General features: G+C 35.1%; 7 protein-coding genes across 9 annotated transcripts in view; 3 read left to right on the top strand and 4 right to left on the bottom strand.

Annotated features, from left to right (window-relative positions):
* The first annotated feature begins 1,399 nt into the window (after positions 1–1,399).
* LOC125849177 (vesicle transport protein GOT1-like) lies at positions 1,400–4,776 on the top strand. Of its 2 annotated transcripts, none has more exons than XM_049529203.1 (7): positions 1,400–1,502; positions 2,177–2,245; positions 2,623–2,714; positions 2,839–2,919; positions 3,062–3,159; positions 3,238–3,319; positions 4,442–4,776. In XM_049529203.1, the coding sequence occupies exons 2-7, from the start codon at positions 2,215–2,217 to the stop codon at positions 4,478–4,480; spliced, it is 423 nt and encodes a 140-aa protein (XP_049385160.1). In that variant the 5' UTR covers positions 1,400–1,502; positions 2,177–2,214; the 3' UTR covers positions 4,481–4,776. The 2 variants fall into 2 exon arrangements, with proteins under 2 accessions (XP_049385160.1, XP_049385161.1); XM_049529204.1 differs by lacking the exon at positions 1,400–1,502 and adding an exon at positions 1,960–2,051.
* Positions 4,777–5,196: 420 nt separating this feature from the next.
* On the bottom strand, positions 5,197–7,836 carry LOC125847942 (probable ribose-5-phosphate isomerase 4, chloroplastic). The gene is made up of 9 exons (XM_049527704.1): positions 7,551–7,836; positions 7,273–7,400; positions 6,766–6,835; positions 6,262–6,366; positions 5,984–6,079; positions 5,833–5,889; positions 5,611–5,728; positions 5,454–5,520; positions 5,197–5,337 (listed from the first exon to the last, which is right to left on the bottom strand). The coding sequence occupies exons 1-9, from the start codon at positions 7,722–7,724 to the stop codon at positions 5,259–5,261; spliced, it is 894 nt and encodes a 297-aa protein (XP_049383661.1). The 5' UTR covers positions 7,725–7,836; the 3' UTR covers positions 5,197–5,258.
* Positions 7,837–12,314: 4,478 nt separating this feature from the next.
* On the top strand, positions 12,315–19,670 carry LOC125848580 (subtilisin-like protease SBT2.3). Its single transcript, XM_049528462.1, has 10 exons — positions 12,315–12,914; positions 13,526–13,679; positions 13,840–14,237; positions 15,236–15,331; positions 16,217–16,289; positions 16,433–16,715; positions 17,420–17,739; positions 18,052–18,322; positions 18,455–18,736; positions 19,226–19,670. Exons 1-10 carry the CDS (start codon positions 12,652–12,654, stop codon positions 19,645–19,647), a joined length of 2,562 nt encoding a protein of 853 aa, XP_049384419.1. The 5' UTR covers positions 12,315–12,651; the 3' UTR covers positions 19,648–19,670.
* A 1,265-nt stretch (positions 19,671–20,935) lies between these two features.
* LOC125848739 (gamma-soluble NSF attachment protein) lies at positions 20,936–28,758 on the bottom strand. The gene is made up of 9 exons (XM_049528663.1): positions 28,599–28,758; positions 27,559–27,626; positions 27,378–27,462; positions 27,126–27,284; positions 25,708–25,845; positions 25,100–25,178; positions 23,591–23,670; positions 22,019–22,148; positions 20,936–21,284 (listed from the first exon to the last, which is right to left on the bottom strand). Exons 1-9 carry the CDS (start codon positions 28,640–28,642, stop codon positions 21,180–21,182), a joined length of 888 nt encoding a protein of 295 aa, XP_049384620.1. The 5' UTR covers positions 28,643–28,758; the 3' UTR covers positions 20,936–21,179.
* A 576-nt stretch (positions 28,759–29,334) lies between these two features.
* Positions 29,335–56,893, bottom strand: LOC125848733 (vacuolar protein sorting-associated protein 54, chloroplastic-like). 2 transcript variants are annotated; one of them, XM_049528656.1, is made up of 20 exons: positions 55,869–56,891; positions 52,418–52,480; positions 51,970–52,049; positions 51,128–51,245; positions 49,555–49,629; positions 48,510–48,666; positions 48,187–48,275; positions 45,667–45,923; positions 39,747–39,918; positions 39,562–39,645; positions 39,206–39,472; positions 39,052–39,137; positions 38,512–38,665; positions 37,688–37,769; positions 36,001–36,080; positions 34,473–34,634; positions 33,501–33,568; positions 31,280–31,360; positions 30,133–30,357; positions 29,335–29,689 (listed from the first exon to the last, which is right to left on the bottom strand). In XM_049528656.1, the coding sequence occupies exons 1-19, from the start codon at positions 56,655–56,657 to the stop codon at positions 30,225–30,227; spliced, it is 2,997 nt and encodes a 998-aa protein (XP_049384613.1). In that variant the 5' UTR covers positions 56,658–56,891; the 3' UTR covers positions 29,335–29,689; positions 30,133–30,224. The 2 variants fall into 2 exon arrangements, with proteins under 2 accessions (XP_049384613.1, XP_049384614.1); XM_049528657.1 differs by lacking the exon at positions 33,501–33,568 and having other exon boundaries at positions 29,335–29,681; positions 55,869–56,893.
* A 5,827-nt stretch (positions 56,894–62,720) lies between these two features.
* Positions 62,721–67,194, bottom strand: LOC125848736 (alpha-glucosidase-like). Its single transcript, XM_049528659.1, has 5 exons — positions 66,912–67,194; positions 65,620–66,323; positions 64,771–65,001; positions 64,005–64,651; positions 62,721–63,677 (listed from the first exon to the last, which is right to left on the bottom strand). The coding sequence occupies exons 1-5, from the start codon at positions 67,160–67,162 to the stop codon at positions 62,799–62,801; spliced, it is 2,712 nt and encodes a 903-aa protein (XP_049384616.1). The 5' UTR covers positions 67,163–67,194; the 3' UTR covers positions 62,721–62,798.
* A 1,758-nt stretch (positions 67,195–68,952) lies between these two features.
* The window catches only part of LOC125848740 (vacuolar protein sorting-associated protein 2 homolog 2), a 4,858-nt gene continuing 3,443 nt past the window's right edge, over positions 68,953–70,367 (top strand). Inside the window, exons 1-2 of the mRNA XM_049528664.1 lie at positions 68,953–69,200; positions 69,297–69,341. Coding sequence (XP_049384621.1) covers positions 69,155–69,200; positions 69,297–69,341 — 91 coding nt within the window. The 5' untranslated portion in view covers positions 68,953–69,154. The remainder of the gene's footprint in view (positions 69,201–69,296; positions 69,342–70,367) is intronic.

Genomic DNA, 70,367 nt, shown 5'->3' with positions numbered 1-70,367 from the left:
CCCAACAAAAAAGAGATTAAAGGGCGTGTTTGGTACGGAAAAAAAATTCAAAAAATATTTTTAAATTTTTCATGTTTGAAAGTCCCAATTTTTAAACATTAGGAAAATGACTTTCCTCAAAAAGTAGGGAAAATAAATTATATTTTGAGATAATATTTTTCTTACTTACTTACCAATACTAAAAAGATAAATAAGAATCATTTATTTTTCAAAAAAATACATTTTCTTTTGTGCCAAACACACCATATGAGGTGAAGATGCACATATGCAACTAGTAACCTTAGAGCTGGTTTGAATGTCCTTAAAATTTTTGATTGATTTATCTATTTATTTTTAAAACTAAGTGCTTTAATGTATTTTTTTTATTGAAACATTATAAAAATGTTTAAAAGTTATTTTAATATAAAAACACTTAAAATAAATTAATTTAAATAGGCTCTGACTCCAAAAACACTCAAAAATACTTTCTTGAATCAAGGGAGGAAAAGTTTTAGAAAGTCGAAGGGTAACACAATGCTTTTTTTTTTTTAATTATTATTTTGTTATATATAAAATGAGGGTAAAAGCTTTAGAAAGTCAAAGGGTAACACAATGCTTTGTTTTTATTTTTTTATTTTGTTATATATAAAATGAGGGTAACAATATGGGGAGGTAATTATAAAGTAGGGAATCGAATTATCGTTAACTAGGTGAAAGTTTAGGTAGGTACTATCAATTAAGCTACTAAAATTTTAAAATATAACACAATGTTACTTAAGCACATACATATGTAATTTTGAGTTGACTCAAATTACAAATTTCATCTTCATCTCAATAACATGAATCAAATATTACTTGTCTAGTTATTATGATTTATAATCGAATTAGTTATCAATAGGCCGTAGTTATCGATAGGCCATGCTATGCACAAGCTGAATAACATTAACTTTACATCTATAATTTATCTAAGTCATAAGTACAATTTACACTTAGTTATAAAATATACTAATACTTTACCAATAACAACAAAATAATAGAAAATGTAATTGATTATTCTCCATTTAAGGTCAAAATTTATTTCATATATATTTGAATTTATGAAAGTTGAGTTGCATTTCATTATATTTTTTACTACATGTGAAATGATATTTATATTTAAATATACTACTATTTTAGAAGTACGTTAAAAAACAAGTTATAAGTTAAAATGTCATCTCTAATTATCAACAAAAAATGAAATAACATTTTGTTATAATAATAATATATCTATTCTTGTAGGATCAAATATATGCCGATCATATAACTACATACCCTTCCTTTTCATTTTATTTTATTTACTTCAAAATAAAAAAATAAAAAAATGTAGATTTATATTTAAAAAAAATTACTCGTATTATTACGTAATATTCTTCTTTAAGTTTAGCTATTCAACCTTTTATCTTTTAAAAAAAAATTCTTCATAGTTTGACGTGATTATCTATTCGTAAAGGCACCTCCGGAGCTTTAGTTTTTCAATTTCTCAGGTAAAAAATCGTAGTTGATGGCTTCCCCAAATGTATTTTAGCGTTGAATCTTTTAGGAATCAAGCTTAGTTGAATATGATCTACTCTAGTACAATTTACGAACCCTGAATTGTAACTTCATTTTGACCTAGTTTTCTCATCGTAATCTTGTAATATAACGTGTTAATTCAATGGAAAATCAACTTTATTTTGCATATATGTGTACAAATTTCGATCAAATCGAGTTGAAAACCCTATGCAGAAGTTTCCTGATTAAGATATGGTTATTTGGGGAATATTCCCAAAATCAATTGGATTTCGTTGTCCTTATGGCTTCAGAGTTGTGGATTTAACTTGGATTTGGCTTGATATGAAATTACATATACTGGTTTAGTGAATTAGGTGTGTAATTAAGTATATTGTTGATAAAATAATCATGAAAGAGATTTTTAATTGATGAGTGTGTTTGTCAATTTTAGATTGAATTGATTTAAACTGCTGTGTACTTGAGGAAGGAGTGGTGGAGATCTTTGTTTGAATTGAACATTTGTATCTGTTTTGAAACCCTAAGTAATTTGTTTGATTCTGAGTTTTGCTTTGTGTTGTAGTGTGAGCTCGTTTCTCGTTGTGGTGTTGCTGGATTCTTTGGTTATGATTGAGAACTGATTGTATTTATGATGGATTTTGTGTTGTAGGTTTTGAGTTGTGTTTGGGTTGAATAGAAGCTGCCAAAATGCTTTCCTTCGAAATGAATGATCGCAAAAGTAAGTCGATTGGACCTAAATTATTTTCTTTGGCTTGTATATTTAGCACTGCTTTGGGAATGTAGAGCATGTCTGTTTCTGCTTGCACGAAGCATGCAAATTCATATTGTACATCTAGTTTGACCTAATTGTCATAAACTGCTATAGAAATTGCATCTTAGGCTTGTAGCTTAGTGTTCCAAACAACTGGAGCAAAACAATCTCCTATTTTTGGGGTGCAAGAGTCTGCATTCTTTCATTTGTTTTACCAATATGATGTTTGCTCTCCTCAGTTAAGACTTAATGCCTAGCTAGAGATGGTAAGATTAAAAAAAGAAGCATGCTGTACTGCTATTTGAAATGTTATGTCTGCTAAGCTTGGGTGCTTGTTGTAACAGAGATAGGGCTAGGATTGACTGGATTTGGAGTGTTTTTCTCATTCTTGGGGATCATATTCTTCTTTGACAAGGGACTAATTGCCATGGGAAATGTAAGTAAAAAGTCTTGCCATTATCATCACATCTCATAAGTTTTCTCTGACCTGTCATTTACCACTTTCCTTTGTTTTTTGACTCCTGCCTGCCATTTGACATAGTGTTATTTTACTGAATCAGATCCTCTTCTTCTCAGGGGTGGCACTGACCATTGGTCTCAAGTCATCACTGCAATTCTTTAGTAAACGTAGTAATTTCAAGGTTTAGTTTGCTTTTGGGCCTTTTTTTCTTCCCTGTTCATTTCAACACTTCCTCTTGCTCTCTCTAGAATTGTTTGTTTAGTGTTACATCTTTTCTATTTCTGTTATTTATTATGTATATCTTTCTTTCTTTTTTTGCACAGGGAACAATATCATTTGGTGTTGGCTTTTTCTTGGTTATTATTGGTTGGCCTATACTGGGTATGATTCTTGAGGCATATGGATTTGTCGTACTTTTCAGGTAAATTAGTTATATGGTTCCTGACTGCCCTAATAATCTTTTAGTTGTTATTAGGTACTGATGTATAGTTTTGCACAGTGGTTTCTGGCCAACATTGGCAGTTTTTCTTCAGAAGATACCTATTCTAGGTTGGATCTTCCAGCAGCCCTATATCAGATCGGTATGTTTGGTTGTATCATTCATACTCTTTTCTTGCATTTCTTTCAGTTTGGGGGAATCATTTAGTTTTTAAGAAAACATTTTATTACTTCAATTGTGTTATGTGTATAGTCCTTTCGTTCTGACCTTAATAGATTGGCCGGACAATGATATGCTTGTGGTAGAAGGAACCAATGGGTGATATATGGTGTAGGAGATCATCCATAGATTTTACAGAGAAAAATCTGAAGTAGTCTTACGTGCCCTGTATTTTGCTTATATTATGACTAGGCTATACACTAATCACAAGGATCATAGAAGGAACAGAATGAAATTGCCAATTTTTCACCCCGTCACTAGAAATTGCTTTAAAATTAGTTGTTGCTTATTATTCTTTTATTTTCTTATCCTCTCATCACAAACGACCATATGATTATTCTAATGGCATTCCCTAACCATTTACAGAATATGACCAGTCTCTTTATATTTTGCCTGAATGATATTGGGAAGCGATAGGGGGGCTCTCTCTTCATTGAGTATGCTATCAAGTATCAAGTCATGTATTTGTGTTTAAATGCTGCATGTATGTATCACTCCATTGCTACCCTGATAAATGAACCAAAAAAATCTGTTTGGTTGTTAGATATCTGATGATAATGTGATTTGAGTCTGGAAATGCCTTACTCTAGGAAGGGATCTTATAAATTATCGAGTATCAAGATGCCTAATCATGAAGTAATTGTCCGACATTCTGGTCCTCATGCATCTGTCTGTAGATGTTGAGATACTGCATTAAAGTCGGTCCCACAGAAAGGAAAATCCTTCTGTGATGCAATTTTACGAACTTCAATTTCCATCCAAACCCCTATTGCCATGGTTAGCAACCTTCCTGCCTCACTGTAATATCTCCACAAAGTATTTCAGAAGAAGATAAAAACTTCAACTTATAAAATTGAATCATAGTTTTTCTCATACAAACCGACAAGTATCTCTTCAGTGGCATTAGATACTAAACTGTTGAATTGTTCTTTTATAATTCTTCTGTTGCACTAATATACTGTTACTCAATCGAACCTAACATTATGCATTCTTGTGGGTTCCTGTTTTGTTTCCTTGGTCTGAGATTATTTTTTTCTCTCTGCAGTTCTTTGACCGCTACCGTGGAAAACGTGTCCCTGTGTAGTATCATTTTCAAAGATACAAAGCAAGCGAGATTGATTAGCCCACATGCACGAATTTGTAAAGCACTGTATTTTGTAAGATTTTTATATCTAGAACAGTGATGATAGTAATAGTTTGTTCCTAGTTGGTTGTATCGGCCTTTCTGTGCTGCAATAATGCAGTTCTTTCTTTGGCCTTTCTATACTACAAGTGATCAGTCCAAAAAGCAAAAAATCAGATCATGTACCTAGTTACCAATATTATCCTTTTGTTTTCTAGATGAAAGTGGAGAAAAAAACTTGATCTCCAGATCTTTAAAGTGTTAACTCTATTTACATTCTTGCATATTGATGAAAGCAAGACATGGTATCAATTGAAAATTCTCCACACTTTTCTTATCTTCCTACTTTGAGATCAAATTGTTAAAACATATTATTGTTTCAAGAAGTATCCCCCTATAATAAGAACGTAAAACACAACTCAAAGATCTCAACCTTCCTCCGTTTTAAAAATGCTACAGAACACTTGAAATAGAAAAATAGTAGACAGCAATGGCGGAGCCAGAACTTTGACAAAGGGGTGTCAAAATATAAAGAAGTAAAATCGCGTAGAAGTCAAGGAGTGTCAATATGTAATATATATACATAAAAAAAATATTTTTAGTGTAGCTACACAAAGTAATTTTCCAACGAAGGGGTGTCGGTTAACACCCCTCAACTTCATGTGGCTCTGCCACTGGTAGACAGTGATAAGGCTCAAAAGTTACAGCATCTACAATTGCATTGCTAATCTTTTCTCCATTAGAGGTTGCTTGATTCCATCAGAAATGTATTATCAACGATTTGCAGCTCATTTTCTGAGGCAATGATTGCTGTGCACCTGAAATTAATCCAGTGAAAGTAGAAACAAATTTAACATTTCATGTGTCAAGCATAACGATAGCAAAAACATAAAAATAGATGAGACCACTAGACTTAAGTGATTGCAGAACTAACGGTTTCCTGAAGATAACACCATGTTCCACAACACCATCGATTTGATCAAGGATTTTAGCCACTTCAACTTTCATATGAACAATGGGCGGTAAACAGTTAGCATCAAACAAGTTCAACAAGAGAGTGGCAATGAAATAATTCAGAGATGGAGATATACCAAGGCTTTCCATTGGAGATGTAAATATGACATCAAGGATGTTGTGCCCTTCTTTAGTAACTAAAGGGAAATCACCTCCAAGAGGACCTGCATACCCTATAGCTGGCCTCCTCCAAACCTGCATAGAGAAAACAAAATTATCTGGTTATGAAATGTATCCTATCTTGGTCCTTTGCAAATATTCAAGTTTGGCAAGGAGAGAGCACACTTTTATGGCCTCACCTCTGCATCCCCGAGGAAGAGGTCATCTATTTCTTCGGCTGTTTCAAGCCAGTTAACCTGAGAAGTGAGCAAGCTATATGAGACTAGTTCTCATCTTATGAACTAACACTTATTCATCAGCATTCAGTAGAATATTTGGTATGGAGCTTACAGATTTGATTAGTACTGGAATTGAACCTTCTACACCGCCCTTGAATTGTTTTTCCTTTATAATAAATATTAGTTGATCAGCTGCTTCCAAAATAGTCTGCATCCACATTAGCCAATGCAACCACATAACAAGTCAGTGGTTAATATGGAAGATAACAAAAGATAAAGGAACTTCAAGCTGAAAACACTAAAAGAAGCAATAATATGTTACAAAATCAAGATAAGAAATACAAAAGAGAGACAAATAGTGTTGAATACATCACATGATATATGACAGACCTTCTCTTTAATTATAGAATCATCTCCCTGCAGTTTTCGTCGACCAACAATTGCAGCAAGTGTTTCTTCTTCCATAATGTCAGCTTCATCAAATGCTATATCAATCTATGTAAGAAACATAGACATGTTTGCACGAAACATTTCAGCTTCAATGAAATAATTCAATAAGTGACAAAATAGAGCAAAATCCCAGGTTACTAGAACTTTTAAAGATTCACTACTTCAATTCGTAACAATGAAAGATCATGTGGAACTTTACTTCAATAGGCCTTTCTCTCTCTTTCACGAAGGTAATTCAATTTTACGCTCCTGACCAAAGATCTTCTATCTGCTAACTCCATTAATTGCATTATGTGGGTATGAGACTAAACCAAAGTAGCTACATTGGCTTTGAGTGTAATCTGAATACATATGCAGGTCCAAGATGTGACTAAATGCTCAAATTTTTAAATAAGTCCTAATGCAATTTTCTAAAGGAAGAATCTTAGTAGTAGCAGTGCGCACCTTAAAACTATCATCATACTGTTCCAAAGGAATTCCTGCCTTTGCTGCTTCACTTGCACTGCTAACACATCTGCATCAGAGTGTTCCTGATTACTCCTAATGGAAAAACAAACAAACTCAATAACAAGGCTTCTCATCTGTCATCACACTAAAATCAGGAAACCTGTATAAAGATCTAATGGAGAAGAAACTAACAAGTAAAAATTATGAAAACACATTATCATCGTGCCAAATCCTCCACTCTGTACTGTTTCATGTGTCAACTATCTATCTAACGAACACTTGAAATGATCCAGAAATTGACACACTCTAAAAGGGAAGTTGAAGTGGGAACAGGGCGAGTAAAAACAATATAACATGGAGTGTGTCTATTCAACAACACAAGTTAATCAACACTATGAACTACAACAACCAAAACACGGAACCAATACAAGCCAAAATCAGTTTCTACGATTGTATCATATTTCCCTTGTTTATGTATAACCAAGATCAATACATTCAACTTACGTAGGTATGGCAGTGACATCTTTTATAGTACCAGCTCGTAGTTTCTGACCTAGATACTGTATAGCCAATGTAGAAGCATGACCTGAACCCAATCCAACAACCATACCATTCTTCACATATGAATCCACCTACATTTCAACAATTCCACAAGATTCAACACCCAAACACAAACCAAAAGCTTTAAAGTTGTAATCTTTTAACAAAATCCTAAAAAGGGCAAACAAGAAAGTGTCTAACCAAACAAAATCCCAAAAAGGGCAAAGAAGAAAGAGTCTTACAGTGTGTTTGGCGGCTAGGAAGAGATCATCAGAGAGAGTAGAACGAGTAACAAAGCGATGGAGGGATTTTCTTGATGAGGTGAAATTATAAGCTTGTTTTTTAGTAGAAGAAGAAGAAGAAAGAAATGGTGATTTTGAAGAAGGCAAAGCCATAGCCATAGCCATGTTCCTCATTTCTGTTTCACCTTAATCCCATCACTATTAGCTGCTATTAACAGTCTTCTATCTGTTTTGAAAGAGATAAGAGGGCGCCATGGCCATCCATACAATTTTTATTTCTTTTTCTTTTTACTCCATTTTTCTATTTTCCCTATCAATTCTCTATAAATTTTTTTTTTACATATATATACTATTCGGAATAACTTTAGATACTCAGTACTGAGGTTCTACTTCAGTCATATGTGCATGAATTTCAGTAAAAAAAATAAAATTTGTAGTTTAGACGAATTTTTGCCATATAAAACAAAAATAGCTACAATTTGATCATATAAAACTTCAAACGTGCCATGTTTAGAGGTGCTCCAAGGTGATAAATGTGCAAAAAAATAATGTACTTTGGGGAATAACATAAATAAAACTGTGACACCAAAATTAGATATTTGTGCACTTTCCCCTCAGTGGCGGAGCCAAAGTATTGACTAAGAGGTGTCAATATATAAAGACGTGATATTGCGTAAAAGCCAAGAAGCGTTAATATGTGATATATATACACATAAAAAAATATTTTTATCTGGCTACACAATGTAATTTTCCGGCGAAGGGGATCTCAAGTGTATGTGGCTCCGCCACTGCTTCCCCTTTATATTGCAGCCTATTTTTTTCAATGATCATAATATTTGAGTCCAACTTTTGTAAAATTCAATTAATTTTGTGAAATATCTATTGTCTCCCCCACTCTCACCAACAATAGATAACAGGTAACTCACCGGAATATTGCACCCTATTGTGTTGGGTTCAGACCTGAAATTGGTTAATTTTCTCAAGTGATGGAATGGCCCATTTGTTTTGGGCCAGAATAGAAGCTGAAGAGTGTATAGGAAAGTTTAGTGATTGGAGAAGATACCAAATTGACAAATCGAGCCACAAGGAAACAGATCGGATGATAACGCAAACAGACTCATCTTTACTTATTCAGTATCAACTCGACATAATATTTTAGTATAGTAAACAAATTTAAGTTGACGAAGAAATATTTACCATCGACTACTCAACTAATAATGATGAAAATCAACTTTGAAAAAGTGTTGATAATTAAAAATCAGACAGGAAAGAGATATTGTCATAATGATGGAATCGGGTTCCCTCTTTCAAAGGAAATATTACAAAAATACAATGAATTAATTTTTACATGGTCCCTCCACTTTAAAATTAACATGAAACCCCAAACTCACTTTTCCAAAACAAAGTTTTTTTTCTTCTTTAGAGTAACGGCCTTAAAATTTGCCAGAATCCTATGTCAAAATTAGAACTAATTCAGAACAAAAAAATAAATTAAAATAAGCATAGGCTACTTATAATCAATTAATTTAATTATTACAAGATGTTGTTAATTTATGTTTATTTCTATACAAAATCCACTAAGGAAACAAACCTAACTATCCACTCTGTAGTCTGTACAAAATGACTAATAATATTTGGTGCCCTTCACATGTACAATGCACCACCGCCCCCTAAATACCTTCCAATTCATTTATTAAAAGTGTTAAGATTTAATATATATATTTATTAAAAAAACAATTTTTGATATATATATAATATGATTTTTAACGATAGATGTTTAATTGACAAACTTTAAATACAAAGTTACTCGTTGTATTGTATTGTTAGTTTAAATATAATATTTATTTTGATGGTTAGTTAACGACGAAAAGACTTATTTTATGTAACAACCAATTTGGTATGATCACATCGTTACTTTAATATTTTCGTCTCATTTTGTCTTTGTTTATTATTTAATAATTATATTTAATCTTTTATCTTACATTTTCATAGTAGTTCCATCCTGTATCATACGTTTCTTGTACGTTTGTTATTTAAATTATGGATATGTGCATTATATAACTACGTAAAATGATACAATCTATCTATACACTGTATTTATTAAAACAATACAGTACGATACAATACAATATAACACTATACAATAACAAACCATTAGATATACCTACGCTACTGTGTGTATTTGGTTAGTAAAACTTTTGCTCTGGGGTCGATTAATGTGGGAGTGGGGTTCCCCCTCCCCCCGCCCCCTTTTTTTTTTTTTTGTGTTTCAGTGTGCAATGACGTTGCCATCAATTTACACAATTAGAATACTTATAAAATGTTTTAAAGATAATTTATTTTATAACTATTAGCTATCGTTAATATAGCAAAAATGATTACCAATTAAGTAGTCATTAGTACTAATATAATAAGTATTGTATTGTCAAGTCGGTTATCACTTATCAGTATAACTCAAATACATATTCACTCATTTCATTTTACTTGACTTATATTAATTTGACATTTCTTTGTATTTGTTTATTAGAGGTTTATTTTATAAACTAACCTTACTAATTATAAAACATATAATTTTTTAAATTGAACATCTAATTTTAATATGATGCGGTCAGAGGCGTATTTAAGGGGGGTCACCGGGTTCACGTGAACCCATGGTCCCCTCCCAAGATCATATATAGTAGTGTTATAATTTTAAAAAATATTGAAATATAGATGTGTGAACCCACACTTCAAGTATCAGATAATGCAATTCTGATTGGGTGCACCTCTCNTAGTGTTATAATTTTAAAAAATATTGAAATATAGATGTGTGAACCCACACTTCAAGTATCAGATAATGCAATTCTGACTGGGTGCACCTCTCTCCACGAGGTTAGAAAGTTGAATTTTATATTTATCTTGTTTTATTTTTCTTTCTAAAATTAGATAACACTTCTCTAAGTGGTAATTGATATATAAGAATTAATTTTAGATCTATAATTTTAAAATTTTAACGGTTTTCAATAGTAAAAACCTAAATGTCGAACCGATCAAATTTATATCATAGATCAACCTTTATATAACAGTGCACCCATCATCTCAAAATCCTGGATACGCCTCTGGATGCGGTCAAAAAAAAAAAGAATTGTCCTTCGTGATGGCTCAGTTGGTTTGGAGGGTGGTTATCCACACGGATGATCCGGGATCGATCCCCTTCAATGCCTTCTGAGTTGAGCTTGTCGCATAGCACTTGCCTAGTGCGGTTTACATCCCCTGTGTGTTTGCAAGCTATTACACAGTGGGGTGTTTACCCCCGAATTCCAAAAAAAATAAAATAGAAGAATAGAATGTACTATCCTTCTAATGTTAAAATGTCAACTTGCAATTTTGAGTATTTATGTACGAGCGCACGCACAATTATTTGTGCATCGAACTTACATGTATATACACACACTAAGTACACAATAATTATGCATAATAAACATTTGCTAATTTAATCATCCCAATTCATCATTAAAAAAAGGAATTCAAGAATAATATACGATACAATTATCATGCTCCAATTTTATAAAAACTTGCAATTTTATAGTATTTTTGAGTATATCTTTTGAATATATAAATTTTATTTATGAAGTGTTGAGTTAACCCCATTCAATTTAACTTTAAAATTAGTTAAATTAACTTTTGAAAAACAAAAAAAATGACAACTAATTGAAAACTAAGCAATATTTCTTTGAGTAAATCCATATCCCAACTTTAAGCAAATCTTTTTATCTATTTATAAATTTCAAAGATTATTGAACAGTATTATGCATTAATGATGTAAAAGATTAAAAGTATGTTTCTTTATAAATAGATGTAATCATTTATACTAGTGACTCTGTTAGTAGAATGAGCACGAGCAAAAAGAAGATTTAATCTTTTACTCATAACTATCCCTTTTTGTATTAAATAAAAAATAATAAATAAAAAAGTAACACATTTTAACGTTCTACCACTAAAAGAAAAGAAAAAAAAAAGGCAGAACCATCATCTTCTAATTTTGGCCCACCAAATCATGTTTACCAACTTTTTCCTTTGAAGAATGATTTAGTCTATAATTATGCCAACTTTTATAAGTCTGTAGTTTTTTTTTTCTTTTATCTACTTAAAAGTTTTATATTATTCCACGTATAAATCCACTATTGAAATCGAGAAAAATTTAGATATTTTGGAAGGTTTTCGTTAAAAAAAGTTAGGTGAAATAAATTGAAATTCAAAACATAAGGACCTAAATCATCATAAAATGTTTACTAGACATGTGATTTATAGTAAATCAATAATGATTTAATTGAATCTCAGTCGGTCAATCCAGATATTAGATGAGAAAAAAAAAAGGATTTATTGAGACTAATAAAATAAATATAGAAAATACTAAAGAGCAATGAAAACACTATCAATAACTCACAAATTACAATTGTAGAAATAAAGTATCTTAATAAGCTTCGTGTCACGAGCTGAACCCACAAGCTAACCCCTAGGAAGAAAACACAAAAGATTCTTAAAATACCGTTTAATACCAATAGGAATTTATTATGTAATCACATGATACCAAAGTCCAAAACTAAGAACTGATTCAGAAGACTATTGATAAAAATGCCCGTTAAAGAAAGAAGACAATATGCATAAATTCAGACACCACAAAAGAACAAAAGCAAAACAAGAAAATGTTTCAATTTTTGTTTCATCAATATAAGAACAAAAAAAGCAAAAAGATAAAATTAGAAATTCCATTACTATAGATTTTTTTTTTTTTATAATTATGAATAAACAAAACGTTCACATGCACAGCATCCAAGAAAAGTTTCACAGATTCTCCTCTGCTTATTATTTAATGCAGGTGTATTCATTCTACTTCCAATTCTTGGTGGTGGCAATAGCAAGAGGGTTCCCATTAATGTAAAGCACAAATAAAGTTTCTATCAGTGCCCACATACTGCAAAAAGGGTTGCTTTATTTGTGAACTTCACTTCTAGTGGTACTTGGGAAAAGAAAGAGTCTTTAAGCTTGGAAATTGCCAATGGAACAAATGGGTAGTTTTTTTTTGGTGAAAAAAGAGTAGCTTTGTTGTGATTTTGCTAAAATGGGAGCTTATAGGATGTGGGTTGAGCTCAAAATGGAAAAAGATTTCACCTTTAAGTTGTTTGTAGTGCTATTGTTGGGGGTATTTGTGACTTGTGGGTTTTGTCTGGATGATGCAGATTCAGATGCTGTTGTGTATATTGTTACTCTGAAACAGGCTCCTGTTTCTCATTTATATGGTGAGGAGTTTAGAGTGAAGGGTCACCATCACCACAATTCCAAGAATCATGGTTCAGGAAATGTTAGTAGGCTGGATAAACCAAGGTATTGTTTGTTAACTAGCTGTCTTATTTCCATGCTTCTTTAAAAGAACTGTCTCTATCTTGTTAGTTTGTTTTGTTCAATGAAATGATGGAGGGTTTTTGCTGTGACTTGGGAATCTATAAATGCAAGTCTTTTACTGCCTTGAAATTAGCTTTTATAATGCCCAAAGTGTCTGAAGTTCTCGATTGTGTATGCTAAAAGAGGGAATTCTTCTAATTGACGAGTTACACGGTGCAATGAAATTGTTAGGTTAAGATTTTCAGATAGCTAAATTGTTTGAACTGTCCAGTTGTAATGGAGAAGTTTTAATCTTTAACAGTTCCTCTCTCATAGCTAAATTGTGTGAGTTGTCCAGTTGTAATGGAGAAGTTTTAATCTTTAACATTTCCTCTCTCATAGCTAAATTGTTTGAGTTGTTCAGTTGTAATGGAGAAGTTTTAATCTTACTCAATTATCACATTGTGGTCTTGTCCTTAGCTGACAATTTTGTATTTCTTGCATTAATGGACTAGTGTGTTTGCTCATCATCTGTCTTCTTATTTTATATATCTGTGAAAGTGAGAAGCTTTACTATTTTCTAGCATATCATTGATCAGCTTTTTTTGAATCAGCCATATTTCACACAAACATGCCCACAATGCTTCCTCCACATCAAGGATGCACAATTCTTTATTGAGGAAGGTATTGAGAGGAGAAAAGTATTTGAAACTTTACAGCTACCACTACTTGATCAATGGATTTGCTGTGCTTGTTACTCCCCAGCAGGTATGTTATCATTGAGTGGTATTGAAATTTTGTTTCATTAACAGCTGCCATTGCCTTTTTGGTTGCTAGGTTTTCATGACACTCTAGATAGTTAAGCAATTATGTGGTCTTGTGTTTTTTGATTCTTATATCAACTCATGCATATGTTTATATTTTCAAGGCTTTCAAGCTTGCAAATAGGAGAGAAGTGGCGAATGTGGCTTTGGATTTCTCAGTCAGAACTGCAACCACACATACACCACAGTTCCTAGGTCTTCCTCTTGGGGCATGGGCTCAAGAGGGTGGATATGAAACTGCTGGGGAAGGCATTGTGATTGGTTTCATCGACACTGGAATTGATCCAACGCACCCCAGCTTCTCTGATAATACACCTGAGAGGCATTATCCTGTTCCACAGCATTTTTCAGGCATTTGTGAGGTCACTCGGGATTTCCCATCTGGATCCTGCAACAGGAAGCTTGTTGGTGCCCGCCATTTTGCAGCCTCTGCTATAACCAGGGGGATATTTAACACTTCTCAGGACTATGCTTCTCCTTTTGACGGTGATGGTCATGGGACGTAAGTCTTATCTTCCTTATTGGACCATTTCTCTGTAGGTTTTTGTCCTTAAGCACTCTTTGCAGAGCACAGCAATTTCTAGAGAACTAAGTCCTATCAATTAGTGCCAACAAAGTGGCTGGGGTCTAACTAGTATTTCATTCCAATTTCAATTTTTGTTGGAATTGGTCTCGAAGAAGCAATTGCCCTTGGTTGACATGCTTATTTTATAATCTACATGCCTGGTTTTAATTTATTTGTTTGCTATCTCTTATAAAAGTGGAAGTTCTTTTGATAGAAGTAAGTCTTTGGAAGTTCTTTCGATAGAAGTAAGTCTTTCTCCACTCGGTTGACTTGAGCACAAGTAACCATTGGGAATTCGGAATAACCAAATACATTCATACCAAATATATTCATTCTTCATTAAATGATAGGCACATGAAACCTTCTAAGCCTACCACAAATATCATATTTTTTCTGAAAATTCATTTATGCTTCCTGTTTTGAGATATCTAATGATCCATTTTTGTTTCTTATGATAGAACTATTTCATGTAACCTGCAAAACATGCAATTTCATAAATTCAAAATCTGGTACAGAGTAGGATAACTTACCAAACCTGCAGTATAGACTGATATGGGAAAGAAGCAAAAGTAAGTTGATTCGAATTTGCTAATAGACCATCTTCCCTCTGTATAGCTGAAAAGATTGTTTTATCTTATGGGAGTTACTTTATTTAGACTTTGGTGATATTAAAGTACTTCCGTTGGACTACAATTAGTATGCTTACAGCCATGGACGTACCCTTGAGGATCCCAAAGAGTTAAACCCACACAATATATAGACAACACACACACATAGTTACACTCACGAAAGAAAGGAAATGGATGATGGTTTAGACCTTCTTGATATAATTGGCATGCTTTCTCCAAGTAGGTAGTTGCTTATTTCATTGAATTTTTAGTTTACTAAAAGTAATATCTACTACAAGTGGCTTGAATTTTCTTAACCACGTGCAGACATACAGCTTCAGTTGCAGCAGGGAACCATGGGATCTCTGTTGTTGTAGCTGGACATCACTTTGGAGATGCTAGTGGAATGGCTCCTCGTGCACAGTAAGGACCCTCAAAAGTTGAATCTTTTCCCTTTTTGATTTACGAATAACTATGGTGATTGTGATGCTCAACATGTAGTTATAGTCTGTTATTTGGAAACAACCTCGGTACTGTGAGGTAGGGTTAAGGTCTGCATACACTGTATACTCCCAAGACCCCTCTGGTCATGGAGTATGTTGTTGTTTATTTGGAAGAGATCCTGAAAAAGATACCGATGATGTTGCCTGTGCTTTGTATTGATGTGTATGCCTAAACTAGATTACTAACAACTTACATGCTTATTCTCTCTTCCACTCATCTTCCACAACTTCTCTCTCTCTCTTTGTGATGTTTGTTAGTGGTCTGTATGGGCATGCTATTCTTTTGAAATATGTGATGCAGTGACTGCTAAAGCAGCACCTTTTTTACAGCTATAGCTCCTGATTATAAGTTTAGCCTAAGTACTTTTTTTATACAAAAATAACTGAAGTTAAAGTGTCTTTAACAGTTTAGAACACTTCAAATGGCTTTTGAAAAGCCAGTTATTACTAGATTAGAGCTCAGCCTATAGGACTACTACTGCAGGAATTCGTCTTTACTGATATTTCTTCCTGGTGTTTATGAATCACTTAAGAACTCCTAAAATTATGGATGCGTTGTTTCCAATGGGAGTTAGATCCTGGAGAAGTTAGCAACTGCTTGAGTTGTGAGCCCTTTGTGAAACAAACAAAAAATCTACTACTTCTAATCTGCTCTGTCAACTTCCCATAGTGTGCATGTCTCAATCATTTGAGTTTTCCTGTATACTAGTCTTACATTTGGAATTATTTTCTAAGGTACAATATTTCTCTGGCTTCAAATCCTATAAACTAGAATGAGATACTGATCACAGGTTCATATTTGCAGCGTTGCAGTTTATAAGGCATTATACAAGAGCTTTGGTGGCTTTGCTGCAGATGTTGTTGCTGCTATAGATCAGGTATCTTTTTATTTTTAGAGAGTAGAGAAGAAAGGGTTAAAGAAAGGAGTGTATTTTTGTTGTTTGGACTTCACAGAAACGAGAGAAGAAAGTAAAAGATCTTGATCCCTTAGCATTTTGATACTTATCTGTTTCATTTATAGGCAGCTCAGGATGGTGTGGACATTATCAATTTATCAATCACTCCAAACAGGCGTCCTCCTGGTGTTGCGACTTTCTTTAATCCTATAGATATGGCCTTGCTATCAGCAGTTAAGGCTGGCATCTTTGTAGTACAAGCAGCAGGCAATACTGGACCTTCACCTAAAAGTGTTTCTTCCTTCAGTCCATGGATCTTCACTGTTGGTGCTTCAACCCACGACAGGGTGTATAGTAACTCTATAGTGCTGGGAAATAATATCACAATACCTGGAGTTGGACTTGCACGTAAGTCATCTTGTAGATTGATTTAGTAATTATTCTTTATAATTTTTAGTAAAAAAAAAGCTCCAGAAGTTTGTCTTAATTAAAAATCGTGGAGAATGAAAGATGACTTTTGTGGGGTTGTTTTCATGTTTGATCAAGCAATAATCACCTAGAAATGTTAAAGAATGTGGACAAACAGCCTATATATTTTTCCATTAAGGGATATTTTTCTTGTCAATTTTGAACCAAATGTGTTCTCCTATCTCAATTAGTCAAAAAAGTACTCCAGGTTAGGTAATATTTCTGGAAAAGATGAATGACACTATAAAAATCACTTGATATAAAAATTCCCATGTTATTTTTTGGTCTATTCACATTTACCAAGCACGAGTGTTTCTAGTTCTCTCTTCTCTGATACATCCATCATCAACATATAATCATGAACTCAGTAAACTTACCATTTGCATGTTCCAAGACATTTTGGCTTGTAGATTGCTTTTCTTTCCTAGGCCTAAATTGGTTAGTTTGCTTCTGGATACAACAATGAAATGAGGTAACCATCATTCTTTGGACGCAAAAGAAGTTGTTTGATTTTAGCTTGCACACCACTGCAGCAATTACTACAGTTTAATGGGGGCTAGCCCGTTGCCTATTAAGGTTCTTTGAAACTTTTAAAGAAGTTCCTGTTGCATGGTTGGCTTCAAAAGTTCTATATTTTACTGCAGCTGGAACAGATAGCATGTACACTCTAGTTATGGCAAGTCATGCTTTGAATGACACAGCTGCTAGTGATATGTATGTGGGTGAATGCCAAGATGCCAGTAGTTTCAATCAGACTCTTGTTCAAGGGAATCTGTTAGTTTGCAGCTACTCTGTCCGCTTTGTGCTTGGACTTTCTACCATCAAACAGGCCCTGGAAACTGCGAAGAACCTTAGTGCAGCTGGAGTTGTGTTCTGCATGGATCCCTTTGTCATTGGTTTTCAAATCAATCCGACTCCAATGAGATTGCCTGGCATCATAATTCCATCTGCAAATGATTCTAAGGTATGCCTAGAAATATGCTACTCCCTCCATTTGATTTATATGACTCTGTTTGATTGAACACGAATGTTAAGAAAGAAATAAAGACTTTTGCTTCATAGAGAATGCATTCTTGGAACTTATGGGTGGGACAGATGGGTCTGGGTCCATTTTACCACCCCTAGTTAAAACTTGAAATTTCATAGAAGTGTGATGAAATTCTTAAAGAAATGCATACATTTTCATCAGCCTGCTTCAAGTTAATTCAAAGCTTTGTTTCCATGCACCCAAGTATTTATTTGCAATTTGCATTTACTGATTCAAGTAATTTGGCAGATCTTACTTCAGTACTACAATTCTTCACTGGACCAAGATGAAGTTACTAAGAAAATCACAAGGTTTGGGGCAGTTGCAAGCATTTCAGGGGGTCTTAAAGCAAATTTCAGCTTATCTGCTCCAAATGTTATGTTTTATTCTGCTCGGGGACCAGATCCAGAAGATAGTTTTCTTGATGATGCAGACATACTGAAACCGAACCTAGTTGCCCCAGGAAATCTTATATGGGCAGCTTGGAGTTCTGGTGGCATGGACTCGGTTGAGTTTGAAGGTAGTTTAACTAAATAAAGCTTGTAGGTTCTGTAAAGCTACTTATCAAAAGAGGAAAAAGGGCTCTACTTGTACATCAATGAAAATAACATTATATATTTGCTTACCTATGTTTACTTGATCCAATATTTAGGTGAAGATTTTGCAATGATGTCTGGAACCAGCATGGCTGCCCCTCATGTTGCTGGTCTGGCAGCACTGATTAAGCAGAAATTTCCTAATCTTAGTACTGCTGCTATTGGATCTGCACTTTCTACCACGGCTTCTCTATCTGACAAATATGGTGGTCCCATATTGGCTCAGCGTTCATATGCTAATCCAGATTCAAACCAGTCTCCTGCGACACCTTTTGACATGGGAAGTGGATTTGTGAATGCTACTGCAGCACTGGATCCGGGTCTTATTTTTGATACAGGTATGCTACTCTTCTTTGCGGTCGAAGTTGAGGAGACTATTGATTATAATATTAATTAACTCGTTATCAGATGCTATTAAAATATGAATGACAGATGCTGTGGTATATCACACTTGTGATTGTACTGGTGGTAGTGTTGGATAAATTAGTACATCTTAAACTAGTTTAAGCACGATGTCGTGGAAGTCTAGAACTTGGTTTACTTGAAAGGCCTATGTTGTTGACTTGTGCTGATAGAGCTCACTGCAGACCACTCAACATAAAATGAATGCTACCAAGTCTTTAGTCAATTATTTTTAAGCTATTACATGTATTTTATGTAAGATATTATTTATTTACTTTAGACATATACATTTCTGTGACTCGTGTACAAGTTTGAGTAATCACTAGTACTTTTTGGACCAGGAGAGGGGTTAGAATTGGTAGTTATTGTTGTATCACTTCATTTCTGCCAGTCTCTGATATGTTATTTGAAAATTTTCAATGTAGGCTATAGCGACTACATGTCATTCCTCTGTGGCATAAATGGTTCGGCACCTATGGTACGGAATTACACTGGTGAGAGCTGTGGAGCATCTACAATGAGTGGAACTGATCTGAACTTACCTTCAATCACGATATCGAAACTGAATCAATCCAGAACAGTTCAAAGAACATTGATAAACATTGCTGCCAATGAAACATATGTTGTTGGTTGGAGTGCGCCTTATGGTGCTTCTATAAAGGTCACACCAGCACGCTTTTTTATTGCGTGTGGGCAGCAACAAGTCTTGAATGTTGACTTTAATGCTACTATGAACAACTCTTCACCAAGCTTTGGAAGAATTGGACTATTTGGAAACCAGGGTCATGTTATAAATATTCCTTTGTCAGTCATAGTAAAAATTTCATACAACACAACTAATAGCTGATTCAGCTGATAACCAACCCTTCCCTTTTTTGTGTCCAATTTTTTGATTTGTTAGGCTCTGTAAATGTGTTTTAAATGTAGATAACTTATTTGTTGATGATAAATAAGTATGATATGATTTTGTTCACGAACTTATTATTGTTGTTCTCACCTTTGAGGAAAAATAAATTCTGTTTCCATAGTGGCTGGAATATTTTTTTTACACTTACATGACAAGTCCGCCAAACTTGTATATTTTCTCATAAACATAAAAATCCCATAAGTTGTAAAACTATTAAAATAGCCTCAATTGTTTATTCAATCTTATCAAATAAATAAAAATTATAAAATCGCATAATAAATTATTACAAAGTTATTTGTTCTTCAGTTAAATAATTGTTTCGTCTAACTTTAATTTAATTAAAAAAAATTGAACATAAATTGTACTTGATATGTTCATATCTCTCAACTACTCTTACAAATAACCTATAAAGTAGAAAAAAAACATACATTAGTGAGTAAATATTAACTTAGAAGTTAAATGCACTAAGATAAAAATTAACAAACATCACTAACTTCTAACTATTTACAAGAAAAATCAATAGTTAAATATTATTGAATAACGAAATTTTAAAAAGTTACCACAAGTTTGAGTCAAAAACACTTCTAATAAAATTTAATCAAAAAAATTATAACTAGTCCACTTGACTAAATATTAGTAACTAATTGATCAAATTTTCCTAAGTCCTCAATCAATTGGACTTGATATCCTNTCCTTTGTCAGTCATAGTAAAAATTTCATACAACACAACTAATAGCTGATTCAGCTGATAACACTTCTCTCTTTTCTTGTAATATTGTTGAGTGTCCAATTTTTTGATTTGTTAGGCTCTGTAAATGTGTTTTAAATGTAGATAACTTATTTGTTGATGATAAATAAGTATGATATGATTTTGTTCACGAACTTATTATTGTTGTTCTCACCTTTGAGGAAAAATAAATTCTGTTTCCATACTTGGTGGCTGGAATATTTTTTTACACTTATATGCCAAGGCCGCCAAAAAATATATATTGTTAAGTATTACACTTATGTGTTTATGCATAGGCTTGATCTATCAAACCAAAACTTAGCAATATCTTTTTTACAAACACATGGTCAAGCAAGAAGCATCATTTGATAGATCAAGCCTATGCACTTTCAAGTATTAGATGGACAAACACATTTTACACCATCATTATGGTCAATGCTGGAGGAATAATAGGAGCAGATGAATCTCCAGAATAAGTTCTATTAATTCACATAAACACAGTACAGAACCACACTGCTCAGATTGCCCAATAATAAATTATATTCATGAACAAAAGCTCCCAATCTGCAAAACAATCAACGGAGGGAGGGTTTGTGAGATTCTTCTGTACAGGGTTTTCCTCAGACAATTTGTCATGATATAGTTGACAAATCTAGCAGGATAGATAGTAAAAGCAAGACTCGATGTTCCAGACATAAACTCAGCACACATGAGGGTTTGACTCATTCCATCAACTAGTGAAAGTTTAGGTCAGATCATCCTCATCCAAAGGATCTTCATTGTCTTTCATGGCTTCATTCTTGAGTGCGCTAACATCCCCTGTAGGCAATTTCCTTGCAATCTTGATGATCTGGATTTATTGCAATTATGTTAATACAGCAAGGGGAAAAGAGAAGGCACATAGACATCACACAAATGATGCTTCTTGCTTGCACATCTTAATTTCCTTACATTATCGTCTGAGTGAAAATTAAATATTCATGCTCAGTGTTAAGTATTAAGCATTGAAAATGAAACAGCTATGCAGACCAAACAAGATAAAAAGATCGGCTTAAAATTAAGTTGAGATGAATGACTCTTTCACTTCTGGGAAGCAGTTCTAAAGCAAGCAGGGAAAATAGTATTTGAGTAAACAGCCTTAGGAGAATAAATATCAGGGGAATATACAAGTTATATTGTGTCGGGACGATTGATGTAGCTAGAAAACTATGATTAAGGAATCTCTAATCTAGTTTAAATAGAAGCCTGGTGACCATCTTTACCAAAAAGCTGAGAACTAACCTATAACTGCCCACCTATTTTAAATAAAGAAAATGCTACAAGCCTAAGCGCCAAACCCAGCCAAACAATTGAAATTTTACACACATTTTTTTATAACCAAGAAATCCGTCTGTGACCCACCCTTTGAACCAATCACAGCCTTCTAAACTTGGTGGATAATGGGCCCATCCCTCTACCCTTCTCCACTTAAATACTGAGCTTTATTGTCAAAAAGAGCTGCTCTCAGCAATGCGAAATTAGTAAGCGTACAACAGTAATTAGCACTCATCATCTTGACTCAAACTCTGATACTGCATGACTAACCGTGTGATCAAGATTTGATACAGTGCTTGATTGTGACACCCGTTTAATATCCTCAACATCGCCATCAGCATATGCAGAAAGAAGTTTACCAGCACAGCGACCTTGATCACTATTCAGGAAAACTTCAACCCTGCAAAGAAGAGCCACCACCCGTGTTTTTAGTAAAATCACTTAACCTGATAAAATCATGAGTAAACTAAAAATATGAGAGAAATTATCAATTCCAGAAGAAAATATGATCTTGAAATATAAATTGTCCATATAGATTCATCAGTCTGAGAAAGATAAACACGAAAAGCTGAATAGGAAGGGTGTGCACAGATACCTACCAGATAAAATAAAAATAAGAGGATATTTTAGACCAAAATAGAAGGATGTTAGACAAAGGCAAGTTTCTGGAGGTCCATATTTCTCTGTTTCAGCTATCATTGTCTTAGTAGATATTCTAACAATTAATTCTTCCCACTTATGTGTGACTCACATACTAATTGTGTGATTTTCTAAAGCCTTACAGCAAGAATAGAGGAGGGAACTTGTACAATTAGCTTAAAGGGCATAAATTTACTGCTCTATAATAAAGGGAAAGAATTTTGAACCAGGGAACAAAAATTTGCAGCAAGCACATTTATTTAGGTACTGAAAGAAATTCTATATTAACTAGGAGTAAACTAACCTCTTGGTACTGACCTTTTCAATAAAACTTGTGCTATGACACAAGAAAACATCATTTACCTTAACCATGCATGTGGAAGATGGGGGGATGATTTTAAAGAATGAATGAATGTTAAGTCCAATAAGAAAAATACAAGCTAAAGAGTATCTAAGCAGACGGACTCTGAGATTCTAGGGAAATGATGAATATATTACAATCCAGAGATGCGTAGTTATTGACTAATCTCTTTCCAATAAAAATCACCAAGTTGGACTAACCCAGGTGATTGCAGTATAGGATCTGGCACTCTGACTTCATGATAAGGAAGTGGATTCAAGTAACCAGGTTAAACAAGGTTGAAGAAGTTGCTCGTCAAAGGGCAGTGGAGGAAATGCATTGAGATGGTAAAAACATAAATCACATCATTGTACGCCTCATCCTTGGATCACTTTGTTGGAAAAGTCAAAGAACACTTTGGAACTGCACATTCTTTGGATTTTCCACATACAATACATTTTTTCTTCCAACAAGGTAAAATGTTTTTACCATATAAGACATATTCCTAAACCCCCAAGCACCATAAAGAAAGATTTGCAAATGAAAACAAGGATGCTAAACAGTGAACTTCACAAGATAAAGATTGTATTGCACTAGAAACTGTAATAGATTTAACGGGACTGATAACACATCAGAGAAGTGGTTTAAAATGCATATGTATTGGTAAAAGGAAGACATTTAGGTGTAGCAAAACTGAAAATAAACTAAACCAAATTTTATGCATAACGTTTCTGAAATGGACTCCATTAGCTCTCGACTTCCAACTTTGGCGATGAAAAAGTAAAACACAACATTACATGGAGAATTAAACAAAAATTCTTGTAGCTTAGTTGCTAAAAGTCATGAATACGTAAGTAACTTACTGACAACAATCATTGTAGCACTTCTCCGCTTGCTTAAAGTCGTGGGCATATAGGTACACAATGATTGCACTAAGATAAGCCTGCAAGGAATTGATTACTTTAGCAATTGCTGAAGGTTGAAACCTTCAAAAGTTGTAAGGATTTTCAAGCATTTTAACATTATATTTATCTTTACTGATAAAATTATTTTAACACTAAATTAAAAATTTATGCCACATGTATCTCGAAGAGACGAGTCAAGAATGATGACCCAGATATGAGATCGACAGGTTGTGACACAAAATCGGGGAGATCCACTCCGGCACAACATTCATTGCATGTATTTACCAAGGACTAGCTATTCTCTAGGAAAAAGAAAACCGAGAAAAAACAAAGGAAGAATACAAACAGGATGAATACAATAGGGCCCATATGAATTGAAACCATAATCACATCCTCCTGAGAAACTTTCTCCTCAGTAGCTTGAAGAATAGCATGAAATGAGAAGATCATGGTGACAAAGCCAAGAAAACAAAGTGAGAATTTTCAGCAAAAGGAGGAGACAAGGAAAAAAAAATAGGCTAAAAGGACAGGACAAAAAGCATACACAAAAATCTTAGTCTTAGCACTATATATGTGCACATAAGTTCAATTTTTTTATTATACCCATTGAGAATATAATTAAATAATTAAAGTGTGTTCTCTCTAGCAGCTTAAGCTTTTAGATGAGATGGTCACACACTTCAACATGGTATTGCCACCAATATTAAAATGAATTTTCACGTGCTTGGTCCATTAAAAATGAATCAGGCCCACACATGAGGGGACATGTTGAGAATATAATTAAATAATAAAAGAGTGTTCTCTTTAACAGCTTAAGCTTTTAGATGAGATGGCCGCACACTTCAACAATACCCATTGTTAATTGGAAACTCAGAAACCAAACCAAAAAAAATCAAAATTTCCTAAATTCTAAACTAAAACTAATCCAGAAACTGATTAGATCAGACCAAATAACCCAAGGAATGCTATCAGTATATTTTGTTAAAACTGAATAATGCACTCCACTACAGATCACTCGTTAATAATGTCTAAGAAAAGAACATTCAAATATAAGCAGTAGATGTGACGTTTAGGCATAAAAGAGACACAAGAGTAGAAGAACTACAAGAGAGGACACGTCAATATGGTTTTCATTGGCTCCATATGTAATGCACGAACAAAAAGATGGTGTGTGTGAGAGAGAGATCCTGTGATAGTTTGACAGGAAGCAAATAACTCCTATTTATATAGCTTGAACACAATGCAAATAGTTGTAGCTAATGAACAATTGCAGTATTAATTTTTTGAGAAGGAAATTAATAATTCTTTTTGAAGTGCAGAAACCACAGACTGAAATTTTTTAGTGTCAAAGGCTATGACATAAATAAACTTGGATTTTGCTATAAATTATTTTCTTCCAGTAAACAAACAAGATAACGTCAAAGTAGTGTTCAGCAGATGGAAAATGTGACTAAAGGGCTTTCGAACCTTGCACTGGCTATGTGTTGCGCTGCACTTGTCAGCAGCTAATGCCAAACTTATTAGGATAGTTGCAGCATCTTCATACCTGCATGTGGTGAAATCAAAGTCATCATCACTTACTAAAGGGAGAAGTGTACTGTGTAAACCACTTCACTCAAGCACATAAGACTATTAGAAACGAGACTTTTTATTTATTTACTTTAGGTTTGTGATACATCTCTCATGTGTGTGTCTAATACTCTTTGATCCTACAAACACATGAAAATATTTTTGATATCATGTTTGTATCTGAGGCTCAAAACCAGGACCTCTAGTAGATTTATTAATGAATGGTGCAGACCCACTCCATCTAAAAGGTAAGCATTTGAAGATGTGACACTTCTATTTATTTGTTTTAGGTTTGCAACAGGGAGGCCTATAACTTAACAAAATTCTTATATATAAAAAGCCAAATCACTCAACTTGGTTGTGACCTTTTTAGCTCGATACGTTATAACTTTTTTTCATCAGAAGGAAACAAAGAAAAGAAAAGAAAGACATTGAAATGTACTAAATTTATACATTTCAATACACTAACTTCTAAAAGTAACATCTGCCTTGAGTGTAATTCTTACCTTTCAAGCTTCAGATAAACCCTTGCAGCATCACGATATAGATCAAAGGCCATTTGTTCCTTCCCGTCCTCTTCAAGAATGGCACAGGCTTCAGTATACAACTGAACAGCTACATCAGGTGCTCCATCTTCTAAAGCACTATAACATTAACAACTTGTTAATCATATACGATACAATGTTTCAATCTCAAGCGAAAGGAGAAAGTGTCAGACACATAGAAGGAATCTATAGTTAGAATATATAGAAAACTGTTAGATCCATCAAAACAATTCCCCTCTCTAACCGAGTTTCCCATCGAACAAGTTTTGTAAGGGAAACAGAAAGGCGTAGGGAACGTTAGGCATGGAATTTAGACTTATGTCAGACACAAAGCTGGCAGCCTGGCACTGTAGGATTGTGCCAGTGATTACCGGCCTTTTCCATTTCCTTGTTTCACAAATATGTAGCGTTGTATTAACTTTGATTTATATATTGTTAATTTGATTTTTAATGATAGTTTAGCTTATATTTAGATTCAATTTTTTCGATGAACTCATTTGACATTACATTGAGCTTGTGTTTGGACATGCGATATGAAGTCAAGTAATCAAATAAGCATTTGGATATGCTATTTGGGATCATGATTTCAAATCCCAAATCCTCCAAAAACATATGATTTGGGATTCCAAAGCTTGATTTCAATTTTTTTTTTAAATGTAAAACTTGACCCATAAATTTATATTTTGTAAAAAAAAGATCCATAATTTTAAATTTTGCATACAAAGACTCATGCTCGGCTTAAAGAGATTGTCCATACCATGTGAAAATATTATATTAAAGATAACTAGTTACTACTATTATTGACTAGTGGATCTTCATAAAATTATGTATATTTGGAAGATTGTAATCGCAAACATTTATCTTTTATACAAAAAAAAAGAAACACGGAGATATGCGATTTATCAATGCAGTGACTTAGGATACTTCGATATCTTGTTTATGAACTATGGTTTGCTCATTTGGTAAATTTTTATAAGAATTTGGAAATTTTTTGATAGTTTTCACAACTTGTGGGGTTTTCATGTTTATGAGAAAAAAATACAACTTAAGAAATCCAAATCGCATGTCCAAACAACTCCGCATAAACTCTATCGTAAGTAATGATCCAGTTTAATGACTAATATGGTATAGTCAGATTCAACAAATCTACACCTCAATCTCGTACTAGTTAGTGCTACTATATTAATCCCATATATGTTCTGCTCCATTTAGGCCCGTTTTCCAGAACTAAACAAGGGGTTCTCTAGAAGTAGGGATTCTCTAAATCTGTAATCAGATAAGACTTAGAAAATCAACGATATTAGAAATTATAATTTATATAGCATAAAATACTACCGCTGCAATTTTGACAAATGCAGCCAAATAAGTCAGCAACATACCGCGCGCCTTTTCCAAGTGCGTCAGATGCAGGTTGGGCCCTCCCACATTCATTGTACAACTCAGAGGCCCTTCTATAAAAGTCAGCAACTTCTTTCCAGTTGCCTAGTTCCTTTGCCATGGTAGCAGCAGACTCCATATGCTTAGCAGCATCCCAAGGCCTGATTTACTAGTGAAGGATCCCAAAAGCCAAAACTGACTCAATCGAAGAACAAGAAGGAAGATCCAAAGAAACCAATTGGGGAAAAGGATACGAGGATAGCATCTCTTGTCCTTTTGAAGCTTTTTCAAATGCTTCTTTTGCCTTCTCATAACTTTTAGAAAGCCTAAATCCATTAGCTGTAATGAATGAACATTGTATCTGTCACGTAATTAACATGCTAAAAGTTTCCATATTTATATAATATTTGTTTTATTCACGAACATTGTACATACCTGCCTGCTCATACAAACCAGTAGCACTTTTCCAATCAATACTCCACCTGGTAAAACTTAGTTTTGTCCTATATAGATAGGGAAACACATAATAGTTACATAAAACTTAAAAGGCGGAATGCCCCCAAGGCCTAGCTCAAGTGGCAAAAGGTGGAGGATTTGTGGCTTAGGTCACAGGTTCAAGTCCCACACCATGCAAAGCGAAGCCTGGTATTTAAGTGGAGAAGGGTAGAGGGGGGGGTCCATTATCCACAGAGTTTAGAAGGCTGTGATTGGTCCAAAGGGCGGGTCACAGACGGATATCTCGGTTATCAAAAAAAAACTTTAAAGGCGGAACGGCACAAGTAGTAAATAAACAAAGGCTTCTTTTTGTCTTCACATTAAAGGAACAGAACATTCTTCCAGCATTCAAAATCTCGGAGATGGTATTTTGCATCACTGTAACTACAGCTAATTTCTCAGAAGTCAGAACAAGCACATTAATGGAAATTTTATCTTTTAAGTCCCTCATCTAGCTATTGATACAGAAAAAGGAAATGTTAACATTAATAGAGAACACAGATAGTAATCAAGATCCTCCAATCTTTGATCAAAACACTATTTTTACTGGTTGGTGTAATAACTACTAGAAAATCAAATCTCACCAAGAAAATGGAAATTATCTTAGTTCAATCATCACACAAGGGGAACAAAGCAGACACATTCCATTACCACTTCCATTCAACAATTTCAAAAACTATAGAAAAATATGATCTTTATAGACAGCTTAAAACAATTACATGTACATAGATATGTGTATATGTGTGTGTAATATACCATCTTCACACCAGTAACTCAAAGAAAGAGGAACCCCTCTTACACAGACTTGATCATACAACCATAACAATCTTTATATAACAAAAATTGTATCTTTATATAAAAACAATTGTATCTGACAAAATTGAATACTGAGCAAATATTTAATAGATAAAAGACCTTTAATACAGAGTTTATTGAGATGGGTATGTGTGTGTGTGTGGGGGGGGGGGGGGTGTTCTTACAGTTTATCGGCTTTGCTGATCAACTTTTCAGGATCGGAACCCATTGCTGATGTGCTGTGAGTTCCTTTCTTACTTCTCCGGTCAATCTGAGAATCCGGTTTTGTTCCGAATTTGCAGGGACCCCTATGAGGAAAATGCAACTTTTGATTAATTTCGTAGTTAGCCCCTCATGTTTGGTGTCTTTAACTTTTGACCCAAATCAATATGATATTTACAATACACTCCTTTAAGTTTCTAAATTTATACTTTTCATCAACTTATTTATTTATGTTGTTTCGAGTAATTTACAATTTGCATTCCTACTAGCATTACTAACAATAAAATGAGGAAAAATAGCAGCTTCTACATCATCTCTCGTCCGCTCTAGAAAAGACAAGCTGTAAATGAAATCTATGTGAAATTTGGAAAAAAAAATAGCTTTACTTTTCAAAGTTAATAATAATATTTGGAAATTGGAGTTCAGATTGAAATTATTTTTGACAATTTGTGAGTAATTTAAAGTAAGATTGCACCTTCCTTATTTTTTTTTCAAATTCTTGAAATTACTCTGTTGCAACTCTTTTTTTTTTATTAGTCATTACAATATGTATGTTTCGTATCTAATAATTACTTAGTCCTACTGAAGAGGTGCTAGATAAGGAATTTATACAATATTCAATATAAGATTAGTTAAAGATTCCTTTATGTTTGTATAATTATAGTAGTTCTATAAGATATTACAAGACATATGAGATAATGGAAACAAAGTTTCACTCTTCATTTTGGATTAAAATGTCCAAAGAGACCTCTTAAGAAAGGCCTTGCTACATACAGTTTGCTACAATATACACTACCCACTGGTCTCTACTACAGAAAATTGTTTTACCCTTTTCGGAATACGATAATATGTGCTTTTTTCCTCTAAAAACAGAAAGAGGGAAAAAGAAATTCTATTTTCCTGGGATAAAGAATACAATCATAATGAAGTTCAAGCATGTCTGATCGATCACAAATTTGTATGACAATTACAAATTGTTGTTATGGACTCCTCCCCTCAAAACTTGATTCTGCTGTGGTAATAAACACCAACATCCTGTAAGAAGACTGTACATCTGCAAAATTGCAAGAATTAAAGAGAGTAACCAACAAGATAAAATTCCAAAAAGATATTTGCCTTGAGAAATTCGAGCGTAAGATTATACTGCTCAGTAACTTATTACGGAGTACATAGGAAGGTAAAACAAGAAAACTCGGACTACGTCTGAACTGTGAAGATAAAAAACAAAGAATAATCGGAGCATATTTTTAAGAGAAGTCTATAATCAATGAACTTCTGTAATTTCTAGCTTACTCCTTAATTTCTACATTTTTAACAACAAAGTTCCCTAGACTTGTCTACCGTCATGGTCAAAGTTAGTCTAGTTATTAATAGAGATGAGAATACCTCCATTGTATCACACAATGGTCGCAAGTTCCAAACTTGCATTATGTTATATCACTTGTGCCTGCAGCTTCAGTGTGATGCATATAAATAGATTAGAAAATCCAGACTTACCTCAAGTCAGTTATACAATGTTGCTGCATAGTCTTCAGGCATTGCCAGATTGACCTATTTGATCTTTATGAAATACAGGCTACTTTACAAGGCTATTGACCAACTTCCTCACCAAAATTTTTTGCCACAAATTCATCAAGCTGTCCCCAATTAGGAGGATTAGATTTGCTAACTGAAGGCAATGATCTGATACATGCAAGAATATGCTGAACATCGCAATACATTCTGTTGCAAAAGAAAATAAGTTAATAGTCATTTTTGATGAAGAGAAAACAAGTTAATAGCCATAACACTCAACAGAGGAAGAAGTGAATGACAAACACAGGCAATAAGAAAAAAGAACAAAAAGAAAAAAGAAACTTGTCAGCCTTCAACTCTAGGATATATTTGTGTTACTAGATGCCATCAAGTTGTTGCTTAAAGTGACGAGAGTAATGCAAATTGAGAGATTATCATATCATGTGTTAAGCAATGCTGTTCCTTTTAATGTGCGCTTTTAAATAATGAGGCGCAAAGTAATCTAACCAGACGCAATTGATTTTTTTGTGTGTGTGTTTGTTTACCAGAAGCAATTGACGCTTTGAAGGAGATATAGAACACAACAAAAGAAAAGGAAGGACAAAACAGGGCATTTTACTATGTGATTACTAGGAGTCTTCCTCAACACGTCCATTTCCAAATTTTCATTTTCTTCTTTTTTCATGCATCTTGAGTTTGTGATGCCTCTTCTTCTTCTACTTATGTTTAAATGCTTTCTTCAAATAAAGACTCCCCAAAGATATCTATATCGTTATTGCACGTACACGCGCACACATACAGAGTCTCTCTGGCCATTATCAGGATTCTAGCATTTTGTTAAGTTGATGTTCTGGTGCTCTTTCTTTCCCTCTTGTATCCTAGATTCAAAAGCCTTAGCACATTATGTAGGCATTATAGGAACTTCAAATAGGCATGGTGTAACATGGACCATATTTTTTATACTAGCATGGAACTATTGTTTTGACAAGAAAAGTAAGCACTCTAGGAAAGTTGAAATGATGAATAAATTAGCTCTTGGGAAAAGAAAATAACAATTCATCCGACAACACAGCATTACATTGATGTATCTGAACAAAAAATCATTTTACACACTAAAATGAAGCCATACCTTTTTTTAGCATGTGGACTGCTGATATCCAAGTGCGAAAACGCTTCTGAAATTTGAGAATGGAAGATAATAACCACTTGCCTGCAAGTATGACATTCTTTTTAAGCAAGAATTGATATACTAAATGTCAATTAAAGCAACGGATATAGATGCAAAATTACTTCATGCCAGCACTGAATATATGAAAACGAGGAAAACCTTATGAAAAGAATGAACATATAATAATGAATAAACAACCACCACAACAACAATGATAAGTGCTTCTAATGAAAAAATAGAATAGCTTTAGAGAGAGAGTCCTTGAAGGGGAGCCTTGGCGTAACTGGTAAACGGGTTCGAGCAGTGGAAACAACATCTTGCAGACATGCAGGGTAAGGTTGCGTACAATAGACCCTTGTGGTCCAAAGAGAGAGAGAGAGAGAGAGAGAGAGTGTTCTTCTCCCTAGAAGCAAGAAAATTCAATGTTCAACCTTACAAGGATGTTTTGACTTCGCCAATACTGATCCTAGATGGTGAATGCAGGAAGAAATGAGTACTTAGTGAAGATCTTGGTCGGGAGGGTCGAGAAGAAGGTCTAACCCTCAAAGCTGATTGTATGTTCGTCCATAAGTGTTGAAAATTTATCTTAGAAAATATTAACAGGATATGTCAAGATACCCCAGTGCGGAGGTGTGAGCCGGCTATGGATGGTTTCAGCAAAAGTAGAGGTATACCGAAGAAGTATTGGGGAGAGGTTATTAGACTGAACATAACACAGTTTCAGCTTACCAAGCACATGAACATAGATAGAAGGCCATGGAGGACACGAATTAGGGTAGGGGGCTAGTAGGTAGCAATGCATGTCTTGTCATCCGCCCTTACTAGTAGTTGTAGTATTGCTCCTGTAGCATTTCAGAACATAGTTACTTTGTACTCAAATGATGGAAAAGGCTATAGCTTAGTAAACTGGGAAACTGCTCTACTTAGCAAAAGACAGAGGGAGGCTGGGAATTAAGAACTTGAAACTACAGAATGAGAGCCTACTGAAGAAGTGGTTGTGGAGGTACACTGAAGAGAGAAATGCCCTCTGGAAAGAGGTGATCATAGCTAAATATGGTGAGTAAAACCCTTGGTGTACAGAGATCACAACAGAACCTTATGGTGTGGGTGCATGGAGATCAATTAGAAACTTGTGGTCACAAATGGAGACAAATTTATAAATCAAGGTGGGAAGTGGCACTAAAACAAAATTTTGGAAGGATGTTTGGATAGATCAATCCCCTCTTACGGATCTCTTTCCAGATCTTTTTCAAATTTGTGGAAATCCTGATGCCAATGTTGGTGATTGCTGGACTGAACAGGGCTGGGATCTAGTTTTTAGAAGACTTCTCAATGATTGGGAGGTGGAAAGGGTGGCTGAGATATTAGGGATGCTAGGCGGAGTGATCATCAACGCAAATGCTACAGACAGGATGTTGTGGAAGCACAGCAAAGATGGCCTTTTCTCAGTCAACAGTGCTTACAGAAGAGGTCTCCAGGTGATGGCAGGGAGACCAAAACACCTCTGGAACTATTTTTGGAAGGGGGATATTCCTACAAAAGTGAAATGCTTCACTTGGCTAGTGATAAAGAGAGCTTGTTTAACACAAGAAGTACTTCAGAAGAAGGGTAGACAGCTGGTCCCTAGGTGTTTTTTATGCAATTTGCCAAGTGAAACTAACAGCCACCTCTTCTTGCACTGTAATTACACTGCTCAAATCTGGAATTTGCTCCTTAGCATCTCAAATCTGAATTGGACAATGCCAGAACGTACATCAAACGTGTTGAAGAGCTGGGTAAGGAGAGGAGGCACCAAGAGCCAGAAGAGATGGTGGAGGTTAATACCATCATGTATATGGTGGTCAGTTTGGAAAGAAAGGAATAGTAGATGTTTCGACAATAGATCCAATTCCATACACAAGGTCAAATGGAATTGTATAGTATCTCTACTTTTTTGGTGTAAACAGTTGTGTATAGTAGATACAGATCAGATTGTAGATTTGTTAGGAAGTTTGTAATTGACACTTTTTGGTGGTGGCCAGCATGCCCTTAATGCTGAAGAATACAACCTTACCAGTTTCAAGAAAAAAAAAAGAACAATGCTGTGACAGCTGCCAATAAAAGATTATTCTGAGTCCCCCCAAAAGACTAAGGTTCTTTTGCTCTGCCCAGGACAAATTCAGGAAAAAGTTTAAAAGTTCACCTGAAAATAGCTTGAACATCTAACTCATGCAGGGTTCTAGATAAGACACGTTGAAGAAGGCCAACTTCCTTCAAACAGATTAAGAAAACAAATCAGTTAGATACAAGTTCCTGTGTTAGTAACGTTTCACAAAATTTTAGAAGAAGAACATCATAAGAAGCAACATTAGAAAGTAACTTGCATGCAACAACTATACAGAGAATCAAAGTAAAACTGTAACCTCCAGACTAAGATAAGAAACATCAAGGGTAGCAATTGAAAGCGAGAGCAGACTTGCATAGGTTTTACATTGCATCAAATATCAGAGAAATGTCATATTTGAAATTAGTTCACTAACTCAGCAATAGACAATTGCCTGTAAATTTCAAACAGGGTTTGAACTTTTAGCCGTTAATATTTAAGGTCAATTCACTGTCACTTGACAAACCCAAATCTATTACAATCAAGAAGGGTTGGAGTAAAACATGGCAAGTTGCAATCCATTGTGTATCTATGCCTTTTACCTTCTTTTTTTTAAACAAGGTAAATAATTTTATTGAGAATAGGAAGAATTCCTGTATACAAGTGTTTCTCATATGGTTTATACATATGGAAGGAAAGAAAAAAGATAGCACTTAAAGAGAGATCATGATACAAAAGTTGGAAGAATTTGATACACTATTTTGGTCTTAGAGAAATTATTGGTGCACATTGTTTTTGGTGTAGACGGTCTCACTCGGTAGAAACTGTTGAAATTCTAGATGTATTAAGCTCCCTATAGAAGACTAGAATAGCTCCAGTTTCTTAAGAGTCTTTTGATGTAAATATGGTGCAAGTACAACCAATGTACTGAATGATCTTAATCATAGATAGAAATACACAAAATTACCAATTTTTAAAAAGTGGCTGCAAATTCACAAGGACACAAACATAAGGAAGGGGTGGAACAAAAATGGGGAGCAAGAATTGGGCTTACTACAGTATAACTTGTACCTTAGTGATAGAACGAGCAAATTGACTTGGCTGTGTATCAGTATTTTCTGGCCTATTCCAACTCTCAACAATCTGTGGCAGCCCACGGAGGTGGACCAGCAACCTTTCCCTCATTATTTGCACCAACTTTGAGTGTATCTCATCTCGGTGCACCTTATAGTCCTGAATTTCATGCAAAGATCTAGAGTTAAAATAATATTTCCCTACCAAAACCTTGGATTATGAGTCTGATAATCTCAGCAGTCAGCACAGAAAACTTTTTGATTGGGGCCCACGGCATAGTAGTGATTGATTTATACACAGAACTAGCAAACATATTCCTCTATGTTTATACAGTAGAATGGGAAACGGACAAAATGCAATTGTCATGTGAGAGATAAAAGAAATAAATTTCACAAAATAGGAGAAACTGGAAAATGCATGGTTGGGGATAAGCAGAACCCCGTGGTTATTAGAGGAAGAGTATTACAACATGAATTACTAACCTATTATAGAAGCAGGCTACCCCAAGAAGGTCGACGCTGAATTGTTTTACGCACTCTTTTTTTATCTTCCTTTTAGTTTGGCAACATATTGCAATATAAGGAAACATCTCGAGCCAAAAGATACTCCAAGCCTAAATTTTAATGGTAGAAAGGTCACATGAACTTTCATTTTATTCCAAAGTTTTTGCATTTATAAATAATTATAAGTCACTACAGCTAATAAGATGCATTCATGTGATAGATACAAAAGGAAGGAACTAATCACAGCCATCTCTCTCCACTTGGTGTACAAGTGCCAACGTACTGAAAATAGTCCAAGAGATCCTGAGATTCTGCTTTTGGCTTCCACTGAATCTTATAACAGCTTTAACTCTCCATATGGTCAATTTATATTTTATTTTTTGAGAATAGTAACATTTCTATCCATCAGTACAAAGATTGCACTGGCATCTGAAATCCAGAGAAAATATTGTACTGGCATCTGAAATATCGAAGCATGGACTTCCTCATTTCCAGATAATCAGACCAAGCTTCTGAAGAAGAAATGTTTTCAGTAATATTGTACAATTTGTCTCCAGAGGTGAAGTAGATCTTGTTCTCCATGTTTTCAAACAATCACAGCGCGTGATTAGAGAAAAACACATAACCTGTTGTTGCTGTAGTGCGGGAATCTCGGAGGAAGAGTCTCAGGGCCTTACCTGAAAATCCTGTCTGGGAGCACTTGCATATTTCTGGTGATATCGTCAATTAGGAGATATCAAAAAGTGATTTTCAAAAGATACCCCCCCCCCCACACACACACACACACAATTGAATACATTTTCTCTTTTCTTCACAACACGTTTTGTGAGTACTGGCATAGAAAAATATTTATAGCATAAATATAGATGCACAGACAGGGAAGGAAAAAACCCTATTTCAAAAAGGAGAATGTTTCGCGGAATTTTTTATTGTATGAAATAGACCAAGAACAGAAATATATATTAAGTTAGAAGTGGATTTAAGCAAAATGCACCAACAATAACATATAAAGATTTCAATACCTGTGCTACACGATCAACCTCCAGAATCAGCAGTCCCTTGCGCGTCTCAGGCACTTTAAGTAACAGAATCCTCTTGAGTTCTTTGACAAATACAAAACTTGTCAAGAAAAAAAATTGAGTTCTTAAATCACAAGGTACTTAAATTAAGGTATTTCTGGCACATTTTCATTTATGAGTATGCTGAGACTTCTATGTAAAGCTGCTTATAGATCCATATTATGCCATGTATCGACCAACATTGCCTAAGGTAACTACTCAAGTGAAGGTTTCTTATGCCGACGCTATATCAACAAATTGAGTTTATTAGTTAAACTGTTAAACATTCTTGGTCTTTACTTTCAGATAAAGAAAATTTATTGAGTGGCGGTAGTAGTAGTGATATGATTTTTTAGTCCTATCAAAGATTTACATGTCATAGAAAATATAGAGAACTTCTAATGCTTATTATAGTAATAGTACATAGTAACAACAACAACAATAATAATAATAATAATAAATATTAGAAGTTCTCTATATTTTCTACTGGCATATAAATCTCAAATAAAAACTAAAGAGTCCTAGAAAACGTAAGACCTAAAGTAAGCATGGTAATGTGACTAAAATATAATCCCAACTAATAGGTATTGCCCATTATAGATCATTTTCATATTATTGTGCCTTAATTTTGCTAGGACTAGGTGGACTGAACTCCAAGAGATTGTGTGTCCTTCAATATAACTTCTTTCCATGTGATTTTATGTCTGCCTCAGCTTTTTTTAAAACCTCCACTCACCATAATTTCATTTTTGCACCTACAGACCGGTGCATCTAGAGGTAACACAGGACATAACCAAACCATCTCAACCTATGTTCTCTCATTTTATCCTCGATATGTGCTACTTGTACCTCCTATTGAATGTGATAATTTCTAATCTTGTACGCATGCACTCAATCGTAGCATGCGCATCGCAGCAACATTCATCTTGTGGATCTGTTGCACACTTGCACTTCAGGCGGTTTAACATCCACTCCTATATAACATTGCATGTCTTATAAATGATCCATAGAACTTGCCTTTTCACTTCAGTAGATATTCTTTTATCAACACCTTGGTAGCAATTCTCCATTTCAAACGTTGTAACATCTTTATATCATACTATTCTTTTTTATAATGAAAAAAAATGGATGTGTAATATCATACTATTCTCCTTTCTCAAAAAAAAATATCATACTATTCTCCTGAGACATCGAACCTAGATATCTAAATTATTTACATCTAGGCATAGCATTCCCATCGACCCCCACCTTAATTTCACTCATTCTTTTGTTGACTAAACATGCAGTGCATCTATGCAGTCTTACTTCTACTTATTTTTTTTTTCTTATGAAGTAAGAAATCTTACTTCTACTTTTCTTAAAACCTGTACTCTCAGGAGTGCCTCTCATAACTCCAATTTTTGGTCAACGTCCTTGCTTGTTTCATCAATAAGCACAATACCGTTGAATCCTAACACCAGAACAGTAGATCGAAAACTACACAAAATAGTAACCTTAGCATGGTTTTACTTAAGAAAGAATGTCCAAGCATGAATTTTTGTCTCTTCAGACACCTACCGGATAAATACACCTGTAGACTAGGAATTGGACAAAAGGTGGAACCAAATAATCAAGACATTTTGTAACTGACAACCTTATCATCATTACATACCGGGAATTATGGTGTATGTGAAACTGATGACTTGACTTGCCAAGGCCAAGTGTTTAGAAGTAATAGACTTCAAACCTGAAACCTGTAAAACTTATCCCAGCTAAGGCACAATGATATTGCATTCATATCAACTAGGGAAAAAATGTTGGGGGCAAATAGTCAGTAAGAAATGCACCCATAAAGTCAAGTAAAAATCAGTAGTGAACTACAATTACAGTTGCCTTCCAATCTTTGTCAATGTTCCAGGAATAAATCTTTTGATGCCCAAACATCTGCCACCATACATTTTCTGCCAATTTTTAACCTTTTAAAAATCTTTTATTCCAACAATTCTAGTCCAAAGATGTGGAAATAAGAAACCCAATCCTCTTCAATAATTTTTATCGCCTCCTTTCTCACCCCATTCTCCAGGGTAATTGGATGATGGCTAGTAAAAGGAGAGTCAGAATATATCAAGGGCAGGAGCGGCACCGCTTTAGCTACGGGTTAGGCATAATCCAATAGCTTTGACTCAACCCCCATATTTGTTTTTTTGAGAAAAAATCAACCCCCATATTTGTGTTAAAAAATTCATTTGATATGTACAAATAATTTTTCCAGAATCCACAAGTTAAAAATTCTGGCACCGCCTCTAATTAAGGGATAAAGACAGTTAAACTTCTATATTGTGTCTAGTTCATGAGATAAAAGTGGGATTGAAATCAAGAACATACTTGGTGGCTTGAGTACCTTTGGCCTACTAGTTTTTTTTTAAAAAAAAATTACTGTCCACAAAAAAATCAACAATTAGCTAGAGAATATATAATCAAGAAACCAAAACAGACCTGCATTGCTCCAGCACCAAGGACAAGCTGACAAGTCCTTGTATTGAACAATTTCAAGATTTCGACAACACGGTGAACGACTTCTGAAGATAGGCCCGGCAAGCTATTATTCATCTCAATACACTCTGACAACATCTTTACCAAAATCAAGCCGCTGAAACACAACAGGAGAATTGTCATCTTTGAAGGGTGAATTTATCGTAAGAAAAAAAGAAAACTGTGAAGGGCGATGCAGCACTCTTGAATCGAAGTCCCAGTAAAAATCCCCAAAAAGGATTAAGAAGGCATGTTATCAGATAAGTTCTCTTTTCTGTTTCACACAGAAAAGAAAATGCAACATGTAGAGACAGACAAGAAAAAGTCACACAAGAAATAGCTCTAAACCAGTAGTCTTAACTCTTACGAACTTAGTGACCAAGACACCAAGGGCAGAGAAGAGAAGACATTGAGAGGGAAAAAAATGAAATATGAAAAATCTGAGAGTACCAGCTCCACCAAAAAAGAACAGACGACTTCATCAAATTGAAAGGAATTACTAACCAGTTAACCATATGATACCCAACACCTCTGAAGAAAAGAAGTCTAGTAGAAGATTTTCCACGCTCTCTTGAGTTAGTTTCATTGCTCTGAGAAGAATTAGTTTCAAATCAGCATTAGTGCTTTCAGTTTGCCAGCTGCATCATGAAGTACTAACCTGTGCTGTACTCTCTAAACGTGGAATAGAATCAGTGTGCTCTGCATTTTGTGATATCTTTTGAAGTCTAGCTTCTGCCGTAGGGGAACCATCATTGCCCAGGACCATCTTAGGGCTGCTTGGTTCAATATCAGCTGAAACCTCATCAGCAAGTTCACGGGTCTCAGATTCTGAGCAGAACAGTGATGTGACAATTGCCTGAAACTCATCAGGGACATCAATCTCAGCCCAATTTTCCTGGTCAAGAATGGCCCTCATCTTTGCCATCTGAATCAACCAACAACAGATTTAGTCTATAAACGCAAGAAGCAATGAGTCAATGACACAGATAAAGCTCAACTGAAGAAACAACTAACCCTGGATTCGTGTTGGAAATCAATAAAGGCCTTGGCCTGTGACTGCAATGTTCCCCGAATACTATAACTCAATCTTCCACCAATCTGTATATATTGGCAAAACAGGCATCAATACAACTGAAATACATATATGGAACCAGTAAAGTATGTATTTTACAAAACAAAATAATAATAGAGAATCTCACCTTCTCAGTAGCCGTTATAAATTCTTGAGTGATGTTATATATATTTAGAAACTCCTGTAACCTCAGTCTAGGGTGGATAGGAGAACGCACTCCAAGGATCTTTGCCCATCTGCCATGAGCAGCATCACAAGCTGCAAAAACGGCTTCTGCATTCTCTCTCAATACATCAGCTCTGTCAAAGAAAAAGTCGTGGGATAAACATTTGGAAATTCTTTAAATACAACTTATGCAGATGCTAAAAATAGAAGCCAACAACTGCAACACATGACGGGGCATTTTGCTGTTACTGATTAGAATGTGAAACCTTTAGCCACTTTTAGTGAAGTTCTAATATGCCTAGAGTAACCTCTGATCATAATCCTATCATTTTGGAGTGTGGTGACTGGGAACAACGGCACTCCTATTTTAAATTCGAGAATTGGTGGCTAAAAGTGGAGGGATTTAATGAGATGGTCCAGGAATGGTGGAATGGCTTCATAATTGAAGGGTGTCCAGACTATAAACTGTGCACCAAATTGATTTTGCTGAAACAAAAATTGAAAGAGTGGAGTAGGAAGACCTTCTCTGAAATGGCTAACAGGAAAAACAGTCTTCTTGAGGAACTGGCTGTTTTGGACAGAACCCAGGAAGACAAAGAACTATCACAAGAAGAAATGATGGTTAGGGCAACAATACTTGTGGAACTTGAAGTAGTGGCCAAACATGAAGAAGAATTTGTGGCTTAGGTCACAGGTTCAATCCCCACACCATGCAAAGCGAAGCCTGGTATTTAAGTGGAGAAGGGTAGAGGGGCGGGCCCATTATCCACCGATTTTAGAAGGCTGTGATTGGTCCAAAGGGCGGGTCACAGACGGATTTCTCGGTTATCAAAAAAAAAATGGAGGCAAAAATCTAGAACACTATGGTTGAAACAAGGGGATAAGAACACCAGATTCTTCCAAAGATTGGCAACATCACATAGAAGGTACAACACAATAGATAGATTGGTGATAAGGGGCGAGGAAGTACAAGAACCAGAAGAAATAAAAAAAGCTATGATAGATTTCTACTCCAATTTATACACCGAGCCTGAGCCATGGAGACCTACTTTTGTTTTGACAGGATGTCCTACAGTTTCCATAGAGGAGAATGATTGGCTTCAGAAACCTTTCACAGAATCAGAAGTGTTGCAAATTATCAAACAATGTGATGGAGACAAAGCCCTTGGTGATGGTTTCACTATGAGCTTTTTCAAGGTATGCTGGGATACATTGAAGGAAGATCTGATGCAGACTACTCATAATTTTCACCAAAGGGGAATCTTTGAAAAACAATTCAATGCGACCCTTATAGCATTGATCCCAAAGAAACCTGGAGTTGTGGAACTAAAGGACTTCATACCTATTAGCTTGATTGGGGGGGTTTACAAAATTATCTCTAAACAACTGAAAGACTTAAAACAGTTATTGGGAAACTAGTAGATGGGCACCAAATGGCATTCTTGAGAGGGAGACAAATTCTTGATGCATCCCTGTTGGCCAATGAACTGGTTGACTCAAGGGTTAAACAGAGGAAACCAGGGATCATATGCAAATTAGATGTTGAAAAGGCCTTTGACCATATCAATTGGAATTTTCTCCTCAAAATTTTGAAAGACATGGGTTTTGGTAGTAGGTGGATCAAATGGATCAGCTTTTGTATCTCTAGTGTGAAGTTTTCCCTTATAATAAATGGCAACACAGAAGGTTTCTTTCAATCTCACAGGGGTCTTAGGCAAGGGGACCCCATGTCACCTTTCCTATTCTTGCTAGCTATGGAAGGTCTAAATCACATGTTCAGGATTGCAAAAGCAAATAGATGGGTGAAAGGTTTTAGTGCTGAGAGGGGAAGATCTGGAAGTATCGCATCTGTTATATGCAAATGATGCCTTAATTTTCAGTGAAGCAGAGTCAAGTCAGATCAGGCATCTTAGAGCCATCCTAACTATTTTTTAAGGAATCTTGGGTCTTCATGGAAACTGGTTGAAAAGCCACATCTTCCCTATCAACCAGGTTGAGAATTTGCAAGAGTTGGTTGCTATTTTGGGTTGTCAAGTGGACTCCTTACCAACTCAATATTTGGGGTTGCCATTAGGGGCTAAAAATAAAGAATTGGAAGTGTGGAGTGGGGTGATGGAAAGATGTGAGAAAAAATTGTCCAGGTGGAAAAGTCAATATCTATCATTAGGAGGCAGATTGACTCTCATCAAATCAGTACTGGATGGCCTCTCAACATACATGATGAGCCTTTTCCCTATACCAAAGAGCATTGAGCAAAGATTTAACAGGGTGAGGAGGTCCTTTCTATGGCAAGGAAACAAGGAGAAGAGAGGTTACAATCTGGTGAAATGGGATGTTTTGACCCTTAAAAGTCAGCAAGGGGGGCTTAGTTTGAAGAACCTCAGAAAACAGAACACTTCTCTTTTGCAAAAATGGCTTTGGAGGTTCTGGCTTCTGCTCAGAAGAGACTGAACAAGCCATCTGGAGAAGATTTATAGCAGGGAAATATGGTTTACTTACTCAATGGACAACTGAGGAAGCTGTGGGCACCATTGGGTGTAGTGTCTGGAAAACCATAAGAAGACTGTGGCCTCAGTTCAACAATAACATCTCAATAACTGTGGGTAATGGATTAAAAACTGACATTTGGAATGAGGTGTGGATTGGAGAAGATAGTCTTAGAAACTCTTTTCCACACCTATATACCTCAAGTCTTCAGAGGAATGCCAAGGTAGCCCAAGTTTGGAGCCAATATGGTTGGGATCTCTTATTTAGAAGAGCATTTAATGACTGGGAACTTGGAGAAGTTGCCAATTTATTGGAAGTTCTAAACTCACATCCAGCTCTATCTGTGAGACATGACAAACCTAGATGGAAACTACACAGCAAGGGGGTGTTTACAGTGAAATCATGTTATTGGAATCTTAACACACTACAGACAGAGCTAGACAGATGGCCTTGGAAGCTAGTTTGGAAGACCAAATGCCCTCCAAAGGTGGCTTGTTTTACTTGGTTGGTATGCAGAATGGCATGCCTAACTCATGAGGCTTTACAGAAAAGGGCTGGCAGATTTGCTCAAGATGTGTCATGTGTGAGCAGGAAGAAGAAACCAATGATCATCTATTCCTTCACTGTAAGGCAGCTTTGAGCCTATGGAACATGTTTTTTTGTTTGTTAGGAGTTAAGTGGGTGATGCCTAACACGACAATGGAACTCCTAAGCAGTTAGAAAGGTATTGGCAACAGAGGAAGAAAAGAATTCTGGTGGAGAACTATCCCAGCATGCATATGGTGGACTCTTTGGAAAGAAAGGAACTCAAGGTGCTTTGATGGACAAAAATTAACTTACAGAAAATTAGAATGAATTGTATAAGCCTTTTGTTTTTTTGGAGTAAAAAAATCTGATAGGGGAGATAATAGAATTAGTTGATTTTATAGGAAACTTGTAAAGAATACCCTATGTGGGATGTAAGTTTCCAATTCATCATTTTTTGGATGATGAATCTTTTGGTGTGAATACAAGGTTACCCTTTTCTCAAAAAATTCAAATATTATTAACAAAGAGCATTAACTAGCCCGTATACCAAAATGTAGAAAACCTTACAAAAATACATGATTTTCTACGAAAGCCACCCATCATCATACAAATAGCAACTTCATGGGTGCACAAAAAAGAAATAAAGGAAAAGAGGCTATTTCTCAAGTGTATGAATTTTTTCTCTATTCCATCAAAAGCTTTCTCGTTCCTCTTTCTCCATATGGTTCACATCAGGGCTAAAGGTGCAACTTCACATGCTCTGCATCTCCTCCTCCATCTTCTACGAGCCCAGCTAAACATCGTTTCTTTCATAGTTTTCGACATTACCCACTCAAAACCAAGCCATCTCATCAGCTCCCTCTCCCCCATAACGAAGATGCTACCTGGCAATGTAAGAGTACGTGATCTATGTCTTCCCCTGATTCTTGTACATGAAGCACCAACTATCAGACGTAGTCTTTCTCTTCCTCAATCTCTCCGCAGTCAAGATCCCCCTCCCCCCTCGTGGTTAATCGTGTGAAGAAGCACACTTTTCTCGGTACTCTCGGGATTCACATCAAGGTATGTGGGAAAACAATCTACTCTCTCACCAAAAGCTTCACATAATAGGACTTAATGAAAAAGACTCCATTTCCCCTGTTCCCCATTTCCAAACATCCTGACAATCCATAGTAATTTTTTGTTGGTGGAGCAAGCCAGCAATGTTTTCAAATTCTCCAAGCTTCCCAGTCTTGTAAGTTTCTGCTAAACCTCAAATCCCAAAACACTTCACCCCCTTGTAAATTCCACAATTGTATAATCGACATCCTATTTTGGCAAGAAATCCTCTACGTGTTAGGGGAAGTGAGACTCAAAATAGTGTTTCCACGCCACCAATGACCCCAAAAACTCACCCTACTCCCTTTACCCACTCGAAAAGAAGTACTCTCATTGAACTCTTCCCAGCCCTTTGAAATATTGCTCCATAGCCAACAACCGTAGGGGAGCGTTGAATTTTTAGTCCCCCCCCCCCCCCCCCCCTCCATAACCCCAATCACCCCCTCCAAAAAGCATTTACCTCTACCCCAAATCTCCATAACCATTTTCCTAAAAGTGCCTTATTAAAGACCCTTAGATCTTTAAATCCAAGGCCACCTCAATATTTTGGTGTGGTAACAGACTTCCAATTCACCAAATGAAACTTCTTTTCCCCTCACGAGTCATTCCATAGAAAATCTACTTCTAACAGTGGGTTCATCATCTTGAATTAATAATTTTTATGATCTGCGGTGCAGCCTGATAAATATTCTTCATACTATCATAAGGATACGCAAGAGACTCTATCCTCTTTTGTAATTCTATTAAACTTCCAGGGTGATGTATATCACCGTCACGTTTAGCATCATCCAACAAATCAAACACAGCGTTTTGATATTTAGATATTGCCCCAGATTTACGATCATAGTTATAGAAATCAGTTTCATTGAGCCCCCTATAAAAAGGATATAAGATATCTCTTACATGAGAATAAGCTCGAGGAAAACATCCACTTAAGAGTGGTTTAGGGTATTGATATATCATAACTGTCTTACTATTTACGATCTACGCGTAATTGGATATAGATGCTGTAACTTCTATCCCTCCCATATGTGAGGCTTTTATATCCTATAGATCATCAATAGTGTATATATACTTTTACTATAGTGTATATATACTTTTGATCATCAATAGTTTAATAGGATATACAAGCTGTAACATATTAGAGGGATATTTATATCCTATAGATCATCATTACTCTATATATAATATCTGCCCTTTTTCCAACTTCTCTGTAACACTAGCAGAAGCTTGTGCTTCTTTAAGCCAACCACTTTAAAGAACTCAACCAACACAAAAAAGCTCCCAGTTCAGACAGTCTCTCATCAATCACCTAATTTGCTTTTCAGAATAGTCCTGACGTTTTACCAACATAGGCTTGTAAAATGTAACACTCAGTGAATTCGGGTTAAGTTTGAAATCATTTTATGTTTGTGGTTAGACCGGGACTATTGAATCTGTGAGATTTGGGGTAAATTACCTGTCCTATTTAAAGATAGTCATGTCTAGATTCCAACGTTACCCGTTCGTCAATCTGAGCACCATACAAAAAGTTATGTATGTTATACTAGAGTCGGGCATAGAAATCTAAGTGTTCGGGTGGGAATGGGGGTGCGACACACTGGCCATCGCACTCAACCTCAAGGCGATGCCCATCGCACCCAAGTTGGCGCCGTGACCAAAGCGGTTGAGGAGGAAAAATTGTTGCAAGTGTTGGACACAAGATTTCTGGTAAATAAAGAGAAATCAAAAAGACGAAATATAAAAGAAGGGATAGGAATGTGAATAACCTGAAATTTCTCGATAAAGTCGATGGCGTTATACCATCATTTCCATTCCCGTGAGCAGAAGAGACCTTGGCAGAGTTCCTTTGCACAGAAAGTTGCAGCGAGGAATTTACCTGATCAGCGGTTTCATGAGCTGTTTCTGAAGCTGCTGCTCCAAGTGCAATTGCAGCAGCAACTGAGTCAGCGGCATAATGGCCATCAAGATGGCACAAAATCCACTCAATGGCTCTTTTAACTTCAGATGCCTGTGCTAAGTGTGCCTGCATTCACTAAAAGAAAAATATCAAGTTATATCATACCAAATCAGATGGAACAAAAACAGGTATCGTTAAGACAATTGCACAAAGCACTTTTCCAGACAGCTGCATATGGGTAACCAATTATTCAAGACAAACCAGGAATCCAGATCAAAACTATCCCCATTTGGTTGTGTATGCAACATTTCTCAAGGAAAATATTTACCATGTGAAATTCTATGATCATTTCTCGTGCATGGGAAAAACTATAATTTTGTGGCTTTGATGCTAGTGGAAAGTTTTGGATTGTCATGATAGTGTTGGATGAGAACAGCAAGTACTGACACGTAGATATTCATAGAAGGAATCAGACATAAACAAAATGACTGGTGCCCTTATGGCACATACATTTGGCTTCTCATTTTTAGTTTAACACGTTTTATTTTATCTCAACTATTGAAGACCAACTAAACAGCTATAAATAGTGAACTATTAGTGCGCCACCAAATGAATCACATTTTGGGTGATGAGTTTGGAAGGGATACCCAGCACCAAGAGTCTACTGGATACGTACATCACATGAAGAGGGGCATACAAATGTGTCCAATATGTTCTTTTTGTGAGCAAAAGGCAGAGACAATCAACCATCTGTTTTTACACTGTAAAGTGGTTAGCCAACTATGGAACCCGTTCACTAATTTCATAGGCATAAACTGCAGTTGATGTGCTAGATTGTTTATAGGCAGCAGTTTAGAGGCTTAAGATTAAGACTGTCTTTCTCTGTAAGTTGTTACACTTCTAAAGGGGAGCTACACTTTTGTTGTAGTATACCTGTGGATAATAGACTAAAGCTACCAGTTTCAAAAAAAATAATATGGCACTAAAATATGAAATGAGAAGCCATATACACTACAATGACTAGTAATATTTCGTCACTAAGATTATGAACCTTGTTCAATAAGTATGATAATCTCGTGGAATAATTACATGCAGAACCAACAGTAACAACTATTTAATTCATCTGGTAGACAACCCTATACCAGAAGCAGTATTGCAGAACTTCAGCTTTTAATGGAAAGGAAAAAGATCTCGGAAAGCAGGTTATCAGCAGTTAGAGTAGCAGCACCCACAGAACGAAAACCTATCTGCCATGCAAATCAATTTATTGAAATTCAATAAAAAAAAAAGGGATTCAGGAAGCAACTTAGACCAAGATCTAAGCAATTTATACTCCATCAGAGCTTAAGGCTCAAATCGAATGAGTCCCATCAAACAGCGCAGGTACATGATAAGGCTAAATCAGTTGACAAATATTAAGGCTCAACTAATTTGACATTAAAAGAGATATTTGTTTTCTACCAAAAAAAAAAAAGAAGAAGAGAATATTCAATGAAGCAGAGTTGAGGCCTGTCTGGAATTTGAAATGGAAAAAAAAAATAGATGAAGAATGGTCTGCAAAGATCATTTAATTAGAAAGAGGTTTTATTCCTCACAAAAATAGTACATGTAAAAAAACCATTGACCAAAAATGATCACTTAACTTGTAGCAAGACCTCATAGTTACCTACCTTTGAACATTTCTTCAAAGAGGATTAGTATGAAAAGATCTTAAATGCCGTAACTTTGGCTCCATAGAAAAGGGGGTATGGGACTAAGAGATTTTAAACATCAACCTCTTTTTGGTTTGGGTAGGGGACCAAGAAAAGGTGTGTTTTGTAAACTCTTTAAGACTTATCCAAAAAGGAGTAAATTTATTTTCAAATGAGCCTGAAGATATTTGGCTCAAACATTAAAAGCTCGTGAGCTTGGATCTCTTAATATATATTAACCTACGCCATATTTTCCTGTTGGGTGCTTAAGTTATCTAAACGAAGAGCATCTTAAGTGGTAGCTCAGACTCAAATGATTAGGTTTAATTGGGTTCTTGAATATGAACAATGAACAATGAACCTGAAAGTGCATGAGCTTGGCCAGCTTATTTGATCATAACTTACTCCTTGCATACTGTGTGGCATCAATCAACCAATCAAGTAGGCCTCAATCCCCAACAAGTTGAATCAACCATATGAATCCTCTATATCCTTTCCGTTCTATTCATGTCCATTTTATCCAATTTACTTAGGCATATTAGAGGTCATTCAAAAAGAAATCCCCTAGATCTTCCACTAATCCCTACATCGATATACAAATCCTTTTTTTAATTCTTCAAAGGAAAAAAGGGAAGTAACATATCATTATTGCAGCATAATCCCGATTGAACAAAAAGATACAGTGAGGTACACATTACCTGCACTATCAGGAAAACAGCCTTCAAAAGATGAACAAAACATTCAGGCGACAAGCTTCTCAATCTACTGGCAAGGGATGAGCTTCCACCTGAGTAAGCATATACATGATATCAGGAACTATAGCATGAAATCTACCAGCACACTCCTTTGCATGAATGATGAAGTTGCATCACTAATCCTTAGCCACATCTTTTACAGAACTCTATTTTCAAATTACAAGAAAAGGAAGAAGAAGAGAGCCAATCTTTTGCACACCAAATTCATTTGCATCTGAAGCTCTTTCTTATAAAAATGAGATGTGAACCTAATAATATACACTCACCATCAGCATCAACTGCTCGTTCTCCTGCAACAAAATCTGAATCCATAGGTTGGGCACCAAGCACCCGTAGCAGTTCTTCAACTGCCATCTTAATGGCAGTTTTCATATCAGCCGTAAGAGTGTCACGGTATATTCTCAATACAGCAGGGAGTTTTGCCTGGATATTACAACAGTCAAACATAACCAAATATTTTTACCAAAAACATCATATAAATTCCAAACACTCTAAAAATGCTGACGGAAAACATATACGTAGACTTTACAACTACAAAACAACCCAGAATAAAATTTGTTTCATTTGGCATAAATTGCAGCCGGATTGGAACCGATGCTTAGTCAAGTTGATGACCAATAATTAGTCAATCACAAGGACACAGAAAATGGTACATAAGAGGGGTAAAGGGATTGTAGTCCTCTCTATTCACTAATCACTATTTCCTAGAATCTTCAGCTATGCTCCTCCTCCATTATTCTCTTCTAAACTGAAGTACATAAATAATAAATTAAGACAATCTTCACCAACACTTGTTACTTCCAGATAATACATATACTCCATTTAGCGACGTATCACTGTTGCAAGTGATTAAACCATAGCCAGCCCATTACATCAGATCTTATACACACAAAAGTGAAGAATTTGTAATAAAATCAATGTCAAGAGGGAAAAAAAATTGAGAATATGATAAAATCAATGCCAAGCCAAATTTTCTCAACAAGATACTGCTCTATTTGGATAATGACACCTCTAACCTCAATTCAGCTCTGAAAATTATTCATTTCTTTATTTACACTTAAGGAGTATAATCCCATCCAAAGCTACACATATTTTAGCTCGAATAGTACCATTCACCTAACACTGAGAAAGAGTGATTCTGCATCTTTTCGAGGGTGTTTTGTTTTCTATACTTGACAGATAGCATGATTGTGATCATGTCATGGCATTCAACAATCACCATTTACCACCCAAAGAAAATCAATACGCCACCAACACTTTACAAAACAAGTTAATACCAATATTACTCAGTGAAAAACTAGAGATACTCACGGTTCTAAGCAACCCAATAACAAAAGGAAGTAGCCGGTCTCGCAAATTATAAGTGTCTTCTTCATCTAATTGAACCTGCAATACATAACGTCAACGTTCAGATGACTGGTCGTCGAGTAGCATGATGACTGGGTTCACAGATCCAGTTAAACTAAAGGATGATTAAAAAGGAACAAGAAAGAAATTCCCTCAACAATTAGAACATTGAGCAACAGAAAAAACATAAATTACATTTAGAATCAAGCATGGAACGTATTAAATATATACTCCAAGGTCAACCAGAAAAAGATACAACTTGAAAGATTCAGACACTTAAAATATCGTCTGTTATCTTCCTAGCCCCTCAAAACCTAGTTTCATGAACCAAATAGGACAGATACCACTAAGGCGCTAACAGGAGAACTTCCACACCAGATAAGTGCCACAACAGATCTATGCAAAGAAGATAGCACAGATTAATTTGTTACTTTAACATTTTTCATTAGACAATATGGTGGTAGAACTCAGAGCATTACTTAAGTGCATTAAAACACAAGCCTTTGATGGTAAGCAGGTTATCATGCATCAAAGCTGCTTTCTTAATTTTAGCTTTAGAGACATCATCCTTAGTTACTGATGACCTATCCACCTTCCTCCAAGTATATGGAAATGGGCTACTTAAAAGTAGTACAAGCCTCTTATCCCCTTCCTTCCTACTTCATAGCTCTCTTTTTTTCTTTTGTTTCAGGAGGGGAACTGAGGTTGAAAATAAGCATTAGTTTGAAGGATCCCGAAGATGAAGGAAACTAAACTCATCCAAAAGAAAGGAAATTTGCAGTAAAAGAGAATGCCTGAAGTTGGGTGCAACATGGCAATAGCTAATGATACAGAAGCCGTGATTGAATTCTTGAGTTCATTACACAACTTGTAATGAGGCTTTCATCTGTAAATAATTGCCAGCAGTTTTGCTGCTCTTTAGCACAATACCCTTTACCCATCCAAAAAAAGAGAATGACTGGAGTTGGGGTTGGCAAAGACAAATAGGGAACTATTACATTTGCAAATCATTATTTTGTAGTGTTGTAATGTTATAATAGGTTTTCGCTTCTTACAGTGGACAAGGGCTTATAGAAGACATCTTGAAATATAGTTTAGGTAAGAACAGTAGCGTGCAGGATAATTTAAACAAAACCACCAGCTATCTAAACGAAACAACGCCTACATCCCTTGACATTCTTTGTTTCATTTTCTTTTTCTGACAATCACATGCATCCCTTCACATTTCAAGAGCTTGCAAAGGTGCTTGCTACTTGGTAAATTAAAGCAGACATTTTCATTAAAAACGTCCTACTACTAATAGAAAGAGAGTACGAGTACCAAGTACCCAGAAAAAAATTTCTTAAATGTTAAACTCAATATTGTGTTCAAATCATCTTTTCAACTGGTGATATACACAGAGTAAAGCTGTTTTTCATCTAAACTGTTTAGTAACACTGTTTTCTCCAAAAGTGTAGCAATTTTTTCAATTTGATTTGTGCACTGAAAATATCTAAACCAAGTACATCAGTATACAAGTACATAAAAACATGCTTACTTCATGGCCTTCTCCATTCATGGAAATTGTCGTCTGCACTTTAAATTTTGATGTACTTAGAGCATCCACGTTGCCAGCTCCGTGTATAGATATACGCATAAATTCTGCTGAAAGAATGCTACAAGACTGGATCCGGTAAGTTACAACATTGTACTAAAGATTACTTTGAAAATAGTGTGGTGTTATAGATTCTAAGTTCAAAAGATGTATTAAAGGAAATATAAAATAGTGGAGCACAGTAGAATGGTAACGTTTTGCTGCCAAAATGTGGAAATACAACTCGTAATCAATACACTGGAAGGAACTAGCAACAAACTAGTGCACTGGATGGTCATGCCCTAAGCATTGGTATTTTAGCTAATTAGATAAATCTAACATGTTAGCTGTTAGAAATTTTATCTAACTAACCCAAGAATGAAAACAGAAACATAAAATGAATTACTTCTTTATTTTGTATCAGAAAACGGTTTGTAAACCCCTATAAAACTTACAACATAATCATCCAAGAAACCCAAACAATATCTATGCAAACTGGACAATTTGGTTAATCCTTGAGCAAAGAAAACGAAAAAAACAACTACTTTGGTCACTACATAATACACATGAGATAATAGTTAGTTATGGATGTTATCATTAATCAAACAGAATCAGAAACGGGTATTACTATCACAACTGTCTCAATAAAGATATTAGCAGACATTAGCCACCAAATTTTGCTACAGCAAATTGAAACAGTGTTTAAGCTTTATTCATTTAGCATTATCAAGAACTCAAACACCTTAAAAGGTATCTTCCAATAATGTGAGTGAACCTACACAAAAATCCAATCCGAATAGTCTAACCTGTTAATGGAATCAATTGAAGCGGCTAACTGGTCACGAACATGGAGGAAACAATGTAGACCAGCTAATTCATCTCCATCCTGTTAAGTATAAATGAACATTGACACTGCAGTAAGTACAAAGGTTATAACAGCTTCATCTTCTATAATAGCTTTTGCAACAGACAATCCACATAGTTGTGCCAAACATTTTGCATTGAAGCAAATAACAAAGCTTGAAGCCTATTAACCAAATAAATCTATCTATCCACAAGAAAAAATATTAACCAACTGGATCACAAAATAGTTCGCTATATTCCAACTTCAAGTTACAGAAAGGGATAGCGACCAGTTTGGCCTCAATGAACACAGAGGTTGATCAAGGTAAAAACTAGTTAGGTAGTGTTCAACGCCTAGAAGAAACTAAGAATTAAAAATGAGCAGAGAAACAAAAAGACTTCTGTACATACCAATAAATGTTGTAAATCATCTATAACATCTAAAGCTCCGGCACAATCTGCAGATGCAACAAGCTGCATAAATATGTGAATATGTGTCAGATTATAACCATTCAATAGACCCATATCTTTTAAATAAGAGATATTATTTTAATATAATAAAAACAAACACTAGAAGGTCTGGAAAATCAGTAACTTGTCAATATGGAGAATAAAACTGAAACATCAAATTTTTTGAGACAAAAAATGAGGAGGTGGGAACTTACAACCCACAGGGAGCAGAGAGCATCATCAATAACATCTACAAACTTGACATTTTTCCTGTATAGTCGACTAAAACTTCTACTTCCCCACCATATCTTGTTTACACTAATAATAAGAAAGGCTGAGGCAATTCATCTTAACTTTCTGGATGTTGCTGCTTTTACCTTCAAAACATCTTGCATTTCTTTCCTTCCATATTGTCCACCATGTGCATTTTAGAATTTCAAAGGTATTCTTGGGCATTACCCAACTCACACCTAGTATACACAAGAACATATTCCACAAATTTACAATTGTTTTGCAGTGCAATAACAAATGGCCATTGATCTCTGCTTCTTGGCCACATAGAGAACACCTTGAGCAAAAGGTGTAAACCTCTTCTTTGTAACACTTCATGAGTTAAACGGGCACTTCTAATCACCAACCATGTAAAACAAGAGACTTGTTGAGGAATTTTGACCTTTCAAATTAACTTCCAAGGAAATCACTGTCAATGACCGGTTATTATTCATTCTCTAGTAGCAAGACTTTACTATGAAGACTCCCTTGCAATGCAGATTCCAAATTGGTTTGTCTGGACCAATGGAAGTGCCTGAGAAAGTGTTCAGTACCGGAGCATACTTGCTACTCCATCAACTTCCCAATTATTTAGAGCCCTTTGGAAGATTAGGCCCCATCCTTGAGGGCTTCACATCTGAGAGACAGTGGCATCTTTTGTAGGGTTATGATGTGTAGGTCTTCTGAGAAAAAAGCTTTTAGATTGCCTTCTCCTATCCAGTGTTCATTCCAAAAATCTGCTTTCATACCATCTCCCACTTTGATGGACATGTTGGTATTGAAGTTAGGCCACATCCTTCTGATGGTTTTCAACACACTACAACCAAAAGTTCCCAAAACTTCCTCAGTGGTCCAAAGATTCAATAGTCCATATTTATGTGTAATGAATTTTCTTAAAGCCATATATTAATTGCAAAATCTCCAGAACCACTTCTTAAATAGACTAGCACTGTGTAGACCAAGGTTCTTTATGCCCAAACCTCCTTGATTTTTTCTAAGTGTTAAGACATCCCACTTCACCAGATTGTATCCTCTCTTCTCCTTGCCAAATGAAAGCCCTCCAGTCCTCAGTTTATTGATCTTCCATTCAATGCTCTTGGGTATAGGGAACAAGCTGATGATATATGTGGGGAGGGCATCCATCACTAATTTACAAGTGTTTACCTCCCAGAGATAGGTATTGACTCTTCCATTTCACTAGCTTCTTATCACATCTCTCCAGCATTTCACTCCAAATTTCTAGCTAATTGTTTTTTGCTCCCAATGGTATTTTATAGGTAGGGAAGCTACTTGGCAGCCTAGGTTCTCAGCTAAGATCTGCATATCATCAACTTGATTGACTGGCTAGAGGAAACTCTGTGTCAGTTAACATGTAACCCAGAGATGCCTTCAAATATGGTTAGGATTGTCCTTAAATGTCAGATTTGTACCACTTCTGCGTCATAAAAACTAGAGAATCATCTGCATAGAAGAGGTGTGTAAATTCCATATCATTGCCCTGAATCCTGATTGTCTGGGCAGAGCAACCTTTCATCCACTCATATGCATTTGCTTTCCAGATCATGTAATTAAGCCCTCCATGGCTAATATAAATGGAAAGGGTGACATAGGCTCACCCTATCTCGGTATTTCCATTTATGATTATAGGGAGAATTTCACACTGGATATGCAGAAGTTTATCCAGTTAGATCCATTTGCTGCCAAAACCCATGTCTCTTAGTATTTCAAGTAAGAAGGCCCAGTTGACATGGCCATACGCCTTCTCAATGTCAAGTTTAATTCTTGGTGTTTTTTGCTTCACCTTAGACTTAGAGTTCCACCAATTCATTAGCCAATAAAGCTGCATCCCTGATTTGCCTGCATAGTCATTTGGTGGCATTGGTGCTCATCCACCAGTTTTCCCATAACAGTCTTTAGCCTTTTAGTGATAAGTTTGGAGATGATTTTGTACACTCCTCCTATCAAACTTATCGGCCTGAAGTCTTTTAACTCCTTTGCTCCATACTTCTTTGGGATTAATGTAATAAAGGTATCATTTAAGGACTTCTCAAAAAATTCATTATGATGAGCACCTATAACTTTTCACAAACCAAAGAATACATTTTTAAGATCCTTTTACTTTATGTGTGCTCTTCCATCTATGAATTGCCTTTGCTCTCTAACCTTCTAATTGTTATTGACTGATCAAACATTTCTTTATAATCATAGAAGGGATGACCACCCATTTGATGCTTATCTGAGTAACATTCTACCTCACTACTCAAATGACTTGTACTGAATGAGTTACGAAATAGGGCAGTATTCCTTTTGGTCTTAAAATAAGAGAGCAAAGGTTCTGTATAGTATATGCAATTTCCTTTAGAGAATTATATAATATTATATGCCAATTGTGGACAGGATATCAAAATGAACTAAATGTGTCTGCCTAAATACTCTAATAGGTCATGGGTCAAAGTTATGAGATTGTATGTAAAAACTGATCTTTTGGATCTGCTCTCTTCCACATAAAACTTGATACACTTTCTCGAACCAAGTATGTCTAATTCAAATCTAGACTGAAGTATCACCATCATAAGAATTCAAGTTGCCACAAGAATAGTTAACTTTTCTACCAGGTGGTTACAGAAAAAATAAGACCTAATATCTTGCTTGCTGTAATTCCACATCATCATCTCGGCTATATTTATAAAAACTGTGAATCCTATAATAGATTTACTTCCTTTCATGGATCCCACAGTATTTTTAACAACAAAGAAAAATAACAATTCTCTTCAATACCTATTTCTATCAGCCTTGTACAAGCAGCTACTTTTTTTTTTTTGAAAAAGGTAACTTGTATTATGAACAAAAGAAATACTCAGTAGAAGTCCACTAATACTTACAGCAAAATTACAAAGGGAGAGGTGACCCTACTAATGCTTCATAAATAGTCTAAAATGACAAGCAGCTACTTTTATGACAAAGCATGAGTTGCAACAACTTCACTCTATATCAGCAGATAAAGGGTCTATTTACATTCCTTAATTCATAGAAATCCCAGCAATTGTTCCCAAGTTCTTATATCATTTTGTTCACAGAACTTAGACAAGAAACCAACATAAGATATACATAACGGAAAAATATTAAAGAAATCAGTACATACCAACTTGAGAGTTGAAAGAGCTTGATTAACATAAAGTATAAGGTTCAACTTGTCCTGGTGCGAAATCAATTCACTCCTCTGAACATTCAACTCTTGTACCTTTCTAGCAGATCCCACCAAATTGTCATCCAAGAGCTTTATAGTCTCCTTTAATTCCCTTATCCTATCACACCCCACAACAATCTTCGAATTTAAATCCTCTAACTGACCTTGTGCCTCAAAAAAGGAATTTGATCTCAAGGAAATCTCCCTAACCAAGTGCAATTCCACTACATCCAAATACTGTGATAGCTTCTCCTGTGTAACCAAATTTTCCGCAGTGGTCCTAAATGGGCAGGCAGCTTTAAAAGTAGCACCATCCTCTAACTCAAAATCCTCTTTGAAGTATAGCGCAGGGACTTCCTTCAAGCAAGCAACAAGGGCATTTTGGTCGTCTTGATCCTCCAGTGACTCAAACCTCGCGTGCTGTTGAATGTCGTGGAAACGAGCATATGGGTCGGAGATGGAAGAGAGATAGGATTGGAAATCAGGGACCCGGGTTTCGGATCCGGGTTTGGGTAGAGTTGATAGAGGTAGGAAGTCAGGTGTCGGGATAGATGATGAAGTGGACCACCACCAGAAGCCATCGGATTTTCCGGCATGTGGGTTGTTGAGAATGGAGGCTAAGCTTTGGCTATGAGGGCTGCTGCTACTGGCATCGGAAATTGATTTGGTCAAGAATGGAGTATTGTTGATAGTAGAAGGACGACTTTCGAACCTTCCCGAAGAACGGGAAGGCTGAGAATCCATTTTTGTTACTCTCAAGAAGATCTCAGGACCATATATGTATGTAATTATAGTGTAAAAGTGTATGTGATCTCAAATGAAACTCAATTAGATAGAGAAAAAAAGGGATTCTTGGGTGTTTGAGTAGAAACTTCGAGACAAGATGGATCTGCGCTCTCTGCAATGGAGAGAGGAGTTAACGGAGGAAAGTGCCACCAAAAGGCAACAGCAAGGAGGGAACGGGTTGGGGGGAGAAGTGAGAATTACGAGAAGTTAGGGGGGCAAAAGGAGGCCAGAAAATGATAATGGTCCATAGGGGCCGTTTTGTTCACGGATAAAGTTATTTCGAGATTAATAAATTAGATAGAATAATATGTGATATTTAGGATTAAGATTGTGATTAAATTTATATTTTGTTTATTTGAATGTACATAAATTTAGTGAGTGTTTAGCCATTCATATAATTGGAGTTGTTTTTTGTGTAATTTTAAATGAAAAAAAGGTGAAAATACTTTTTTGTTGCTTTTCAAAATTTTGAAAATTCTAGAATTCAACTTTAAGTTGAATTTCGAAATTTGATGGTAAAACATGTTTTTTTAGAGTTCAACTCTGAAAAAAGTGAAAAAAATTCATGGTCATGTCTAATTTTAATCTCAAATATAATCTTGAATATCTCACTTTATCCTGCGTACTAACCAAACGATCCCTTAATCTTCTTCGTTTTCAACATATATATAGTGAGATTTTATTTATTTATCATAATGTAGAATCATTTTCCTTTTAAAAATAGCAAAATATACTCAGCACACGCATACAAAATCTCATTAATTGAAATCGTGTGATATTTGAGTATTTGATTGTAAGTGTATGTATGACTAATTGCATATGTATATACTAGATGGTAAGGACTCGTGCTCACCACAAGCCCAACATACTAACTTTCAATGATAATATGAGTCGTTTTCATTATATTACGCATAACAACATATATAAAAGGTATTTCTCTGAGAATCATGTGTCCGTTGTTCAATGTAATATATCTTTATTTGTGATATGAGTCATTATCATTATATTATGCATTGTAATATAAAAGGTATTTCTTTGTAGTTGTAATTAACTAAGGAGGAGTTTAGAATTAATATATCTTTTGACGATGAAAGTGCATGTATAATTTGCAAAATTAAGACTATGGAAGTGCAAATATAATTTGCAAAGACGATTTCAAATAACAAAAGGACTTAATTAGTTCCATCATCATATATGTTGGAGTTAAGATAACAAGAGTTTCAAGTCCTTATTGTTATCAGCTCCTCATCATCCTACTAAATGAAATGATATCAATTCCAATATAATTTGTCAAGTATGAAGTACAGTAAGTTTCAGAGAAGATCGTCTGTTTGTTTAGAAAAGAGCTTGTCTCAACATATTCTGATTGAAACAATTGCATATCATATTCTTTACTATTTCTCACATTTACAAAACAATTTCAGTCATAACATAGTAATGCTTGATGGCAAGTTCAGTTGAATATCACCTCATTATCATTATCAACAGTTTCTAATAGTTCTTTTGTTGAAAGGACATTAATTAACTCTCAAATTTTCAGATAGAACTATGGACTGCAACTTTCCTACAATGACACTTTCTTTGATCTACATTCTATGATGAAAAAATTGCACTATTTCATTTTCGAAAACTTTTTAGGTTAAAGTATTTAATCATACACATCATAAGCACCACATATTTTTCCTATGCAGAGTTACAAGTGGATCAAACTCATCAACGATTAAAGCTAAGATTGTGAAGTGTATATATATTTGATGAAAGTTGACAATAACTACAAAAGACCTCACACCTTAAAACTGCAAGTTAAGCACACAATCTATTATTCCCTCGGTTCCTATTAACATGTCGTCATTCCTAAAAATAGATGTTCCTTAATACTTATCATTTCACAAAATCAATGCATAAATGACACTATTCTTCCTAATTTACCGTTGAGGGTTATTAGGCTTGAAAGTATGAATTTGTCTAACATAATTTATTCATGTTCATCGGTCAAATTAATTAATCAAAATATATTAATTCATGTTCATTTAATGAAAATTTGATTCCAAGAGAACATTAAATAATGATACAATGGGTTAATTTATGTAGGCAATGTGTAAACTCGATTTAATATAACTAAAATTTGTGAGCAGTCATTTAGAGTATTACATATGGTAGAGCCTCTCCGTAAATCTAGAATCTTCCCATTAAGACTAACACAATTATGCTTTCATATGGACAATTTTATGCCTAAGTATTACGACAAAGTGACAGGTCATGACACTCTCCCCCACTCGATGTTGTGATGATCGCAACATGTTGTTGCATGAACTCTTGAATTTTGTCTTTAAATTGCCATAAGTCCTCGTATTGTTCATTGGCCTTTCCAATGGATGAGAAACATGGTGGTGGCTTGTTGCCCTTGTGCAACTCTGCAGACATCATATCTTTGTTCTCTTCTAGAACTTTTGCAATACATGATGGCAAAGTCCTTTTAGTACTATTATCTTTAATCATACTGCCAATAGTGGCTATGAACATCGGCTCCCCCTTCTTAAGGCCCCTCACAAGTTGCATAGTCATAGTTGAGCTTGTCCTTCTGTCTTTGGTATCTAAGCCAGAGGCACTATAAATAATCCTTTTTTGTTTCATAACCAAGAGTCATAAGAGGTAGGGATCGATCATCGTGTGACATTTTTGAAAGAACTCTTATGCGAGAATTATGTCAACGATGTCTAAAAGAGCAACAATAAAGTTGATTTTACCTTTCCACTTACCTAGTATGATACTTACTATATGGGTGACTCCACACACGAGAGTCGGTGGTGCATTGACTGTCTTAAAATAGGTGCTACTTAGATTGTAACTCAACACCAATTTCATTGTTGTTGTCTTGATCGTGATGTTGGCTTCTACACCGGAGTCTACCATAGCACTAGCTAATCTTTTATTGATGGAGATGTCAACATAATGCGTGCTATCTTCTTTTTGCTTCCACAACTTCTTGGCAATAGCTCTGCATAATCCAACCATGCCTAACTATGTTGTACTCAAATCTTGTTCCGTCTATGAAATCCGAACGAAACAAAGTGAAAGAAAATCGCATATATAATATCTTGACCAGGATACTTGTACGCATGATTGAAGAGCTGAAAATAAGATATCATTATTGGTGTGATCTAATCAATGAACCATACTTTATACATTCCCAGTTGAGCAGAACGAAATTACTCTGATGGTTCACCTTTAAGTCGAAAAACAAAAGTAGCAAACCTATCTTCTATGAGATAAGTTCCATCAATTTTGGGCCAGTAGTCCATAGTTCTTCGCCAAAAATTTTATTGCCCAAACTTGAGCTATTAGTTATTCATAGTAATTGTTGTGTTTATTGTCCACCAAAAGCATCAACCCTAATGTTGTGGAATCCTTCTCTTAATAGTTAATACACATAAGTTCATTTCCATTTTATGTTCCCCATGAACTAACCCCAACCTCAACCCCATTATGAGTTCGTTGGGTTTAACCTATAATTAAGAGGAATTTATAGTGATAAATATCAATTTTACGGAGGATTATAAAGAAATTTACTATCTATTTTAAAAAAATCAAGAAACTTTTGATGCCAAATGGGTCCATCTGCAGTCTTTCATGAACTTACATGTCAAAAAGAGTTGCAAATGTGACCTAATATTCAAAAATGAATCTTATTAGCACGCACAGGAATAAAAGGGCCCAACAGAGTGAACCATGAAATTCTAGTTAATCTTGGTGATATGCTTGGTATTCTAAGTTGCGGTTGGATTTAAATTCGATTTACTGAATCGAAGGATAGATTGTTAAAGAGTGTAAAAGGCTATAGACTATTATGCCCTATCATCAAATCGACAGATTGATTATATTTTCTTATAGGTAGTGGTTATTCAAGTATCGGGACATTGTAGTTGAGTATCCAAATTAAGGTTTGAGTTAAATTTATTATTTTTCCTTTTTTAATTTATGTAGCACACTTAAAGTTTCAAGATTCAAATTTTTAAACTTAGACCGTGAATGCAGAAATAATAGCTTTTGAAACAAAATTTATATATTTAAAAACTATATAAAAAATAATATAAAGCACAATAATTATCAATGTCATATAAATTGAAATGGAGAAAATAAATATAAAATAAATAATATGTAATGACTCATAAATAAGAAAGTAAATTATAACTTTAATTTGCGCAACTTGAGATTAGGTGGACCCACAAAGGATTGGGTGATTTTGACAAACAAAAGAAGTAAAATAATAGCAACAAGATTTGAACTGCCAACCTCAGCATTCCTTTTGAACGCCCTTTCCACTGCGCCAAAACGTCTATTAATGTTAAGGTTGTGCAAAATGAATTATATATTTGTATTTAATAAATTTTGACTTATGTACACAGTGTGATTTTCCGACGAAGGTTGTTCACGTGCACACCCTTATCAGGCTGTAGCTCCGCCCCTACAGGTGGGGAGAGTGTCATGACCCGTTACTTTGTCATACTCCCTGTGTCCCTAATTACTTGTCCACTTATGTGGCTTACTTATTAAGAAAACAATAATTGATATAGTGAGTTTACCATTTTACCCCTATTAATTATGAAGTGGAGGAACTAAAAACTTTAGATTTTCAAGAAGTTTTACATTTTTCAAAGTAATAAATTGAGGGTATAATAGAGAGAAAATAGTTGTCCTTTCGTCAAAATGGACAAGTAATTAGAGACAACTAAAAAAAGAAAACTGGACAAGTAATTAGGGACAGAGGGATTACCAATTAGGCATAAAATTGTCCATGTGAAAGCATAAGTGTGCTAGTCTTAGTGGGAACATTTTAGATTTATGGAGAAGTTTTGAGAAGACTCTAAAATATCCTAGAAGAGTTCTTGGAACACCTTAAAATACTTTAGTCTTGTTGAGAATTCTAGAAGAATAGTCTATTCGTAAATATGTAGAGACTTGTGTAATATTTTTTATTTACATATTAGCCCTAAATGTGTAGTATATATAGATGGACATTCATTTGTAATTCAACCAAGCAAAATCAAACAATCTTCAAAGCAATATAAAAAGTTTTCTTAGAAATTCTACCACCCATCTTTGGATTCGGTAAACCCCATTTAAATCTTAACCACAACTAACTTAACCAAAAAATCATGGCTCACATTGTTGGACCCCTGTATTTCTGTGTGGACCCGTAAGTATTCCTCAGATAAATCAAGTACTTCTTCATATATGGGATGAAATGGGTGGGTTTACGGCAACCAAAAAGGAGAATCAACATGCGTTTATTAGATGGATTCCACAAAATTAGGGTTATTTCTGCTTTATGGTACAAAATACACTAAAAGTATGATGATAGCTAATACTACAACTTTCGCCTTGGGCAACGAAAATTCAGGCGGAAAGTTTAGGGAGTAATGGCCCAAATTTTCAGGCGGAAAGTTAGGAAGTAATGGCCCAAATTTGGGAGAGGTTACTTTGAGAACATAGATTTTTCAGTTTTGTTTTTAGGCTGAACCACTCAATTGGATTATGTTCTTTTCCGCCGATAATCCCTAAAATATGGTTCACTCATTATATTATTCCAATAACAAATATTTTAAATTGTTAACAAATTCAAAATTACTCACTTGTTATATAATTTGTTACTTAGCTTGTTATATGATTTGTTAAATTTGCATTATCAAGTACCAAATGCATTCAAAAATTCAGTGTAAACGTGTCGGCTACTTATACGACTTGATTTGTTTTTGTTAAAGCAAGTGTTGTTGCCGCCTCAAGCTCACTTTCAATAGAATTTTGTGCCATAAATGACGAGGAATATTGAATAAAGCCATTTAAGTATGTGAATAGCATCACACCAAATTTAGTCTGACACTATTCATCAACACCAAATCACTTTTGCTGCTTTTACCTTCAAAACATCTTGCATTTCGGATCATCCATATAATATACAAAAAGAAACAAGGTAATCACATGAATAAACGTTAATTGGTAAGTTGGTAAAAATAGGAAGAACATAACATCATAAATTAAACTGCATTGATAAATGAAAGAAAGTTTCATACAACAAGCGTATATAACTTAATTCATTTGTCAAGTAATGATGTATAGCTCCAATTTGAACTCTTTCCCTATCAATATTGACATCCCTGAGATTTCCATAGTAACAAACTGTCCACTCTGCTTAAGACTTTCCTTCATTGTTGTGTTCCCTTGCTGGTGTGATCCAACAAGCTCATAGCTCTTCAATCCTCTCACATTTTCCAATCCCAATAATGTCACCTTTTCAAGGACCAATCCTTGATCCAGTGCATATCGTCCATTCACAACCTCTGATTTAACCACAATTTTGTTGCCAATGATATTGCTGTTAAACTTAACTAACGTCCACCTCCCTCCCTCTCTTCCCATCTGCACCTCATCGTCATCGTCCACAAATAGTTCTCCTGTACTGTTTTCGCTGCTGCTCAGCACGACAAGGAGTTTGAATGCAGTCCTCTGAGCAGCTTGTGTTGTCATTGCTTCCCCTTGCATGACCAATATGTTCCCTTCACGAACGTGTACATTTATATGATCTGGTGGTGCGTCAAGTGTCATATACGTTCCTTGATTCAAACTCACGGAACGAGAGTAATTGAAGAGGTCAAACCAGTTTCCAGCAGGGAAATATGCATCAACAGAGGTTGCTCCTTGCTTAAGTACAGGTGAGATCATGACACCTTTACCGAGAAGGAACTGTGTGCTGATATCAAATGTCTTGGCATCTCGAGGGAAAGAGAAGAAGAGAGGTCGTGCAATGGGAGTCCCTTTTGTATGTGCCTCGTACATAAGCATATAAAAGTGTGGAAGTAACTGATATCGGAGCCCAAGGACTTTCTTGGCTGCTGCAGCAACTGAATCCCAACTATAGAGCTCTTGGGGGGTTGTGTCCTTAGCAGAGTGGTCTCTTGCAAATGGATAGAATGCTCCAAGCTGCATAAAGCCAATCTCTCACATTACTAAGAAGTCAAGGCGAAGAGAGCTCCTAATATTATGATAAAATTCTGCTTCTACAGCATCAAACTAACGATTGGTCACACTGAGAGATAGACACATGCTTTAACTTTTCTTAAACACAATTTTAAAGCATACTATTTAAGAAAACAAATAACTTTGGTTCATTAAACTTTATCATGCAACAGTGTTCCTTGAAAAACCACATATTTCCTGGCTTTTAACATTGGTGAAAAGTTATAGCTTTAGGGGGGAGAAAGAGAGATTGAGGCGGCATTGTTGACAAAACTCCAAGCATGAATTTACCTGGATCCAGCGGCGGCAAAGCTCTTCAGTAGTATTACTTGAAAAACCACATATATCAGCTCCAACCATTGGAATTCCAAACAATCCGAAGTTCAAGATAGTAGGAATGGAGTATGCCAAATCGTTCCAGGTAGCAGCATTGTCTCCAGTCCAATGTGACGTGTATCTGCCAGAGCCAAGAAAAGTTGATCTTGCAAGAATGAATGGCCTTTTACCAGTGACATTAACCAACGCACTATAAGTGGCACTAGATTCAAGTAATCCATAAAGGTTATGGACATTATACTCCATTGTATTACCAAAATGTGTAGAAGTGGCTGGAACTGTTCTATAATTGATGGGCAAGTGATCGCCAGAGTTGTTTATCTTGTAGGGAGGGTCATCAAAGGTGGATGATGGTGTAGGAGGGGAAGTTATGAAGTTTGACAATTCATTCATGTCAAGCCACAGGCCATCAAAAGGTACGAGATCCTGGAACTTCTCAATTTCATTTCTCCAAAATATTTCAGTAGCTGGATTTAGAAAATCAGGATAATAAACATTCCCTGGCCAAACAACCCCTTGGTAAGGCATATTATTGCGTTTTATGAAGACATCTGCTTCCATGCCTCTCCTATAGGTGTCATATGTATTGTTGATGCTAATTCCTGCAGTAAAAAGAAAGACAAACAAAATTACACTTCTTACATGATGATGAGTCGTACTCGTATCTAATTTATCTAGGTAAATGGGAAATTGTTAAAACTTGATGACGGAGACAAGTTACCTGGATCTACTATTAGTAAATATTTCTGATCATTCTGATGAAGCTTCCTGAGAAAAAAAACTACCCGCTCCAGTGGGAAGTTAACTGGATCGAGTGTGAAGTCCTTAAAACCATCCATGTAATCAATATCAGTCCACATAACCTCCAGCGGTATCCTAGCCTCTGCATAACTATCCACTACCAGTTCAACATCATCAATATTCTTGTAACCCCACCGGCATTGGTGAAATCCTACACCATATCAATACCATTACTTTGAAATGTGAGTATTTTCATGTGTAATAGTTGTTTCCTAAATAATGAAGGTAGAAGCTGAGAACCAAACAGAACAATTTCAACTTTGATCAGTATAGGAATGACAGGAGTGGAGGAATTTAGCATTCCTAAATTTCTTCTTGGCACACTTTCCACGTGTGAAGTTCAGCACAATGTTCAAAGCAACATCGTCTTTGAGAATGAGGCAACGTATAGTGAGCAATATGCCTTTAACTAAATGTATAATTTTACTTCATATTTAACAAATGATCCGACAAAACACTAGGTGATTTCTTCTTATATGTCCAAGTCTTGGTGGACAAAGTTACCCGGTATCTACCTTGATGTGAGGTAGTACGTACTCTATGGAATTAGTCTAGGTATACACAAGCTGACCTAGACACACTAGTGGCATGTTGTTATCTAGGCTGAGCAATGCAACCTACATAAGATAAGCTCATAGATCATAGTTTAAGCTCTATTCAATGCCTTTCAACCCATGTAATAGGTTCCTCGGAAATTACCGGTGAAATTAGTCGAGGTTTGCACAAGAGAAAAACGACGAACGGAAAAAAAGGAAAAGAAAGTCATTACCGAAAGACCAATATGGCATAGCAGCAGGACGACCAATAAGCTGAGTATACTGATCCACCACCATTTCCGGCAAAGGTCCGGCAAAGAAATACAAATCAATTAACCCACCAATCACCTTGTAACTAATCCTATCACCCGTATACACAATATCCATGCCATTGCTACTCAGAAGCAGAACCCCATGACTAACTCCGGCGGCCGTTTCCTTTGCCGGACCCGACGAACGGACGTCGATATAAAAAGGATGGGATCCATAGAGATTAAGGTCCGCGTTGGAACTCCCAATGTCGGCATTCCATAGAGTCAAAGTCTGGTTGTGTGTGAGCTTAAACGAGCTTTTAGTGTGCTCTCCGAGACCGTAAAGATTAGCTCTGGTAGTTGGTAGTGCCGAGGAGATCTGGATGTATTGATCTTTGAATATGAGGACTGTGTCGGGGTTTTGGTTCTCCGGCGAAGTATCGAAAAGAGTATCCCCGGTGGAGCGCCGGCGGACGGTGAAGCTGAATGAGGTGGTGTTGTGAAGGGTGAACTCTAGGTCTGAGTTTGGGTTAGAGAGGGTAATTGGGGATTGGTTTTCTGATGGGGAGTTGGAGGTTGACGGTGGCGATGGCGGTGGTGGACGGTGGAGAATTTCTTCCGGCACTTCCCATCGTTGGTGGTTTGCGTCGGTTATTCGTATTCGGAGACGGTCGTTTGTTTCCAAACTGTAACGAAGGAGAAAGAAAACAAATTAAATAATTTTTTTAATAAAGTTAATTTATTTACATTAACTAAGCAAAATTATTGTTTAGATAATATTACTTGCATTTCCCCGACTAAAAAAATTGAGTTATATATAGAGTTAATGATAAAAAAATTACGATTTTCATAACTATATAGTATATTATTTACTTACTTGAATTTTTTATTTTTTTTTAAGTTTTATAATGTAATTCTTATTTTTTTTTATATTAAAGACGCTCAATATTAAATTGATCTATACATATTTATTATCGATTTGAAAATATATAATAATATTTAATTAACTCAATATTGAAATTTGATATTTATATCTATCATTCTATCTTGTGACAGTATTCACAATAACAAGACTTTACCTTCTAATTTTTTGGCTAACAATTTTATCCTATGTTTCTGAAAGAGATTGCCTACATAGTATTAACCCGATCTTTTGATCATATAGTAATAACTTTATATCTATATCAATTTTTTTTTTAAAAAATGTAATAACAATTTTATCAGTTATGTCAGGTTTATTTCCAAAATAAATAAGAAAGTACAGAAAAAAAAACCTGGCAATGAGGATAAGATTGTGAATATCAGTCCCAAAAACAGAAGAATTGTTGATGAGTTGAAGATTAGCAAAAAGTGAATTTCCAGTGGTAGCCACAGATTTGATTGAGTAACCATAGCCAATTACTTGCTGCTGAGCTTCTTTCTGTTTAATGGATATGGCAGAATAAGGTGAAAATATTGATAAATGGATCAGAAAGAAGATTAAAAAGGTGTTTCTGTGTAAAGATGGAAATTGTGTTGCTTTCATTTTTCTTGATCTATGGAGGAACACAAATTAAAGTGGTCATTTTATGTTTGGTTTTTGTGGAAAACGTCACTTTCCTTTTTGTTTGTCTTCACTCCTATATGATTTTTATGCCTTTTAACTTTTTCTAAATATTTTAAATGGTTGAATATCGTGACTTAAAATATTTTTTATATAGTTTTAAAATATGTAAATGTTTTTTTAAAAAAAAATTAAAAATTTTATGTTTGAATTCACGTTGAATAAAAGAATTAAAGATTTTATGGTCAAATTCATGTGAAGTATTAGATAGTTTAATTGTAACACATCGAATCGAGACAAATAAATTAAAATAACAAAATTATTATATTTGACTAATTTTGATTTTTGACTTTCAAAAGTAGTTTGATTTGCTCGTTTCAGTTTTAATTTGTATAGTTTGATAAGTCTGGTTTTCGTTTGAGAAATGAGGCCACTTATTCATTTACAATTTAATTAAAAGAAATGCCAATTTTAAATCTTTTTAGGTGTAAAATGAAGATTTCTTATAAGAAAAGATAAAACTAAAAATAAAGAAACTAAAAAATCATTTGTGCCACTGAATTAATCATTTAGCACATAATTAATAGTGTGATTCAAGCTTCCAAATGTCTTTTATTTTGCAAAGGAAAAATGCACTTCTAGAATGGTTCATTTATGTTATTTATTAAAAATTTGACTTACTTAATGTCATTTTCTTTTAAGAAACGGTACATCAATGCCTTATTTATTAACTGAAAACAATTTTGTTTTTGTAAAACTATTTTTTGTACGTGTTCAATTATGATTTAGTCACATCATAATAGTGGTTGTACTTGTTAGCATGAATGAACTTTTTCTCAAACAAAAAATGATATAAATGAGACAAACTTTTAAAGATAACAGGGGCAAAACCACATAGGGACTCCTGGATGCTCGAATACCCATTAAATTATATATATATTTTTTATAGAAATGAAGAGGAATAGTATAAAAATGAACAATGAGCATCCATAAAATAAACTATATATATATTCTATAGAAATGAAGAGGAATAGTATAAAAATGAACAATGAGCAATCAATTGTTTGATTGGCACGGTTAAAATTTAAAAAGCCAACTCTTCTCTCCTTTACTCCTTGTGACACGATATATGTTGATTGTTATTCTATTCTCTTTCACTTGTCGTTTTGAAACTTTTCCTAAAATAAGTTTAAACAAAATAATTTTTTCCTTTTTTCTTTATTCAAAATAATAATGTTCAAATATGATTGTCTTTTTATGACAGTGTTAAATTTATGCATTTACATTTTTTAATTGGTAGCTAAGTGAAATCGGAGTTAGGTAGACGACAAGAAAATTATATATATATATATATATGCGGGTTCAACCCCCTTTAGCCTTTTAGTGTGTTTACATTTTATATATTGGAGTTTCATAGTAAAAAAATTGTTGTCATCCCCATAGTTAGTTAATAGAGCATGCACGATCTTAAAAATTTGAATTCGCCATTGACAAATAACATAAATAAACTTTTTCAAAAAATTCGATGGCGTATTTGAGTTGAAAAAAGTTTGATAAAACAAAGACAATACAGTGCGGATATTTAAGTATTAGAGACCCAAAGTATTATACGTATTTTCCTCGTACCTTAAGCAACAAAACAAGGGCAATATTGTCTTTTGATCTTTGCGATATCAAACCTGAGAGGGGTAGCTTAGTCATTTCCTTTGTTCACAACGGCTACTTATTTGCTGTCCGTTAGATATAATCGTAGTGGGAAATAGGAGAGTCCAGTCCACTGCACGCTCCCCTAGAAGTAGAAGTCGGCCGCTAAAAATTTGCCACACACTGCTTAACTTCCTCACACAAATTCCAAAAAACAAAGGGAAAAAAACCCATTTTCATGATTCAGGTTTTCTTCAAAAGCTATTAGGGTTTTTTCCCCTCTTCCATTTCAAGAAAATTCTAGGGTTCAAGAATCATTAACAAAAGAAGATGGAGAAGTTGAACAGCATTTTCAAGAAGAAGACTTCACCTAAAGGTAAGATTTTTGTCTCTTTTATTGGTTTTTTTTTTTTTTTTTCATTTTGTGTTTTGAGTTATGATCTATGGTGAAATTTTTGTAATTGATTAACAGAAGCATTGAGGAGCAGCAAAAGGGAAATGGCTGTTGCTACCAGAGGTACTGTTTACTGTCTTGGGGTTCTTTTAAAATGACTCACTAGCTGAGAATTTGATTTAGTTTTGTTTGATTAAAGAGTAGCTTTTTTAATAATTTGGATTATTAAAGGGATGTAACAAATTTAGAAATAATACACTCTAAGCTCATTTGGGATCTCAAATGCATAGGCATTAGGCTTGTCCTTGGGCATTTTGCCGTAACTCCCATTTTCCTTGTTATGCAGAAACGTCTTTCTTTTGGGATGCTATAATAGTGGTTGTATTCTTTAGTTTGATTTTAGATGTACATCGAACGTTATGCTCTATTCCTTGTTAAGCAAGAGATGCTTAATTTGTTTGGACGTCTAGAAATATATGCACCAGCAAAGAGGAAAAAACAATCGCACTAGGCGGAAATTTCTGTCTTTGATATTTGGATTTAGCAATACTTAAGCTTATCAAAGGTAGAGGCTAAAGGAAACCCCTCGGAAATATTAGGTTAAGGTTGTGTTGTGCCTTTGTTCTTGGTAGTTTCTACTTTGCAATTAGAATAACAAAGTTGAGTGATTGTGAAAAGGTTCCATTTTTATGTGAAAGAGGTTATTGAGATATACTGGTTGAAGGTTCATTAGTAATTAGACAACAAAGTCATGTAATATCTGTAAAGGATTAGGTAAAAATAGGTGGATGGCTCGGCTCTATTACCTTCTATTTCAATTCTCTATGGCACTGGTGCTTCATAACAGGATATGATATTAGGAAAAATGGTATAATTAGTTTTTGGGACTAAAAGGTAGTTCAGGTGCATTGCAAAACAATATAACCTTGCTTTGCCTGGACAATTCACAGAGTTGGAAGAAGTGCTATGTTGGCTAAAAACTAGAAGTACTTGTTTCCTTTGCAAGTGACTAGCTGTCTGAACTCAAGTACTTAAAGGTTTTATTGACTCTTTTATTTACTTTCCGTGTCATGTTTAGTGTCATTCTTAATTTTGATAAAGCTATCAGGGGTCAGCTGTTTTGCTAAATGAGGAAACAAATTACATATT

Source organism: Solanum stenotomum, chromosome 12 (genome assembly GCF_019186545.1).
Source record: "Solanum stenotomum isolate F172 chromosome 12, ASM1918654v1, whole genome shotgun sequence".
Taxonomy (NCBI): Eukaryota; Viridiplantae; Streptophyta; class Magnoliopsida; order Solanales; family Solanaceae; genus Solanum; species Solanum stenotomum.
The sequence above is the reverse complement of the archived record's forward strand: the minus strand, read 5'-3'. Positions and strand labels throughout refer to the sequence as shown.

Excerpts from the sequence above, each read along its gene's own strand:
- LOC125849177 (XM_049529203.1), top strand. The coding sequence starts at position 2,215 with ATGCTTTCCTTCGAAATGAATGATCGCAAAA. Across the intron at positions 2,920-3,061 it reads GTAAACGTAGTAATTTCAAG|GGAACAATATCATTTGGTGT; the intron begins GTTTAGTTTGCT and ends TTTTTTGCACAG. Across the intron at positions 3,160-3,237 it reads GGATTTGTCGTACTTTTCAG|TGGTTTCTGGCCAACATTGG; the intron begins GTAAATTAGTTA and ends AGTTTTGCACAG.
- LOC125847942 (XM_049527704.1), bottom strand. The coding sequence starts at position 7,724 with ATGAGGAACATGGCTATGGCTATGGCTTTGCCTTCTTCAAAATCACCA. Across the intron at positions 6,367-6,765 it reads AGTATGATGATAGTTTTAAG|ATTGATATAGCATTTGATGA; the intron begins GTGCGCACTGCT and ends TTTCTTACATAG. Across the intron at positions 5,890-5,983 it reads TTCCAGTACTAATCAAATCT|GTTAACTGGCTTGAAACAGC; the intron begins GTAAGCTCCATA and ends CTCACTTCTCAG.
- LOC125848580 (XM_049528462.1), top strand. The coding sequence starts at position 12,652 with ATGGGAGCTTATAGGATGTGGGTTGAGCTCAAAATGGAAAAAGATTTC. Across the intron at positions 15,332-16,216 it reads GGAATGGCTCCTCGTGCACA|CGTTGCAGTTTATAAGGCAT; the intron begins GTAAGGACCCTC and ends TCATATTTGCAG. Across the intron at positions 17,740-18,051 it reads CATCTGCAAATGATTCTAAG|ATCTTACTTCAGTACTACAA; the intron begins GTATGCCTAGAA and ends GTAATTTGGCAG.
- LOC125848739 (XM_049528663.1), bottom strand. The coding sequence starts at position 28,642 with ATGGGTTCCGATCCTGAAAAGTTGATCAGCAAAGCCGATAAACT. Across the intron at positions 25,846-27,125 it reads GCACTTGGAAAAGGCGCGCG|TGCTTTAGAAGATGGAGCAC; the intron begins GTATGTTGCTGA and ends TTAATGTTATAG. Across the intron at positions 23,671-25,099 it reads CAACACATAGCCAGTGCAAG|GCTTATCTTAGTGCAATCAT; the intron begins GTTCGAAAGCCC and ends AATTCCTTGCAG.
- LOC125848733 (XM_049528656.1), bottom strand. The coding sequence starts at position 56,657 with ATGGATTCTCAGCCTTCCCGTTCTTCGGGAAGGTTCGAAAGTCGTCCT. Across the intron at positions 37,770-38,511 it reads TTGGTGCTGGAGCAATGCAG|GTTTCAGGTTTGAAGTCTAT; the intron begins GTCTGTTTTGGT and ends TAAGTTTTACAG. Across the intron at positions 31,361-33,500 it reads GATGTTCAAGCTATTTTCAG|GCAAGTGGTTATTATCTTCC; the intron begins GTGAACTTTTAA and ends TCATACTTGCAG.
- LOC125848736 (XM_049528659.1), bottom strand. The coding sequence starts at position 67,162 with ATGAAAGCAACACAATTTCCATCTTTACACAGAAACACCTTTTTAATC. Across the intron at positions 64,652-64,770 it reads TTTACTAATAGTAGATCCAG|GAATTAGCATCAACAATACA; the intron begins GTAACTTGTCTC and ends TTTTTACTGCAG. Across the intron at positions 63,678-64,004 it reads TTTGCCGCCGCTGGATCCAG|CTTGGAGCATTCTATCCATT; the intron begins GTAAATTCATGC and ends GGCTTTATGCAG.